Below are 72,089 nucleotides of genomic sequence, written 5' to 3'. Positions count from 1 at the left end.
TGGTGATTGACTTAAGAGCCTAATGTCAAATGTTAGTATTTTGCCAGAAGTTGTAGATGTATTGGAGAACTGCAGTGATTGGTTTTATAAAAGCAAGTGTGAATATGCAAAACAAAGGAAAAACTATAGATGTTGGAGAGGGAAACAGAATTAACGTTGCAGGTGGAAGAGCCTTTGTCAGCAGTGAGTACTTTGAACCGTTATATTCAGTGTCACGGGGGCATTGTTAGAATGCGATCTGTGCAAGATTGCTGCTCATTAGTTGCGCAATGTCACAGTGAGAATGTGCTACCTTGAATTTTCAACATAACGATGGACGCAGCATGCAGAGTGATTTGGAATCAATTCCCCAAGGAGTACAGCATGATAAGGAAGAGGAGGAGGGAAGCATGGTATGTGGCAATCTGAAAAAATTGCTACATGCTGCAGGGAGAAGTCCCCTGCAAGTCCACATAAAGTTGCTGAGAGTGTTTTTCTACAGCAACAAGGTGTAACGCTTCACCAGGATGGTACTGAGTAGGCACAGGGCTAGACATAAGGATGTTGCCAACATGTAGAAGGGTCACGCTTGCTATCAAATTTCATGCTTTTGATCATTCCAAGCCAGTGCCAAAGGTACTTGTAACATTTCCCGTTTTGCACCTGGCTGCTTCAGGAAGGTCACAGATCTCCACTCCAGGAAAATGCCATTCATCATGTTTGTCTTTGGTCGGGAACAAAACATGAGGACTCCAAGATTTTTAGTGGGGTAGGACGTAAGCTCACATTGTGCTGTTGGTATCATATTTATTGAAACATTCCACAACCACAGGGAACATTATGATGGCAATATCCTTTATCTATTTTACAATCTGCCATCAATAGCTACCAATGGGAAGGACAACAGGCACTCAGTCATTACTTGGATCTGGATACTAGTGCAAAATGCAGCAAGAGACAAATTGCCATAAGCAATTTCCATATTCATCCTCCACATGCAGCCCTTTGGTGCATTTGAATCTCTGCTGCATTGATTACACTAAAGGTGTTGGAGCAAGTCTCCAAATCTCTGATTGCCTATTTTATAATTCTCAGTTTGCATATAATATTATGTGGGCTCAGCCTGTTGCCAGCAATTGCAACACAAGGTAGAGGAGTGAACTAGGAGAAGAAGGAGCAAATTGGGAAAGAAGAATAGGAAGAAAGGAATGAAACAAGGCAGCAAGGGCAAGACTACCTGTCTGGGTGGGCACTCAGTATTTGGTTAGTTACAGTCACAAATTGACAGGACTGTCATTTTAAGTGTAATTTAAAAAAAAGAACAAAACATAAGAGATGCTGGAAATCTAGAGCAGCACATACAAAATGCTGGAGGAATTCAGAAGGTCAGATAGCATATAGCAAAATGAATAAGCAGTTGACTTCTGGGGCGAAGGTCTGGAACGGAAGGATGAAGGAGTTAGAATAAGAAGGAGTGCAAGCTAGAAGGTGGTAGGTGAAGCTAGTAGAGAGAGAAGGTGGGTGGGTAGTGGGGGGGATTGAATTGAGGAACTTGGATGTGATAGGTGGAAAAGATAAAGGGTTGAAGCAAAAAGAATCTGACAGGAGAGGAGACTGAACCAATGAAGGAAGGGAAGGGAGGAGGACACTAGGAGAGGTTGATAGGCATGTGAAAGGTAAAAAAAATTGTAAATGCTAGAAATCTAAAATAAAAGCAAATTCTGGAAAAACTTGGTAGGTGATATCGCACCCACAGAAAGGAAACAATATCAAGGTTTCAAGCTTCAGGCCAATTATCAGAGAACTTTTATTGTTAATCTGAAATGTTAATCCTGTTTCTATCCACAGATTTGGAACACCAGTACCCAGTCTCCAGATGTGGCCATCTTCCTTTTGTCTGCCATGTTATTTCCCTCTCTCATTCCCATTCAGACCAATCTGTGTGTGGTCTCTTGCACAGTTACAATAATGAGAGCCTGAGGACCCTCATCTTCTGCCTGGGCAAGATGTAAAATTTATCGGTTTTCCTATTGCAGTAAACAAAATTCTGGAGGAGATCAGTGGGTCAGGCAGCATCTATGAAGGGAAATGGCTTGTTGAAGTTTTGGATTGGGATCCTTCATCAGGACTGGGAAGAAAGAGGAGAGATCGCCAGTGTAAAAAGATGGAGGGAGGGGGAAGTAAGTAGAAGTGATAAAGGGATGAAGAAGATGGAATCTGATAGAACAGGACTGTGGACTATGGAATGGGGAGGGGAACTGAAGGTAGGAATATGTGGGTAATGGGCAGATCAACGGGGGGGGGGTGTCAGAGGCCTGTAAGATAAGAAAATACAAAGGGGAGGACAGGGGAGAAGTGGTTACTGGAAGCAAAATGAATTGATCTTCATCCCATCTGGTCTGAGACTATGAAGGCAGAACATGAGGTGCTGACCCTATAAGTGGTCAACTTATAGCTACAACAAGAGCTACAACTTGGCAGTAGAGACAGCCATGGACAGACATGTTGATGAGGGAATGGGAAGTGGAACCTTAATGATTGGCCACTGGAAATCCTGGGTGTTAAGGCAGATGGAGCAACGGTGCACAACAAAGTGACTTCCCCCAATCTGTTCAACTTTCACTGAGGTAGAGGAGACCATAACGAAATACTGGATGCATCAAATGACACAAGTAGATCCATATTTCAAGGATTGCCTCATCTGGAAGGACCGTTTAGCTCCCTGAACGGTGGTGAGGGCTCTGGTTCCACTACTCACATCCTTTCCTATATTCCATGATCTACAGTCCTCTCTCATCAGATTCCATCTTCTTAAGCCCTTTGTCACATCCTCCTATTATCTCCTTTTCAACCTCCCTTCCCCCATACCTACATATCATACCCCCTCACCTGGATCCACTATCACCTGCCAGCCATGCTCCACCATTCCCCACACCTATTTATGCTGGTTCTCTACTCTGTTTCTTTCTTGCTTGAATGAAAAGTCTCAAGCCAACATTTCAGCTCTCCATTTCCCTCCATAGATGCTGGCCTAACCTGCTGAGTCCCTCCAGCCAAAGATTTCCAACATCTGCTGTCTGTGTCCACTCTGCTTTCCAATTGTTGCGTTACTGCTATCTGAAAGAGGGGAATATAAGGGTAGAATTAAGGATAAATTATGGAGCAAAAATATGAGGTGCATGCTTAAAACTAACTGTGGCCTATAATCAGAAGAGATTGTGGGATTAGCAGGAAGTGTGTGCAGGGCGATTAGTGTGGACAATTAATTGTGAGGACGATTAGTACCAGCTGGTTGCTGGAAAGTGTCTGCAGTACAAATTTAATGCGTGGCCTCTGCTGAACCAAAATGCACGGGTAAATCAAGCATCGTGATCCCAGGGCACATTTTCCAGCACAATCCACTTCAATGCTTTCTTGCTTTAATTTAAATTCTGAATCATTGTTGGCATGTTCATTTACTTATATGCCACATTTGAGATCATTTGGGGCCAAAGACAGAAGGTCAAATTAAATATTAGATCAAAGTCAAAATCAATCTTAACTGTGTGTTCCTCATTTCAAAGTAGTTGGAAGCCGAGTCTGAGATAAGGGTTAAAATATTAAGTGTCTTTTAAGAACAATGGTGTTCTGTTACTGCACGTAATGAACCCTGGGCATCAATCTCCTGCCCAGTCAACCTTCTCTTTCACCTGCTTCTATAACTTACCTAATTGCTCTGGACATTTCCTGCCGCTCCTCTATGTTGCATTTGTCAAGATGCCACACACAGCACCATAGGCATGACTAGATTATCTGTTTTAGGTGTTAAATACTAGCTATAAGGCTAGAACACAGTCCTTCTCTCCTTCAGCGTAGTGCCTGGGCATCCTTTACATCTATTGACCTTAGCAGACTGGATCTTGGTTTAATGTGTAACTTGAAAGATCTGCTGCGTTATCCCAGCAGATTTGGCCATGAGTTGAAAATCACGGATTGAATTAATCTTCTACCTGACATATTATTGCATTGAATTAATGAAAGTAGAATGTGGAGCCTTTCCTTTAGTTCTCCTACCTGCTGCTGCAAATTCACTTTGATTGCTACATTCTGTGGAGCTTAACCACGGAACATTAAGTTAACAGTTTGATTCTACCTCATGTCATGATGAAGAACGTAATCTATTAAATTGCTTCTGATGCTAGTCAATCAAAGATCGTTTCAAGGGCTTATGTTATAGTCCAGCAATTTGACCCACTGCTCTACCCTCCAGGCGAAGCACAAAGAAATTATGTTATGCTATGGAGCAGACGCCAAGGGAAATGCAAACGTATGATGTGAATTCCTTCTTGGCGTGAAGCCGTTTCCTACCACAGTGGAAGTTATATCAGGTATAAATCATTTTTTGGAGCTTTTGGAATGTGACTCGGGGAACAAAGATAATATTTTAGCCAGCAGCTGAAATTGACCTGCCTTTGGTCGGAAAGGAGGGGCAGTATAAATCTTGCAATAAACATTTTGGAAGCCAGTTAGAAAGAGTGAATCTTTGGCTGATTAGAGAGCATTTATGCCTCAGCAACAAGCAGCCAAGTAGCTTATTGGCAAGTGATTATTATTGTAGAAGGAAATATAATCAGACAGTGATGGTGTGAACTTTTGAAGCCAAAGACTTAATGTTATTTGCAACAATTCTGTGCACTTGTTTTACTACATAACACAAATTTCTTATAACAAATAAATCTCATCATCATCATCATCATTATATGCATGTAGTAAGATGTGGGCAATTGTGGTCCCGTGACTATGATTGCCCTCAGCAAATTTTTCTACGGAAGTAGTTCACCACTCCCTTCTTCTGGGCAGTGTCTTTACAACATGGGTGACCCCAGCCGTTACCAATACTCTTCAGAGATTGTCTGCCTGGCACCAATGGTCGCATAACCAGTTCTTGTGATATGCAGCAGCTGCTCATACAACCATCCACACTCTGCACCCATGGCTTCACGTGACCCTGGTCAGGTGCTAATCAGGAGATACACATTGCCCGAGAGTGACCTGCAGACTATTGGGGGGGGGGGGGAAGAGCGTCTTACACTCCCTTTGTTAGAGATATATCTTCACCCTGCCACCCAAAAAAATAAATAATAAACCATTTCCAATAGCCCAAATATGGATGTAAAGCACTGACAGTGTTACAGTTTATATTACCATATGCACTGCAGGTTGGCAGTGTTTACTTTAGTTGCTTGTTTGCTACTCACTTATATCATGGACGATGAAAAATGTATTATTTTCCCAGAAGAACAATTTTCAAATGCAAAGCTTTTAAGAAACTGATTAAGTTATTAGTTCCTTAAAAACAAATGGAAATAAACCTGACAATTCTTTGAAATGAATTTACACACCAGTAAACACATATACCAGTCCTCATCGAGGGATCAGCTGTGGAAAGAGTGAGCAGGATCGGAAAAAACTGCAGGAAGCTTCAAACTGAGCCAGCTCCATCGGGGCGTCAGCCTCTCAAAGTTGAGGACGCCTTCAAAAGGCAATGCTGGAAAAGGTGGCATCCATCATCAATGACCCCCATCACCCAGGACATACCCTCTTTTCATTGCTATTATCAAGGAGGAGGTATGGGAACCTGAAGACACACTCATTGTTTCAGGAACCATTTCTTCCTCTCTGACATCAGATTTCTGAAATGACAATACACCCATCAACCCTACCACAGTCTTTCCCTCTTTTTTTGTACTACTTAATTACCTTTACTTTTTTTACATATTTGTTGTAAATTATAGATTTTATTATGTATTGCAATGCGTTGGTGCCGCAGAACAACAAATTTCATGACTTGTGCCAGTGATATTAAACATGATTCTGATACTACTCTTCTTTAATACATGCATAGACCACTGAAACCATACCACAATAATCCCCACAATTCAATTTCTTTAAAGTACAGATTTATTCATTATTTAAGCAAGCATGACAAAGATTTTCTGCATTCCAAATAAACATTGACGGTGGTATGATGCACGATTTGTTCCTTTATACAAGGCTTTGTCTCCATAATGCTTACTGAAGCAAGTATTAATCCACTTCAAAATGAAATTGTTTGTTCTCGAGATTGACTGACAGAAATTGCAGAAAAAGGATGGTAAATACCATTGAATAACTGAACCTGTGTCCGGAACAAGTGTAAACAAGAGAAAGCCAATGGAATGCAAGTACCAGAAGAGGAGAGCGAGCAAGAAAATCAATATTCCATTTGTAAGACTCTCTCAGGTTGATCTTGCGACTTTGCGAGCACACTGTTGTGGCTTCGAATGAGCCAAACAGAGACCAAAGCTATAGATGTAAAAGGTCATTATTTGGCAATAGTGGACATTTGGTAGGTGACTTGATGGAGCAATTGCCTACTTGAATCTATCAGTGGAATCTTTAAAAAATCTCTCTGAAGAAACTCCCTAAACACAAAGTACTGTACATTGAGTTTTTTATACAAAGCTAAACATGTTCAAACACAAAGCTAATAATGGGAAATTAAATATATTTCCAGTAGTTGCAATTACTTAGATGATTTCAATTTTTTTAAATGTATGAAAATGGTTACATGAAATTGCTCAATTGCGAAGAGAGCATACCTCAACTGAAAAGAACACATTGGAATATTAAGGCTGGCTGTGTAATCGCATCCACTGTGGACTTTGAGGCAAGTGGTCCCGGGTTTGAATTCTGCTGGTTCCTTGCACACTTCTCATCTGTCAATCTAGCAATACAGCCCTGTGAAAAACAGACGGAAGTCTAAAGAAATGGCAAGGTTGCTGCCTGATGTGCTACAATGCATGGAAAGGGACAACAATTTTTCCATGAGTTGCATTATATCAGTCCTCTGTCTGACACATTATTGCATTTAATTAGTAAAGGTGGAATGCATTGGAATATTAAGGCACCTATGTTGGCAACCTTCACACCTGACTAGCCTTCCTCAACAAGAATGGCCCTCCAATTGGACAAACACCTCAAGTATTGACTGAACAAAGATGTCTTATTTTTTTTTATTATGTATCCCTAATAAGATTTGATCAGGGACCTTAAGGCAAAGGAATCCTGAGGAGACAGTGATTATAATATGACAGAATTTGTCATGAAATTTGAGAAGAGAAAGATAAAGTCAGATGTAACAGTTTACAGTGGTGAAAGGGTTACAGTGCAGAGGGATGACAGGGAAACTGGCTGATGTTGATTGGAACGGGACTCTAGCAGAGATGACTGTAGAACAGCAATGGCTGGAGCTTCTGAGGGCAATTTGGAAGGGACAGGAGAGGTACATGCCAAAGCTGAAGAAGTATTCTAAAGGGAGGGTGAGGCAACCATGGCTGCCAAGTGAAGTCAAAGACAGCATAAAGGAAAATGAGAGGGCATATAACATAGCACATTATATGTCAATGAGTTGGACAATGGAATTGATGGCTTTGTGGCCAAGTTTGTGGATGATATGGAAGTAGGAGGAGGGGTGGGTAGCCTTGAGGAAACAGGAAGTCAGTAAATGGACTTAGACAGATTAGAAGAATGGGCAAAGAAGTAGCAGATGGAATATAGTGTAGGGAAGTGCATGGTCATGCACATTATTAGCAGAAATAATGGCATAGACTATTTTATAATAGGGAGAAAATTCAAAAATCAGAAGTGTAAGGAAACTTGGGAGTCCTTGCAGGTAAGGAAGGCAAGTGCAATGGTAGCATTCATTTCAAGAGGGCTAGAGTATACAAACAACGGTGTAATGCTGAGGCTTTATAAGGTATTGGTCAGATCGCACTGTTGCAAGCAGTTTTTTTGCCTCTTATCTAAGAAAGGATTTGTTGGCTTTGGAGAGGGTCCCGAGGAGGTTCACGAGAATGATTCCAGGGGGATCTCATCAAAAGCTAATAAATATTGAAAGGCCCAATACGAATAGAATAAAGGATCAGCGATTGAACAAGTTGGGTCACACAGTGACATAGTGAGTAGAACAGCTGCTTCACTGCCCCTTAGCGCTGTCTTTGCAGAGTTTGCTCGTTCTGTCTGTGAAAACACAGGCTTTCTCCAGGAGCTCTGGTTTCTTATCATATCTAAAAGAGTTCAGGGTCGGAAGGTTAATTGATAATTCTAAGTTTCTCCTGGTGAGTAGGTAAGTAATAGTATCTGGATAGAGGTGATAAGAATATGGTGACTGATTGCATTCATTTAGGATTAATACAAAAGGCTGCTTGATGGTTAGTACAGACATGGTGGGCTGAAAGGCCTGTTTATATTCTGTATGAGTCAGAGATTTCAAATAAACTGAGTTTGCAGAAATTGTATTGATTCCACTTTACAGAATAGAAACAATGCATCATCAGTATTCTCAGTACCGTGTGTTCCCAGATTTATCTTGACTTTTCAACATTAGTCATAGGTTCTCTTAGTGAGAAAAGTTCCTATTAATGTTGTCAAAGAAGGAAAGTTATGTTCTGCAACCTGAGATGCTGTTTTGGCAAGTTAATGGCAGTGGAAGATAATTAATTGACCATGAATATGCATAGTTCAGTTTCTCAAAGAGCACGGTAACAACCATCCTCTCCCAAACTACCTTAACTGTGGTTAAAACACTTCCATGAACTATCTGTGCAGAAGGAACTGGTGCTTGTGTATCTAACATATAAGCTTCATTTTCCTGGGTAATTTTTGTTTGTAGCGAATCTAAGTCTGTCGAAAGCAATGGTTGGGTCATAACTAGAGAATTACATCCAGTTCTGTTCACCATATGTTTGGAAGAATGTGAAAGCTCTGGATAGTGTGCAGAAAATGTTTACAGAAGAGCTCCCAGAGATGACCACTTCAGGCTCTTAGTCTAGACTGGAGAATCTGGGGTTGCTCTGCTTTGAAGAAACAAGTTTCAGAAGAGGCTTAATGGAGAAATTCAAAATCATGTAGAGTTAAGTGATAATATGAAGCTGATCTGATTAATAGATTCATTTATCTATCTATCTATCTATTTTCACATTTAGCAATTATTTTCATATTCAGCAATATAGCATGGAGTAGCCCCTTGGCGCTGCACTGCTGGACAACCCCAATTTAACCTGAACCTAGTCATGGGGCAATTTACAATTACCAATGAACATACCCGGTACACCTTTGGACTGTGGGAGGAAACTGGAGCACCCAGAAAAAACCACGCATTCCACGGGGAGGATGTAGAGAGACTCATAACAGAGGATGCCAGACTGGTCTCCAAATTCCTACGCCCTGAGCTGTGTTAGCATCCGGTTAACCGCTACACTAACATGGCACCCTTGAGATCCAAGGGGGCAAAGATTTCAAACTTCGAACCAAGTATATAAGTGGGCTGTGATAAAAGCTTTATAACTTTGATGGTAATCAGGTTCTGGAATTTATTTACTGCATGGATAGATGAAAGAAGAACCAATCAATGCTTTTGAAATATGGTTGAATAGGACATAGACAGAGTGTAATATGAATACAATGGGCAAATGAGACTGACAGAATTGTTCTCCAGGGAGTTGATGTACACTTGATGGGCAATTTGATTTTTTTTGTGCTTTTGCAGTTTTATGACTCTACTCTGACAAACTTAATACAGCCTATGCAAATATTGATACCATATTTAATAAAATGTCAGTAATAAAAGCAAGAGATTATTTTCCATTTTTTATTTAATTAAAAAAAACTAAATGGCTTGCAATTCTATGGTGCAATTTACAATTTACATACTCTATAATGCCAAAGAAATTAATGGTCAATGAATTACTTTAAAACGTAGGCATTGTCAAAATATAGAAAATATAGTGTCAAATCTGTGCACTGTGAGCTCTCATACTAACTAATGAAATGATGACTGCAAAATCCAGTTTTGGGACTTCCACTGTTAAATAGTGACCACTGTTATGAATGAGGAGCAACTCTGATGTGCAGAAGGGAGCAAAGTTGCCCCCCCTTTTGAGAATCGCAAAATCTGTATTATTTCGGGTCTGATACCAAGGAAATGAGAGAGATAAACAGCTCATGTCAGTTAATGAGAGAGAGACAACGCAGGGATACACAAAGGTGGAATGTCTCCTCCTAACAAAAGCGGAACGGAACCACTGATTACTGCTATTGTTTCTTGAAGAAGGATTGTGTATTGAGTACTGTTCTATTCATTGAAACCCCTCAGGGGGTAACCAGAGTGGTCTGGTTGATGGGTTGCATCATCCCAACCTGATTGACACCTGAGACCCTGTGAGTGGGGATAAAAATAAAGTCTGGGGAACACCCCTCAGACGCACCAGGAGAGATGCTACGAGACTGGTGGGGGCTTGTGCGTGTGTCCATCCTTGCCTGGGTGACGAGTCCACCACAGAAGAATGGTCTAGCTAAAGGACGGAGGGGTCATACGTGAATGGCCACAACAACAATACATCGATGGATCAAGATCGTAAAGGAAAATCGGCAAGTCAATAGCTGTTACTCTCTCTCTCTCTCTCTCTCTCTCTCTCTCTCCAACAATTGCAACACAGCGACCAACAACTACCGCAGCCTATATGAACTGAACTGAACTTTATATTTCCATCGGACAATTCATTATCCCCGAGACAACAATAGAGCTTATTTCTTATTGATTATTATTATACCCGCACTTTTAGGTTTAGTATTGATGACGTATATTTGCATTGATATTATTTTTGTGTATTTTTACTAATAAATACTGTTAAAAATAGTATCATCAGACTCCAACGGATACTCCTATCTTTGCTGGTAAGATACCCAGTTACAGGGTTCGTAACATCACAAAGAAAGGATTTTGCTTTTGGAAATGTTGTACATTAAAAGTAGGTATAAAATAAATTCCTATATCGTTAGCTGAATAAAAATGTTTGGCAACTTGTCTGTGAGATGAAGCTCATTTTTGTTTTATGGAATATAAATTCTTCACTGCTGATGATACTTAAAGTGAGCAGAATATGACTTTGATGAAAATAAATTGTGGAAAAACGTTAAAGTACTGTATGTTGTGCTAGTCAAGTCCACTGTTTTTTTTTACGTATGGCCAGTTTTGCATGAGTATACCTTTTTAGTGATACAATTTCCTGAGACACTGAATGAGTAATCACATTTGTAAGAACTTTGGTCACAAGTTAATGAGTGCCTGTTGGGAAGATGAATATCTTTGGTGAAAGAAAAGGAAATATTTTGGGACTCTGAATTAAACCCAGAGCATGGTGCACATGCAAAGCAAATCAGGGAGCATCTGTAGAAAAATAGATTATTGCATTGAATGAGATTCTTGATCCAAGAAATACTTTTATTTTGTAATCTTAAAAGTGCATTTCAATATAAAGCTCAATGTATCCACTATCTAATTATTTCCAAACACTAATAGCTTGGCATCTGTCTCATCAGATACAGTTTCCTTCCCTCCTTTAAACCGACTGTGTTTTGTTCCCTGTACTCCCTTTGAACTAACTGAGTTCAATGTAAAATTTATTAGGCAACTGTTAAAAAATAATGTGCATTAGAAATGTGTTGCAGTATTAATAGTTGGAATATCCATCTGTCAGAAAATGATCTGCAGTTTAGCACCATCAAAGTTCTGAGGGTGCCAGATTATTTGTGTTTTCTATTGAATTCCATGAAATGTAAATAAATGTGTTCTCAATTTTTTTTGTTTCCTAGAAGAATTCACTCACTTTTGTCCATGCTTTGCTATCAGTGCTACAAATGATGCTGGTTCTTATTTATGCACAAAAAATTGCAGTATTTTCAGGTGAACAAATGTGACTTAAATGTCAAAGTCCAATTTTTTTAAAGAACCATACTTTCTCATGAGTGTGAAAATTGCTGGCATCTGAGCATTTACTGGCCATCCCAGGCTTCATCCTAAATTCATCAGCAAATTATTCCAGAGGATAGGTAATACTCAAGCACATCAGTGTGTTTAGGCTCACTGGTGCGGATGGCAGATTTATCTTACTGGGGGCATTGGTGAATAACTTGGGCTTTCACAATTACCCAGCAATTTCACTGACTCCTCCTTTCATACCCTCATAGAATGCACTCTATTGGTTATTGATACTTGTTTTTATAACCCTAACTTTCTTAATTTCCTTCCATTTAAATTCACGAGCTGCCTTGGTGGGACTTTAAGTCACGATATAAATAGTGCAGACCTTTGGACTCCAGTCTCGTAAATAAATCACTCTGACATAGTATCGACTACGGTACGAGATCCACTGTGCTGCTATTGATCAAATGATATCTCATAGTCTGGCACAGCACTGATATGTACTGAAGGTACCAGATTTGTAAATATGGTCTAAACTGAGCATACCAGGCTCCAGCAGGTCTGAAATTAAACAAGCAACCTGAGTTGGAGCATCTTAAATGCTACGCATATTTAGTTAACCTCAGATTATCTTTCAGAGTATTTTTTAACAAGATGCAATGATCAATACTTCTGGAAGGTTCGGAACTTCTGGGTTTAGGCACATCAAAGGTGAAGAAATGGCAATGTATTTCCAAATCAGTGTAGTATGTGACTTGCAGGGGAATCTGTGGGTGTCCACATGTGAATGCTGCCTTTGTCCCTCAAGGTGGTAGAGGCTGTGATTTTGGGTTGTAGAGTTGAAATGGTCGTTGCTCCTCAAAATCTGCCCTCTTGTATCCTCTGTTGCAAGCACTCCACCCCTAGCAGTAATGTCTTCAGTTGCAAAGGACCTAAACTCTTGAAATCCATCGATAAGTAATTCCATTTTATTTCTTTTTACACCCTCTGGAACATAATCTATTTAACTAAACCTTTAGGTTTTGGTCAAATGTTGCTTGATAACACATCTATAAAATGATTGGTGACATTTTATTTATTCTTATAGTGCTATACAATTGTACTGCATGTAGTTGTTTGCAAAAGGAATATAGTGCACCACAGGCTCAATGCTTTAAAATGTCTGGTCGGGGGCAAAAACTGCCAAAATTGATAAATAGGTTTATTATTGTCATCATACTCTATCCCCTAAAGTTTAATGAAAAACTTTTGTGTGCCATCCATATACATAATTACATCAATACACTGAAGTAGTACAAGGGAAATGCAATAAAATAATAAAGAAGGAAATGTAATGATTACAGAGAACATGCAATGCAGACAGACAATAATATGCAAGGCCATGATAGGTAGATTGTGAGGTCAAAGGTACACCTTATTGTATAAAAGGACCATTTAATAGTCTTAAAAATGTCTGATAGAAACTGTCCTTCAGCCTAGTGGCACGTGCTTTCACTCTTTTGTATTTTCTGTCTAATAGGATGCGAGAGAAGGAAATATGCTGGAATGGGTGTGGGTTTTATTTACGTTGGCTGTCAATTGTGGTAGGGCTGACATGCGACATGGGCTACAAACCAAAGTCAGGAAGTATCACCAACCACAGCACGCCACTTTCTTCATTCCATGCGTGCTTTGAACAGAAGGGAATGGAATGAATTTTACAGAGGTGAAGTCAGTATTCTGTCTGTACTGAGGTGATGGAATTATCTGTATGGTATGCAAAAAAAAGTTTTTCCCTGAACTTTGGGACATATGACAATAATAAACCAATTTACCTGCCTGTTGCTATAAAAGCATAATACCATAAGACATAGAATTAGGCAATCGGACCATGGACTCCGCTCTGCCATTCCATCATGGCTGAGTTATTATCTGCCTCAATCCCATTCTCCTGTCTTCTCCCTGCAACCTTTGACACCCTTGCTAATCAAGAACCTATCAACCTTCACTTTAAATATACCCAATGGCTTGGCCTCCACAGCAGTTTCTGGCAATTAATTCCACAGATTTGCTACCCCCTGGTTAAAGAAATTCCTCCTCATCTCTGTTCTAAAAGCACCTCCTATTCTAAAACTGTACCCTCTGGTCCTAGGCTCCCCCACTACAGGAAACATCCTCCTCATGTCAACTCTATCTAGGCCTTTCATTATCCAGTGTGATTCAATGAGATCCCCCTCCCCACTTCCAGATTCCAGCAAGTACAGGCCCAGAACTATCAAACATTCCTCTTAAGTTAAAGTCCAAAACTTATAAATAATTGGAAATATGATACATCATATTCCCACTGTGCCTTATTGGATAATGTTCCCACTTTCAGCTATTGATCAGATTATACCTCAGTTCTTTAAACTCAATGCAACCCAGCTGTCTGAGCCCCATATTCTTTACTGAACTCAGAAACCAAGCTACAGTCCAATAAAACTTGCCTGCGAGCTCTCTCGAGGCTGACGTGTCCTTTCTGATGTTGGGGCCAAAAATCAAAGACTATTCTTTAAATTGGTTCTGATCAAAACACTGGACAACTGAATTATAGCCTCTCCATTTGGAACACAGCAACTCTGAGACAAAAGTTAAGCCTTGCTGACTCTTTTTTGAGTATCCCTCTATTCATCTATTTGAATTTGTGTGTGGCATGGTAGTGACCTGGTTAGCACAATGTTTTTCAGTGCTAGTGTAAGATCGGGATTTGATTCCCACTACTGTCTGTAATGAGTTTGTCCATTATCCTGTGATAATACTTCGGTGCTCCAGTTTCCTCCCACGTCCCAAAGACATACAGTTAGGGTTAGTGAATTATGGGCATACGTTGGCGCTGAAAGCCTGGTGACACTTCAGGTTGCCCATCACAATCCTTACTGATGTGATTTGACATGTGATGCATTTCACTGTGTGTTTTAATGTGCATGTGACAAATAAATCATATCTTTATCTTTAAAGATCTTTAAAACTTTGAATATTTGCACTTTAAAGTTTATTGTCTGCTTAACAGTATCCGATTTATATGACTTTATATACCTGTATAAAGCCCTGCTTAAGAACATGGTCATTGTCTTTGTACTGGAACATGCAGTGGCATATTTTTAGAACATAGGACATAGAAATCTACAGCATATTACAGGCCCTTCAATCCAAATGTTGAGCCAATCATCTAACCTACTCCAGAAACTGCCTAGAATTACCCTACTGCATAGCCCTCTATTTTTCTAAGCTCCATGTACCTATTTGAGTCTCTTAAAGGATCCTATTGCATCTGCCTCCACCACTGTTGCCGGCAGTGCATTTCGTGCATCCACTACTTACTGTGTGAAAAACTTACCCCTGACATCCCCTCTGAATCTGCTTCCAAGCATCTTAATACTATGCCCCCTCATGTTAGTCATTTCAGCCCTGGGAAAAAGCCTCCGGCTAGGCACACGATCAATGCCTGTCATCATCTTATACACCTCAATCGGGTCAATTCTCATCCCCCATCGTTCCAAGAAGAAAAGGCCAACTTCACTCAACCTACTCTCATAAGGCACACTGTCTAATCCAGGCACCATCCTCGTAAATCTCCTCTGCAGTCTCTCTATAGTATCCACATCCTTCCTGTGGTGAGGTTTTATTTTAGCAATTTTTCTGCTAATGCAGTGTGTTCTGTTAGTTGAGCTTCATACACTAGTGTTCTGGCTTCAGCTGAGATAAGGAGCATTTGCTCAGGCCAGGAATGTTGTGTCAGCCATCTGAGATTGTCTGTCCAGTGGGAACATTCGAGAGAGCTTGGGGGGAGAATCAGGTTTCTGAAGGACAGTAGTCTGGTTTAGGGTCTTTTGTTAGGAGGTGCGGAGGAGAGCACAAGGAAAGAGGCTTGGAGCGTCCCACCCAAGGGGGAGACCCTATTGCAAGCAGTGCTTTGTGCAGACAAAGGGTTTCAAAGGAGGAAGTGCCAATAATCCTAAATTAGCCAGTTCATTTGAAATGGTCTTTTAGGTAAGTTTGAACTGTGGCTGGTCTCCTTTGTGCAGAACATGGGTTCAGCATGCAAGCAATCAAAGGAAAGCATTTCGACTACTCCAGAAATGAGCTCCAGCAGTTATGTGCACATTTAGCCTGGTTTAACTGTACAGGGCCCTTGTCTTTTCTCCCCCTATTAACTGTTTGCTGAAGTTGAAACACCTGTAAAACTACTTCCACTTTAATTTTATGATGGTGCAAGTTCTATTATTTCCAGGCTAATGATAACTTGGCATGGGACAGCATTTACACAGCATTTGCCACAATTTTCAATCCCTCGTTGAAACATTCCATCTTTCCTGTTTGGTTGAATCCTAATCGTACTGACCCTAGATGTGTGTTGCTTGTTGAAGATGACCTTGTCACCATTACACATGCAATACTGAGTCATGTGGCTGTTAGCCAGAGTTAGCTAACAGGCCAAGTTTGTTATGAGGCACGGTGAGAGGTTTACAGCTGCATTGATTGTAGTCTAGCAATTACATTTGCTTCTGTTTGCCTGCATATAAATTTAACAATATAATTGCAAAGAAGATAATAATACAAGATGGTATTTAATACATCAAAAGTAACTCACAAATACCGAGCTTACAGATACTGCGCAGATAGCTGAGAGGTGACATTTGCAGTTGAATAACAAGGGCAGCAAAGCAGTGCTACAATTGTGTGCAGTTTAATGCATTGAGCTGTGTGGTGTGGTGAGCTATCTCACCAAGTAGCTGGTCTGTGCATTGTAACCCAAACAGAAATCAGCAACCTGTGCCTCCCTACTCTGCAACTGCATCACCCGTGGTACGGGTCTAAGGAAGAGTTCAATTCTGCCACCTGTGGACCAGCCTATCCTATATTCCTGGCTGTAAACAGTTTCATGCCGAATGGTAAATGAACTTCAACACTCATTAGTATCCTGCACTGAAGCTCTATTTCTCACTCTTATGTTTAAGCTATGCTTTAATCATAATTACATAGTTAAAGAATCAAAGGATTTTAATTAATTTATTTATTTAGTGATGCAGTGCAGGTAGGCCTTTCTGGCCTTTTGAACCATGCTGCCCCAGCCATCCTGAAAAACTCAATAATTAACCTCATCAAGGGACAATTTACAATGAACAGCTAACCTATCTGGTATTTCCTTGGACTCATGGGAGGAAAGCAGAGGATCCGGAGAAGATCCACCCATTCCTCAGGGAGGATGTGTAGACACTCATTACAAAATGGCACCAAAATTGAACTTCAAGCTCCAGAATGCCCCAAGATAACCATCACGCTACTGTGGAGCCTGGAATTACCTTCATTCACTCTATCAAGCAAATCTAACATTTACTGAAAGGCTCCCTCATACGTCAACACATTGCTAATGTTTCAACTCTAAGTGTTGCGTAATTGAAACATCTGATGTGACGTTATCAGTGCCAAGGTGTCTCGTGGCAGGTATCCACTAGGTCCGATGTGACAACCAAAACATTAAGCTTTATTTTTCACATGAACATCGAAAAATACAGTAAAGCTTTGGTTGCCTCAAATCAAGTCAGCAAAGATGTGTTGAGCAGTCAGCAAGTGTCACTTCCAGCACCAACATAGCATGCCGACAACTTACTAACTCTTACCATACATCTTTGGCATGTGGGAGGAAACTAGAGCACTCAGAGGAAACCCACACAAACACACAGGGAGAACCTGATACAGACATTTTGAGAATCAAAGCCTCATCTTACAGCTTTGTAAAGCATGCACTAACGGCTAAGTCACCCTGCCACACACTGTAGCAACTGAAGACAAAAATACAACTGCAGATGCTGTGGATCAAAGAATACATACACAACGCTGGAAGAACTCAGCAGGTCAGGCAGCATCCGTGAGAAAAGATCCTGTTGAAGGGTCTCGGCCCGAAACATTGGCTACTCTTTTCTCACGGATGCTGTCTGACCTGCTGAGTTCTTCCAGTGTTGTGTACGTATTCTTCGTGGCATCTGAAGTAAATTTCAGTTCCTCAACACATTACTACTGGATCTTGGGCCAGGAAAGACAGCAGCATTCAACTGTGGACATCTCTTTGCACTGGAAGACCAGCAAGGTTCAGGCAGACTTTATCTGAGTTGATGGTCTTCTGACTACAGCTGATATTTGTCTAGATATAGTCGTCTGTGAACTTTCAGTAAAACATGGCAATTTATGAATAACCTCAATGGAAAGTGAAATAGCTCACCATAACACACAGCTCAATGAATTAAACAGCAAACAAGTGTGGCATTACATGGTTGTCCTTACTATTCACCTGTAAATGTCATTCCTCAAAATTACCTAAACTATATTTGTTAGGTCAGTATTTGTGAATTACTTTTGATGTAGGTATTAAATAACAGCTCAGGGTGGAGGAACAACACCTAATATTCCATCTGGGTACCCTCCAACCTGAATGCATGAATATCGATTTCTCCTTCTGTTGAACAAATTACCTCTTCCCCCTCCCCTCCACAATCATTCTTCTATTCCACACTCTGACCTTTCACTTCTTCTCACCTGCCTATTATTCCTCCACGAGTCTTGTCCTCCTTCCTTTTTTCCTGTGGTCCACTCTTCTCTTCTATCGGATTCCTTCTTCTCTAGCCCACGACCTTTCCCACCCAGCTGGCTTTGCCTGCCGTCTTCCAGCTAGCCTCACTCACCTCTCCCCCTCAGATGTTACTTCTGGCATCTTCCCCCACCCCCCAGTCCTGAAGAAGGGTCTTGGCCCGAAATATCAACTGCCTTTTCCATAGATGCTACCTGACCTGCTGATCTTCTCCAGCATTCTGTGTACCTTGCTCTAGATTTCCAGCATCTGCAGTACCTATTACTATCTTGTTTTCTAGTTTCATATGGTGAAGTTTATTTGAAAGCATACAGAAGCAAATATGATTGATAGACTACAATCTATACAGGTCCAGACCTCGTTGGGAAGCATGTAACGGAAAAGAAGGAGGCTAGCAAGCACTGATGTTGAAACTCTAGCTATGCATAGTTATTGGTGCAATAAAGTTAATTATCAGGCAATGTGGCTGTAACTCCATCAGAAGGGGGTGGGGGAAGTATAAATTAATTTACTCCTCCTTTCAGGTTTTTAATGGGAAGCATTTTCCACATTATGGGCAGGACTGCTGATTAAAGATGTCCTGAGAAATGTATTAATCTAGAAGTACTAACAAACTGAAGCATTTCAATCCCATTTGGATCTGCAAGGAGATTGTAAAACATATCATGATCAGAATTTCATTTGGTACTTATGATGTGTAGTGTTAAGTGTTTCATTTTAATATAAATGAATCCATTCATTAAAAAAAAGTACTTGAATCATCACTAAGAAAGCAATTATCATCTCATATTTGTTGAGCTGTATTTCTTCTGAGCTAATAGTCTTATATCTTTTTTATTACTATCACTTGCTTTCTCTTTATACTAAAAATTTAAATAAAATAGCTAAAATGATCAACCATTTATAAAAAAGATCAAAACCACGAAATTAAGCTGAATTATTGTTTTACCCAACACTGTAGATGTTGATTAACTTTCAATTTGCACAGCAAATTGCTAGCATATCTTTTTAGAAGGATTCTCACTAATGAACTATGTAGCTGGCGCAGTACATCCATATATCATAAGTGTTGCTCATGCACTTAGGAAGTAAGCTGAGAGGCAAGTGATGATGTCAGATCTTCTCAAATAGTACCATTCTTTTTAATTTTGGAAATGATGCTGGAGAGGTAGTAATGGGGACCGAGGAAATGGCGGATGAAGTGAATAAGTATTTTGAATACTTCACTGTGGAAAACACTCACAGTATGCCAGAAGTTTAGGAGTCCCTGGGGTGAAAAGGCTCTTGGGAGACTGAAAGGTCTGAAGTCCTTCTAAGTAATTCGGACCAGATGGTCCACACACCAGGTTTCTGAAACAGATGGCTGAAGAGATTGTGGAGGCATTAGTAATGATTTTTCAAGAATCAATTGATTCTGGCATGGTTCAGGAGCACTGGAAATTTGAAAATGTCACTCCACTCTTTAAGAAGGGAGAGAGGCAGTAGAAAGGAAATTATAGGCCTGTCAGAGTGACCTCAGTGGTTGGGAAGGTGTTGGAGTCGATTGCTAAGGATGTGGCTTTGGGGTACTTAGAGGCACAGGATCAAATAGGCCATAGTTAGTATGGCTTCCTTAAAGAAAAATCTTCCCTGCCAAATCTGTTGGAATTCTTTGAAGAATTAACAAGCAGGACAGACAAAAGGAGAATTGGTTAACACAAAGTACACTGCAGATGCTGTGGTCAAATCAAGACGTACAAAAAAGCTGGCTGAACTCAGCAGGTCGGGCAGCATCCGATGAAAGAAGCAGTCAACGTTTCAGGCCGAGACCCTTAGTCAGGACTGTTCGTCAGAATTGATTGATGTTGTGTAGTTGGATTTTCAGAAGGCTTTTGTAAAGGTGTCTTACATGAAGCTGCTTAACAAGTTAAGAGCCCATGGTATTACAGGAAAAATACAAGCATGGATAGTCCATTATTGATTGGCAGGAGGCAAAGAGAGGGTATCAAGGGAGCCTTATCTAGTTGGTTGCCAGCGACTAGTGGTGTTCCACAGGGGTCTGTGTTGGGACTAATTCTTTTTACATTATATAACGATGATTTGCATGATGGAATTGATGGCTTTGTGGCCAAGTTTATGTCGCATTGGAACTGTAACTCCATGAAATTCTGTTCTACTCTGTGGAGGAACTCCTGTCTGTTCAGGCTGGTGCACTTGAAGCATGTTTGCAAAACATGCAAATAGGCACATACGTATTTATCCCACTCAATGCCTTCCTGAGGCTTTTGGCCCATGCCAGCTCCTCTTCGACACAAACTCGCTGCATGGGTTTGTTGCTATTTGACATCAGAGCTTTAAGACGTAATGGAGGACTGACCACCAAACCTCCCTGGAGTGCCCGAAGATCAGCTGGAGAGAACAGAAGCCTTAATATTCACAGATGCTGTCCCTGATATACCCCTAGAACCACTGAAGAGGTGTGAAATATACATTGAGTGGCCACTTTATTAGGTGCATCTGTATACCTGCTTTTTAACATACATATCCAATCAACCAATCATGTGACAGCAACTCAATGCAGACCTGGTGATGGTGTTTAGTTGTTGTTCAGACTAAATATTAGAATGGGGGAAGAAATGTGATCTGAGTGACTTTGTGATGTTTCGAACATCTCAGAAACGGCAGTCGTTTTGGGATTTTCACACACAACAGTCTCTAGCGTTTGCAGAGAACGGCACAAGAAACAGAACAAAATCCATTGAGTGGTAGTTCTGTGGACGAAAATAATTTGTTAATGAGAGAGGTCAGGGAAGAATGACAAGACTGCTTCAAGCTAACAGGAAGGTGACAGTAATTCGGTTAGCCAGGCATTGCAACAGTGACGTGCAGTAGAGCCTTTCCGAACGCACAGCACTTCGGAGTGGACAACCTGCCACAGCAGAAGACCACCAACATACAGTCGGAGGCCACTTTATCAGATACAGGAGGTATGTAATAGAGAGTCTACTGAGCGTATTTTGCACAGGATGTGCTAGGATGAACCTTAAGCAGAGACAAAATGAAATTAGTTCAAGGTATGAGTCACGGACTTGTACCTTGCAAACAAATTGTTTGTTTGTACAGCCAAGACAAGGTTAGTTGCCTGACACACGTCAACATCTACCAGGTAAATGCAAACTAGCAACACACATTACTTCTCTATCTCACAATAATACTAACAGCCAAGTAAACATCAACCCTGATTGGATGGTTGTCCAACCTACAAATCTGCTGGAGTCAGGGGGATTGGTGGGGGGAAGGAAAGAAGGGGGTGCAATATAAGCACAATAGCAACAACAATCAATTCATCAGTTCAGTAAAACAATGTTGAAAATCCTAGCCTAATATCCTGAAGCTTTGACTCAGATACTGGTGCCCCAAGGGCAGGGTAAGCAAGATTGGAAAGGCATGTTGCACATGGAAAAGCATCTAGCAGTAGAAGGGTCTGGTTAGGTCAGAGGAAGTTATTCAGACAGATTCCTAAAGGGTGAGATCACAGATCAGTTCTTCTCACAAGGATTCAGAAGAGGTCTACAAATGAGGAGTGCAGATGGGAAACAAGAGAAAATCTGCAGATGGTGAAAATCCAAGCCGCACACACAAAATACTGGGGAGACCAGCAGGCCAGGCAGCATCTATGGAAAAGAGTGAACAGTCAACGTTTCAGGCTGAGAAAAGTCGACCATTGACTCTTTCCTATAGCTGCTGCCTGGCCTGTGTGTGTGTGGCAGAGAGAGGAAGGCTGCTGTGAATCCAAGTTGAAATGATCAGTGCATCGCTTGGCCTGCCCAAGATCAACAACAAAACCAGGAGACCATCCTTGCCATTTAGGAAATGGCGGACAACTGCAGTGCTGATGGATACCGACACTTCCACCATGTAGTTATTGAAGGACGAGGTTTTCTGTTTGCATTGGGCACAACAGAAAGTCAGCCAAATACTGTGTCCCAGTGAAATTAAATACTTGGTAACTGCTGGTCTTATGCATCTAGCCCTCCATGAGGTTTTGGCTTCAATGTTTGATATACCCTGAAATATACTTTACATTTCATCTCATCAAGGAAACTGGTTTGTATGCTGCACCGGTTCTCTCAATTAATCTTGTCTGCTTAAAAGTTAATTTTAGAGGGAAGTACAGTACCAACTTCTTCAAGTGAAAAAGGAGATCAATTAATCAACAGGAAACAATTAGTTCTGGAAAATAACCACATGAGAATTGAACCAAAAGACTACAAAATGCATGGGTGGTTTCTGCTTGTCAAATACAAACTCAGTCTTATCATAGAAGGGATCTATTTATCCAGATGTAATGCTTTCCAGCTATGATGTTTGGCAACTTTTGATCTGTTAGTACTCATGAAAAAGATTATGGAACTGTGTGAAGTTTTCAAATAGAGCGAGTTTGCATTGAATTAAAAGAAAAGACCACAAACAACAAGCATTCGAAAATACTGTATACGTTAGCCTTAGATGGGCCAAGTTCCTCAAAGTTGTTATAGCCTGGGATAGTAGTAGGGTAAGCTCCCACTACCTATTAAATGGTGTGCATCTCAAATAGCCCCTGACAACCAAGTCCAGCTCTTGGCCTTCATGTGCAACTTAGCTATCAGACTCGGACTCAGAATGAAGTTTAATATCACTGGCATGTGTTGTGAAATTTGTTAACTTTGCAGCAGTATTACAATGCAAAACATGATAAATATGGAGAAAATAAATAAACAAACAAAAATCAAATAAATACATAACAGTATGTATAAAAGTTAGTTGTTAACAGCAGATCTAGGGGAAGGAAAACTCTGATCTCACACGCTCATGAGGAAGGCTTCGGAAGTAAATCCCAACGAGAAATCCCGAGCTGGAGTCCTGAAGGCAACCCTACACTGAGTTCACAACTGACTGGCAACTCCTGTGAGGGTGCTGGTGCCAGACTGAATCAGTCTCTGCCATTCCTCTGGATTCATCAATTGTATGGAAAGGAAGAGCCTGCTCTCCATATTGTACTGCCAAGATGGCAAGTGACATTAAATAATTCATAGCAAATATTTAAAAAATGAGGCTAAATAACATTGTCTGCGTGGAGGATAATTCTCTTTACTTGGATCATTAATGTACAGACCTGTGGAACCAGTTTATTCCTCATCGAATACTTACTCCCAGTACTTATTTACTGCTGTCTGCTAAATTAGGGTAATTTTGGGGGTGATTAAAATGATCTGCTGGAGGAACTCAGCAGTTTCTGTGGGCGAGAGGAGTTTTCGATGTGCCCGATTCTTGGTTTTCAGGAGCCTGTCACCCACTGCCAGCCAACAGTAGCTCTGCAGGCACCCGTGGGCAGCAGTGGTTTTGAACCTAGATGTGATACGGTGAGACTTTACTCTTTTTATTTAGCAGTTCACAAGCCTGTGATTAAGTAAGGGAAAGATGTGCTGTCTTGGCGATGTGAGGAAGCTACTAAGACAGGCAGCCTGGCTGATCTGTAAATGCCCAGGGCTGTGTCTGGAGTGATTCTGCTAGAATTCTGACTACTTGGCACATGTAATTACTAAGGGCTATGTGTGGGCAAGGGAAGTGTTAAGAGACTGCTACCTGTGAGAGTGTTTTGTGGCTTAATGTCTCAGACAAATGGCTTCTGGTCATGCAGGTTTTGATGTACTAATTAATGCTGTCACTACCAGGAATATACAGGGACTTGTATTTCTGCAAGTGATTAGCATCGTGCCTTGCCAGACAAGCAGAGCATCCAGTCAGCATGACCTCAATGAGTGGAAACAGTTGCCCAAGTATTAATTCTATGTTTCGCTTATTAAGAGGGGCTCTTGGTGAGTTCCTGCGTCTGTGGCAGTCCACACAACGTTCACTGACTGGCTCCAATCCCACCAGCAGAAGCTGTTCAGCCAGTATGATGGAATTGTTCTAACATCTTGCCTTATGGAATAAAAAGATCCTTCAGGCTGTATTCCATGTGCATGTTCCCAGGCTGCTGAGTACTAAAATGACTGTGAGCTACAAATAATAGTAAGGGGCAGGCATTTTGAAAAGAATCGGCTAAGTTTTTGACAGGAATTGTCTTCATGACTGCCCCTCTTGTCAGCACAGTAGTATCCTTAAGGGTAACCTGTAACAGGATTAACATGGATTCCTCATAGAACCCTTCTGTTTACAGTTCCCTTTGAACCGTCAGAAGCATTCTTGATTTTCACCAGATTATTAATTTTATATGTAGTGATAGTAAACGTACAGGAATATTTGAAATCAGATCAGAAAGGTCTTCGACATGAAAATATATTTCTATTTTTCTTTCCACAGCTACTGACTAGCCTACTGAACGTCTCCAGATTTACTGTTTCTATTTTTAGTTTTCCAGCATCTGCAATATTTTTAATTTTAATTTACATGGGCTAATATTTGCTTTACTGCTGTTAGCAATAAAAGTAGGAGCAGGTCTGTGCTTTGAAATGCCCATGATTGTTATATCAATTCTCTCTGTTTTATAATAAGTTAATTATACAGTTGGTATGACAGTTAGACATTCTAGTGGATTTTAACAAAACCAGCTTGAAAAAGTGTCTAAATAATTATCACCAACATATCATTAGTGGGATCAGAGGAGGCAACACACTGGACCAGTGTCAGACTAACATTAAGAGCCCTTACCATGCTATCCTGCGCCCACACTTTGGAAAGTCTGGTCATCTGGCTGCAATTCTTCCCCCTGACTATAACCAGAGACTGCAGGCTGCGATAGTATCTGTAAAGAGGACCAGAAACGTATGGACAAGGGAGGTACAGGAGTGCTTACAGGTCTGCTTTGTATCGGTAGACTGGACAGTATACAGGGATTCATGTTTGCGTCTGAATGAATACGACACAGTTGTTACTGCGTTCATTAAAACCTGTGTGGATGAATGTGTGACTAAGAGAACATATCACGCATAGCCAAATCAAAAGCCATGTATGAAACAGGAGATTCACTGTCTGCTGAGGGTTAAATCTGTGGCATTCAAGTCTGCTGATCCAGGACTATACAAGAAGTCCAGGCACAACTTACAGAGGGCTATCTCATGAGCTAATGAATGATTCTGGTTGAGGTTAGAATCAGAATTGGATGCACGTCAACTCTGGCAAGTTTGCAGGGCATTGCTTCCTATAAATTGAAACCCAAGGTTGGAGGTGTTGTGGACAGCGTGGAGGGCTGTCAGGGGTTACAGCGGGAGGTTGATAGGATGCAAAACTGGGCTGTGAAGTGGCAGATGGAGTTCAACCTAGATAAGTGTGAAGTGGTTCATTTTGGTAGATCAAATATGATGGCAGAATATAATATTAATGGTAAGACTCTTGGCAGTGTGGAGGATCAGAGGGATCTTGGGGTCCAAGTCCATAGAACCCTCAAAGCAGCTGTGTAGGTTGACTCTGTGGTTAAGAAAGCATACGGTGTATTGGCCTTCATCAACTGTGGGATGTCAATGTCTCAAAGGATCCATCGAGTGCCCAACATATTGATGTAGTTACAAAGAAGTCATGACAATGACTATATTTCATTAGGAGTTTGTAGAGATTTGTATGTTATCAAAGACACAGATGTATCATGGAGAGCATTCTAACTGGCTGCATTACTATGGGAGGGGGCACTGTAAAGGGTTGAAATGAACTGCAGAAATTTGTAAACTCAGTCAGCTCCATTATGGGCACTGGCCTCCCCAGCATCCAGAACATGTTCAAGGGATGATGCCTCACAAAGCTGGCCTCTTCGTTAAGGATCTCCAGCACCCAGGACATGCTCTCTTCCTCTCGCTATTCTTGCTAATGTCAGGGAAGGAGGTACCGGAGCCTAAAGGCACACAATTAATAATTCAGGAAGAGCTTCTTCTCCTCCTCTGCCATCACATTTCCAAATGAGCATTGAACTCATGAACATTACTTTACTACTTCCTTTCTCTCTTTTTGCAATATTTATTTTATATAACTTTTTAAACACTATATATATAGTGTGTATATATATATATATATATATACACACACACACACACACACTATATATATAGTGTATATATACTATATATATACACACAATATATATACACCATATAATATATAAATATATTATATCTTACTATAATTTATAGTTTCAATTATTATGTAGATCAGGGTATGGTGAAGTATATGAACTAGGATAATAAATTTACTTTGAACTTTGAAATGGTTTGTAATTTGAATGTTCTTTTTTATAATTCTGTGAGTTTTAAATGTGTTTTAGGAATGTTGATTGAATTTAAGCATATATCACTGAAAATAAATGAATAATGGAAGTATCTTCACCTTGGTAGGGATGTGGACCAAGTAATTGGTATGAAATGGGTTGGTATTGGCAGCTAAATTTGTCTTGGAGGATAAACAGGGACGTGAACTAGGTTTTGAAGATTGGGTAGTTACAGTATAATCTCCGTTTAGTGAAGGTACCCGTAGCTATCTATATCAGATAGGGCTTAAGGTCTTTGTTTGACTTTAGAATATAAGAACACTACAGCACAGGGACAGGCCATTCAACCCAAAATGTTGTACTGAACCAATTAAAAAGCAAATCAGAAACACTCAAACGTTAATCCTTCCTACCTACACCATGTCCATAGCCCTCCATCTTCCTTACATCCATGTGCCTGTCTAAACGTCTCTTAAAAAATCTCTGATGTATTTGCTTCTACCACTTTACCAGGCAGCACACTCCAGGCATCCATGACTCTAAAAAAGCTTATTCCTCACATCCCCTTTGGACCTACTCCCTCTCACCTTCAATGCATGCCCTCTGGTATTACACAGAACTTTATGGTCAGCAAACCAAATACCATCAAAAATGAAAGTGAATACACAGAAAAAGAAACTCCTAGGACTTGGCACTCTGACAGAATGCTGCTGCTGGACACAAGTGCTTATATTTAGAGTAAACAGTGTCTCTAAAGACTTCTGGGATTCCCAAGCGTGATTTTCGAAAGTGAAGTACCTCTGCAGCAGAGACACTTTTATACTATAGGAAATGTGACAGACGGTTTACACACAGCAAACTCCTGCAAATCCCAATCAGCTGCAGAATGGCTGAGTAATCTGCCTGTTACAGATTGAGAGTTAAATATTCGCTTGGACACAAAGCAACTTTGCTTTGTTGTTGTAGGAAATAGACATTTTTTAGAGCTGAATGTACCTCAGTTTAATGTTTCATCTATAAGGGATACCATCTAAGCGCTGCAAAAGTTCTTTTAGTAGGTGCACAAATTCTGGCATTTAAAGTATTTAGTTAGAGATACAGCGTTCCAGCCCAACTAGCTTGTACTGCCCAATTACAGCCATATGATCTATTAACCTACTAAACTATATGACTTTTTGGAGAGTTGGAAGAAACCTGAGCACTTGGAGAGTGCCAATGCAGTCACGGGGAGAAAGTACAAACTCCTTACAGATCGTGGCAGAATTTAACTTGAGTTGCTGGAGCTGTAACAGGAGTACGCCAACTGCTAGGCTGCTATGCCACCCAGGGGGTAATTTATTACTCCAATACATCTTGCTCTTCTCTCCTATTTGTCTCTAATTAGCTGAACTACTGAATGTATAAAAATATAAAATAACTTTTAGCTATTTGAGATCTAAAAGACTAGCTTCCTTAAAACTTCCTCCAACTGCTGTTATTATTTGTTACGTGAATGATCATTTGGGGGATTGAAATTCAACCTGAAAAACTGGCCTTAGTATCTCTGACAGGACCACGTCCCATGACTAATCAAGACCCTAATGAAGGGAAGTGGTGAAATTAAATCTGCATCTCGCCTGATGTTATTACACTGGTGCATGTGCCTTGAGCATTATCATGGTGGGAGGTGGTGAGGTCAACAACTCTGAGTCGAGTGGCAAGCATCGATAAATTGAAAGGCCTTTGGCACAATTAGGTGAACACCTAGAAAACAAAGAACAATCAAAACACAGTAAGAGAATTCTAGGGGCAAGGCCCCAGGTTCTGACAACTGAGGCTAATTAGCACTCACTGCTTGCTCCACCTTAGGCTCAGTGGGTCATCTGGCCTAGATGTGTGGGTATATGACAGGGGCAAATTCACAAAACAATCCAGATCCAGTATAATCTAATCCCCTGCTCCACTTCATCATTTAAATTTCTTAAAAAATGAACAACAATTCTTTCAGACTATCTTTGATAAACGAGCCAGATAATTTTGCTGATCTCGGGAAGGTTCAAAAAACCACCGGATAAGTTTTTTAAAATGGAATTTAAGTGTAAGATGTGAAATGACAAACATTTGTCTGAACTTAATAGCTGTGGAATAAATTACTAGAGAAAGTGGTTCAAATTATTTTAAAGGGATTTGGGGCATAACCAGGTTAATATTGAGAAAGAAAAAATGTAAATAGAAAAAAATATATTAACAGAAAAAGTTGGGTGGAAGAAGGAATGTGCTCATTGAACCAAGGCTTTTTAAAATCTACCTCTGTTGTGATTTTCTGGAACCTATTATATATCAATTGAAAGGCTGAATTTTGTATAAACGGAACAGCAATGTTGATTTAATTTCTAGTTGTCCAAAGGTTATAGATAAACTTCCGTCTGTTGCTGTCATTAGTTGTCAACTAAGGTTGAAACTGCTGCTAACCATTTGAAAGGTTCTCTGCTATATCACAGACACTTTTGAGCATAATCCAGAGCAATAAATCATGGCTCTAACACTCAGAAAGCAATCTGCAAGAACACAAGTGAAAGAAAGCTGTCCAAGCGCTGGAGACGAATTACTTATTTATGATTTAACTGATGAACTTCTGTGTCTCAGCAGTTAATATCAATCTTATTATGAATTTTTGTTCTGCTTTTCCCTCATTGATTTTTAGTTCCACAACTTTTCCTCCTGTACCGATGCTTTTGTCTGAATTGAAAAGTATTTGTTTGATTTGAAAAGTATTTCAATGTGGTTACAGATGGCTAGGGAGGCTTCCCTTTTTGGCTGGAGTATACAGGGTGACATATCTTCAAAGCAGATTTATCACGCAAGTCAAATCCTACACAAGGTCGCAATGTGATTAGTTTCAAAAGATGTAAAATAGTATTTTCATTTTTTCACGTGTTATTACAGATGATAATAATGTGTTTTAATAGGACATAATAATATTATCTGTAAATACTTAACAAAGAAACCACACAACAAAATTTATATAGTATGTCATATTTTTCCAGGAATCTTTAATCATGGTTACAATAGGGATGGAAAACATCTATTTGTAATTCTTGCAGAGCACAGATTTCTATCTTGTATTTACTTTTAAATCGCAAAGAGATTTGCACTTCTAAGAGTGCACTTGACACTGAATGAAGGAACACAATAAACAGTAATAAGTATTCCAATTTTATATTTCTCAAATAAAATTAGCCTTTTCACATGAAAGTAACATAAAGCTACAGGCAACCATCTGGGAGTGTGTGGGTTTTAATATTTTTAAAGTATAAACATTCACCGAAAGCTTAACATTAGCTACTAAGATTACTAAATTAAGTCACCTCTTGTTTGTATATCTTATACCAAACTATACTCTACATATTCAGCTTAAAGCAGCAGTAACAAGTAGTTATTTTATTCTTGATGAATGCTAACACTGCTCATGGATTCTTGTAGAAAATTTATGATCAACAAAATATTGCACAACACTACTTTGTTTACACAGATAGCAAACATTTCAAGATGTTTTTTCACATCAATGCAATCTTCAGATAACTTAAGATTCAATTTTGTTAAATTAAAACACATGTTCTTCATTCATTCTCCATAGAGAGGTGAAATTCCTCTTTTACCTATCTGTAACAGTTTTCTCCTTTGTTTGAAATGACCTGTTTCTAGTTATATCTAAAAGTGGAAAGCAACTCACTTTAAAAGGAGACATTTCTCCATTACTAGGCAGAGTTATATGGCTAAGGGGATGAAGCTGTGGCCATTAGTATGCAACTGACCATGTGTCTTCCATTAAGTATTTATATTACATGTGCAGAGTACAGGTAGTAAACTTTATATTCACAGTTTACCATGAGACTAAATAAACTGAGTTGTGAAGATCCATGTTTTTGTACAGATATATTTATATTCATGTTTCTCAGCTTACTGGGAGATGCTCATGACTAAGGCGAAAGAATAAGAAATGGCGGCCTTAAAGGCATTTCAAATTGCTTGACTTCAGTCTGTCATGGAACAAAGTTATACCCAACACCAGGATATCACATCAGGCCATTCCCAAGATTCAGCTATGTTTTACTAGAGGAGCCCGTGTTACTTTAGTTTAAATTCAATTTCACCCTCCAACGTGATGGAACATTGATTAGAATAAACCAGGTGCAAATAAAAACAATTCTGTGCTCTCCGTATCTTTGAAGATTGGTTTAACTCAGTTAGAAAAAGTTCACTTTTCAAAATTTAGCTTTATTTAGCTAAAGCAGTCATTACCTTCAAATGTGTTGTGAATACCTTTAATTTATTTTTTGATATATTTTATTCCAAACAATTATTTTTAAAATGAAGAGATCTTGCTTTATAGAATAACCTTATGCTAAATGAATATATCCTATCTTATTTACCTGATATATACTTTGAATTGATATTGTAGTTTGCTTTATTTATGATACGGATGAGGTTCTTTTTTATCAGAATTTTTTACAGTAATGTTTGAGATTCAATAAGTTTTCTTTACAGCTTACACAATTTATATTTTTAACATAGTCGAGTTAATCTTCCTGTAAATTCATGAGTTTGGCAGTGTGGATGAGGTTTTATAGAATCCTATGCCCGTTTCTTGCCTGTCTGTGGGATCTTTGGAAAACACTAAAGATACTATTGATAGGGTTAAACAAGAGACAGGGACATGGTTGTTTGGAATGGAGAACTTCAGTTCTGTTGGGATTTGGGATAGGCTTGGCTTCTTTTCCATGTAGGCTGAGGAGAGATCTGCCTGAAGTATATAGAATTTTAAGAGACATAGTTAGGGTAGACAGCCCCCTACTTCAGGAAGGCGTATACTACAGTGAGACAAATGGATTTAAAAAGAAATTTGAGGATTTTTTTAAACACAGAGAGTGATTGATAACTGGAATTCAATGCTACAAGAGCTGATGAAATCAGACATAATCATTACTTGAATATGCAGTTCACAGAAGTATCTGAACATAGTGTGTTTCTGTGCTGTACAAATTATGACTTTATGTACCTGAAGAATAAAGAAAAAGACAAGGATTTGGACACAGGGAAATAATTTAAAATCTGCAGTTTTGGAGGGTGTGGGACTGAATATAAGCACTTTGGACAGTTCAAGACAAAGACAGGCTTAACACAGTAACCGTCTGATCTGCAAGTAGTAGAATCATTGACAATGGTTTCAGCAAGATCTGGCAATGTTTCAGAAATGAAAGGGGGTTGTTTTGTTGTTTTTGTAAAGAAGAGTATCTTTGGAATGAAAGCTCACTTCAGAGTCAGAGAGGTTGGACAGTCTGTTTCGGGAGAGTCTGGTCAGGAACAGCATGGAATGAAAACACATTTGGCATTGAAGGCAAATTAATGAAAAGTATAACTCATGAATGCATAAAAAGTAACAAAAATGTATTAAAATGTTAAATCATATTTCCAAATATTCCTTAAATTAAAGATTATGATCTCACCCCTCCTACAATATCCTCTGCTGTTGCAAATTGCATTTACTCTCTTATTCCAGAGTAATCTCCATGTTTTCCTACTGTTGAAATACATCAAATACAAAACATCTGATTTGAAAAATTAATTGCAGCTTTTCTGAAAAAATGTTTTAGCTTCTACCCATTTTTCTTTCCTTTTTACCAATTCCTTAATCTCTATCTAAAATTAACATTGACTTTTAAAATTTCCTCTTCATAATTATTTAAATAAACCCAACAATCTTCTTATCCAGAAGCTTTTTTCCCCTCAGGCTGTTGGTTCCTACTTTAAAAAGCAGACCCATATTAAAGAAATAGCATCACTCTCTGGAAAAACAATGTCGAGTGGATTTTATACACAACGGATCTATTCTGCTGGCCTAGCAGGGAAAGTGAAAAATGATTTCCTGAGAAAGAAGGCCAATTTTGAATTCAATGGAACTTCTGGTACTCTCGATGCCAAAGATGAGCTGCATCTCTTCAAAAAACCTTAAATTAGTTTCTCATCAGGTTCCTCCTTTTTTCTAGACACTGAAGATTAGACTGCTGGCAAGTTCAGTGCTTGCAATGCAAGCATTTCAATATGCAAACTTACAGACTACTCTAAAGAAGAAGAAATTGAGTTTAACTTTGCCCTTGAGCAAACTGCCACAAATACTGTCCTCTTCCTTTGTCTTTGCTGCAAGATACTCGTGGCACATGTCTTGCCTCCATTTTGTTCTCAGTACAAGAGCTACGTGATCTGTTAGTGATGACGGTGAAACTGACAGAAGGCTTGTTTTCATAATCATTGTGTGTGCTTTTTTTCCGCTGTCAGGTAATGCTAAAGTTTTACTTATCTAAAATCCAAGAAGGACATAAGATACTGAAATTATGCAGGGATAGACAAAGCAAAAGATGCAAGCTTACACCAGTTACAGGTTTAAAATCAGAATAGAGTACACGTTGAGACAGTTGTAGGACAGGAGAAGTCTGGCATAAGGTATGAAGACCCCTAATTTTTTTCTCTAACTAGCCACAGCTTCAGCACTGGGTATTCCCATGATTTTGATCACAATTGTTTTTTCATTGTCACCAGGCAAGGTGAGCCAACTGGCCCTTCTACTTGGTCAATCTAGTGTCCAATTGTTCACCCCTTGTGTGATAATGCTATGTCACTGCCACCAAAGAGCTGACAATGCGTTCAAGCCTTGAGAATTGGGTGTGAGATAAGTAACAAGGCTATCTACTTGAGGAGGTGGTGAAGTGCTTGAATGTTTGGTATAATTTTTGATTGACAGAGTTTATCAGTAAGTGAGCGATGGAGATATGCTGCATTGTGTGGTGCCTGGGATTACTAGAACAATTGCTGGAATGTAAATTTTGGAAATGCATTCACTAACCTTGGCTACATGCAGGATTATCCTTATGTCTATCCAGTTCTTGGCATTGACCTCCAAGCCCCTGCACCACTGTTTCCTGGTCACACTTGGATATAGAGCATCTCTCCTCATCTCCTCACCAAGACCTCTGGTGCCGCTTACTGAATCTATGCTATCTCCAATGCTGCACCATTCAATGTCAGCGAAACGTATGCAAGGTACTATACATCCTGAAATTCTTGTTCTTCACAGACATCCATGAAAATGAAACAGCACCCCAAGGAATGAGTGACATTAAACCCCCCACTCCCTCCTTCTTATGCACAAGCAGCAGCAAAGCAGCGACCACCCCCACCCCTACTTACTTTCACAAAATGATATTCCCCAAGTTTATTTCCCAACAGAATACTCATTGGCGCTTCTAACCACATTGAACCTTCTCTCTAAAATTTACAGACCAGCTTTAACTGGTGCTAGACTCTATAATGGACTCGGACGAAACATTCAGTAGCGTTTGCACTAACACTCTGCTACATTCAATGCAAGAAGTAGTTTTCACAGTTAGATATCAAAATTAGCCTTCTGCAAACTAACTGAGAATAACTGAATGCAAGACCACATACAAAATGTATACTATTAGGAAGTTAAAGAAACCCATGCACATAATAAAGAACACATTAAAAAAAAGACATATGCTGGCAGAAATATTACTTGTTGGCAATATGTTTGTCAAACAGAAGGATCATTTATGATCAATGTCATATGTTAAATTTTGCTTGCCTTCTCACAATAAAAATACTTTGTGCAAGGCATTGGCCCCATAATGTTATTTCCCATCAGACAGCATTGGGACACATATAAAGTGCAATAAATACTGTCTGTTTATCAGTTTGAAAATAAGAACAAAATAATTAATCACACCCTTCCTGTGCTTTGTAGATATATCACAGAAATTAGGTTGTTGTAAATTATTGTTATTTTTATTCCTCACACAGAGTTCAGGAAACAATATGTAAACAGTTTCAGTCCATGAGAAGATACCCAAACTTGATTTCTTGGTGAAAACACAATAAATGACCTGTGTATGGCACCGCCAAGTTTGTGGTTGAGATAATTCTGTATATCGCTTATAGTGCAGAAATTATTTAAACCAATTCCTATAGCCTCCAGCAACTTCACATTCTTTCCTTCTGCAAATCTTCTGTTATGTGGTTCTGTTAGACCATTTCCTTTTCACTTTCCCATTGTCACTGGCTTCTGTGTGTCAATCCCATTCTTCATTGGGTGCCTCCTTCCATCCCTATCACCTCTCAGCTTCTTATTTTTCTTTTCCTAGCAGTGTTTCTATATCACTTTGACATGTATAGCTTGATCTAAGCATTCTATTTCTAATCCATGCCCTTCTTAAATCCAGATCGGTTCTCAGCTGTGCACAATGCTCTCACGTCTGCTTCTTTACATCATGTAAATTCATCCCTTGTTGGTTAACCCATAATACTGCATAGAAATTTATTTTTAACCTTCAGTTCTGTTGACTACAATGGAAATGCATTTCAGAGGGGATGCACAACCTGATAATATCAGTATAGAACAGATTCAGCACACCTAATCAAGAATAAATATCCAGGTAGTAATATTTAGTTGTGCATTATACATTCAGTTAGACTATGCAAAGAAAAACTAGTGTCTGCATTTGCTGTGCAATCTCCATTTATTCTTAAAGGAATTTCGTGATGTTGTACAAAATAGGCTAGCTTATTTTGTTTTCATATTACCAAGATGCGTTGGTCTGTCTCATGGCAAAACCTAAGGGCCTTGACAACGGATATTTCTTCTTTCTGCTTCCCTTGCCCTTATCACCTTATCAGGAATTGGAGTCAGTCTCAGTGGGAAGGCCTAGATCAGCAGACTGTTTGGCAGTGTCTTACTGATCCCGTTCAATCTTTACATATAACACTAATATATCATAATGTTTGTCTTCACACAATTTTTTTCCCTGTAGATAGTCTGCTCCAAGACATGCTAAAACAATTTCTAATCTAGCATGCTGTCAGCATAAAATACTTTGTTTCTTAACAGTACTGGAATTTGCCTTTTGCAGTTGCTTTAATCTAATTAATTTCTTTTTGAACACAGAAAGCAGGTATTTTATTACACAACATGCTTATGTAAAGAGGTCTAAATGCTGTTTGTTGTTTAATGATTACAAACAAGCGAGATACCTACAAGCTTCAGATATGGCAATATTACAGACCAGATTTTTCTGTTCAGATTTTAAGATATAAACAATCCGGGTTTCTTGTTCGACAAATTCTTCCACGTATCATCCCTGTGAAAGTGGCTTCCTTCACCACGGCTGACTGGGCCTTCAGCATCAGGAGGGAAAAACAGTGATCAGGTTTCAAGAGGTGATGTACTCTCACAGTCAAAGCAAGATTTCTTCTTACTCGTATTGGCTGGTAGATTATTTTCTCTGAAACACAATAACATTATTCCAATGAATACCATCATGTGCGAAATAAATTGTTCCAATAACTGTTTTCTTTGTGAACTAAAAAGCCTTGTAACTAATTCTAAATAAATCACGCAGGATTAACTTTGAGTGTGGCTAGCATGTGAATGAGATGGATTGCATAGACACATCTGAGAGGAAAGTAGACGAGGGAGGAAGGGATATGCTGATGAAGAAAGGTAAAAGGAGAAACAAGTAGCACTCACTATGTTGTTCAAATGGCAATTGTTTTGCTTGGTATTTGTTACAGAACTTTGTAACAATTGGTAATCCAAACCACCAGTTTGAAAAGATATCTCAGTAAATGATTCAAAGAGAATTGGAACCATCTCCGTTAGGTCTCTATCTCTATTATGTTCAAAGTAAATTCATTGTCATAGTGTCACCATATACAACCCTGAAATTCATTTTCTTGTGGGCTACTCAACGAATCTATAGAATAGTAACTACAGCAGGATCAGTGAAAGCAATAAATATTGAGAACGCGAGATAATGAGATAAAAAGTCCTTAAAGTGAGATCATTGGTTGTGGGAACATTTCAATGATGGGGTAAGTGTGTGTAGTTACCCCTTTTATTCAAGAACTTGGTGGTTGAGGAGTAGTAACTGTTCTTGAACCTAGTAGTGGGAATACTGAGGTTCTTGTACCTTCTACCTGATGGCAGCAGTGAGAAGAGAGCATGGCCTGGGTGGTGGGGATCTCTGACGATGGATACTGCTTTCCAGTGACAGCATTTCATGTAGATGTGCTCATTGGTAGGGAGGGCTTTACCCTTTATGTACCGGGCCGAAACCACTACCTCTTATCGGATTTTCCTTTCAAAGGCATTGGTGTTTCCATACCATGCTGAAAAAGTTATTTCCAGAATAATTATCAACTATCAGAAGATTTATGCATCAATTAATTTTTAAAGCTTTATTTAGCAAGAATTCCTAAATGATCCAAAATGGCCCCTGTAAGTAGAACTAAAATATCAAGGACCAATGGATATCTTCTGGAACTGGTGCTGAAGAAAGGACTCAGCCCAATGCATCAACTGTTTATTCAAACGGCCTGACCTGCTGAGTTCCTTCAGCACTGGCTTGTGCTGTCCTAGAAATTACTTTTGGTTAAACATTTGTCGATAGTGTTTAGATATGATGAAATTAAAATAATCTCTTACAAAGGTATAAATGGAACAACATCTTGGCTTGAAATATTTCCAGAAAACCGAAACAACCGTATTACTTTTTCTTGCATATGTCTATGGTTAGTACAAACCACAGGCTTTCAAATTATTTCTTAATGAAATAAATAATTCAAGAAAATAATTCACAAGTTCTTGCATGGCTATTTTTAAGCAGTTTTGCCTAAACTCACTGTTCGAGCTGGCAATTATATTATTTGTAAATTATTTGAACTCTTGGGCTCAATGATGTTAGCTTACATCCAGCGGAATCCACTGTTCAGCGAAGGTTTTGCAAAGTTGAATAAGGCCAGCATTAAAGTAATCTTCACAGTCAAAGAAAACTTGATTGACACTGTCAAATGCTGTTTTGGAACCCTCGCTACATAATTTAGATTCATAGAATCACAGAGTCATAGAAAAGTGCATCATAAAAAAGGATCTTCAACCCATCTAGTCCATGTTAATTCATGTAAACTGCCTAATCCCATCAACCTGCATCCAGACCATTCCCCTCCATAGCCCAGCCATTCTTGTACCTATCCAAACCTCTTAACTTGGAAATCAATCTCATATGGACCACATTGTGACAGCTCACTCCACACTCTCATGGCCCTCTGAGTGAAGAGGTTTTTCCCTTATCTTCCCCTTAAACATTTCACCTTTCACCCTTAACCCATGACCTCTAGTTGTAGTCCCACCCAATCTCAGTGGGAAAAGCCTATATTTAGCGTGTCGATATCTTTCATAATTTTGTATACCACTATCAAATCTTCCCTCTATCTTCTACATTCCAAGGAATAAAGTCCTAATCTATTCAATCTTTCTTTATATCTCAGGTCCCCCAGTCCAGGCAACAAATTTTCACCGTACTGTTTCAGCCTTATTTACATCTTTGCAGCAGGTCAGTGGCCACAACTGCACCCAATACTGCAAGTTAGGCCTCACCAACATCTTATACAACTTCAACATAACATCCCATATCTTGTACTCAGTACTTTGATTTATGGAGGGCAATGTGCCATAAGCTTTCTGTATGACCCCATCTACCTGAGACACCACTTTCAATGATTTAAGATCATGTATTCCCAGATCCCTTTCTTCTACCACACTCCTCAGTGCCCTACTGTTCGCTGTGTATGACCTACCCAGGTTGTTCATACCAAATTGCAAAACCTCACACTTGTCTGCATTAAATTCCATCTGCTATTTTTTTAGGCCATTTTTCAGCTGGTGCAGATCCTGCTGGATCAAGGAAGACAGTCTTCCTTGCTGTCCACTGCACTCCCTGTTCTGGAGTCATCTACAGATTTGCTGATCCAGTTAACCACATTATCATCGGGATCATTATTATAGATGACAAACAACAACAGACCAGCACTGATCCCTGCAGCATGCAGGCCAGTCAGAAAGGCAGTCATCTACTACCAGTCTCTGGTTTCTCCCACAAAGCAAATGTCTAATCCAATTTACTATCTCATCTTGAATGCCAAGCAACTGAACCTTCTTGTCCAACCTTCCTTGTGGGACCTTGTCAAATGCCTTGCCTTCATTAACTTTCCTGGTAAATTCCTCAAAATACTCTGCAAGATTAGTTAGACACAACCTACCATGCACAAATCCATGCTGACTATCCCTAATCTGTCCATGTCCACCCAAATAGTTTTATATCCAGTCTCTTAGTATACCTTCCAATAACTTTTCCACTATAGATGTCAGGCTTATCAGCTTATAAATTCCTAGTTTATATTTAGAGCCTTTCTTAAGCAGGGAAAGAATATTAGCAATCATCCAATCGTATGGTACCTCATTTGTCACTAAAGATGGTTTAGGTATCTCTGCTAGGGCTCCTGCAATTTCTACACTTGCCTCCCAAGGTCCAAGGGAACACCTTGTTAGTCCCTGGGGATTTATCCACACTAATTTACCTCAAGACAGCAAACAACTCCTCAGCTCCTCCTCTGTAATCTGCATGACCTCGCTGCTGCTTTGCCTCACTTCCATCTCCCAAGTAAATACAAATGCAAAAAATCTATTTAAGATCTCCCCCTAAAGCACACACAAAATGCTGGAGGAACAGCATTACAGAGAGGAGGTGCAGCGGCTAACAGACTGGTGCAGAGCCAACAACCTGTCTCTGAATGTGAACGAAACAAAAGAGATGATTGTTGACTTCAGGAGGGCATGGAGTGACCACTCCCCGCTGACCATCAACAGCTCCTTGGTAGAGATCATTAAGAGCACCAACTTCCTTGGTGTTCACGTGGTGGAGAGTCTCACCTGGTCCCTCAACACCAGCTCCATAGCAAAGAAAGCCCAGCAGCATCTCTACTTTCTGCGAAGGCTGAGGAAAGTCCATCTCCCACCCCCCATCCTCATCACATTCTACAGGGGTTGTATTGAGAGCATCCTGAGCAACTGCATCACTGCCTGGTTCGGAAATTGCACCATCTCGGATCGCAAGACCCTGCAGCGGATAGTGAGGTCAGCTGAGAAGATCATCAGGGTCTCTCTTCCTGCCATCACGGACATTTACACTACACGCTGCATCCACAAAGCAAACAGCATTATGAAGGACCCCACACACCCCTTATACAAACTCTTCTCCCTCCTGCTGTCTGGGAAAAGGCTCCGAAGCATTCGGGCTCTCACGACCAGACTATGTAACAGTTTCTTCCCCCAAGCTATCAGACTCCTCAATACCCAGTGCCTGGCCTGACACCTTGCACTATTGGCCTGTTCATTATTTATTGTAATGCCTGCACCGTTTTGTGCTCTTTATGCAGTCCTGTGTAGGTCTGTAGTCTAATGTAGATGTTGTGTGTTTTTTTATCTCTGTGTTGTTTTTTTACATAGTTTAGCCTAGTTTTTTTAATGTGTCATGTAACACCATGGTCCTGAAAAACATTTTACTATGTACTGTACCAGCAGTTATGGTCGAAATGTCAATAAAAGTGACATGACTTGACTTGAACTCAGCAGGCCAGGCAGCACCCAGGAAAAGAATACAGTCGACGCTTTAGACCAAAAACCTTCAGCAGTTCTGCAAAGTCTCTTCCAGGGATGCCTACCCTGAAGAAGTTTAAATCTTCCCTGCATCTGCAGATTTTCTCTTGTTTGTGATAAGATCTCCCCTATCTCTTTCGTCTCCATGCATAGATTACCGTTCTGATCGTCTAGAGGACCATTTTTTGCTCCTTGTAATCCTTTTGCACTAACATATCTGTAGAATCCCTTTAATTTGTTTGCTAGGGCATCCTCATGCCTTCTTTTAGCCCTCCTGCTTTCTTTCTTAAGGGTTCTCTTAAGTACCTCATTTGTTCCTGCCTGTCTATATCTGCTATACACCACCTTTTTTCTTAACAAGTGCCTCAATATCACTTGAAAACCAAGGTTCTTTACCTTTTATTCTGACAGGCACATACAAGATCTGTACTCTCAAAATTTCACTTTTTGAAGGCCAAGAACTTCTTTGCCAGAAAATAATCTGTCTCAATCCACACTTGCCAAATCCTTCCTGATACCATCTCAACAGGCCTTTTTCCAATTACAATCTCCAAACGCAGACCATAACTATATTTTTCCATATTTACGTTGAAACTAATGGCAATATGATTGCTAGATGAAAAGTGTGCCCCTACACAAACTTCTGTCACCTGCTCTGACTCCTTCCCTATCACAGGTCAGGTACCGCACACTGTCTCAATGCGACTTCTATGTCCTGATGAAGGAAACTTTCCTGAACACATTTCACAAACTCTGTCTGATCTAGTCCTTTCAATATTGGAGTCCCAGTCAATATGTGGATGTTAAAATTATCTACAATAACAACCTTATGTTTCTTGTAACAGTCTGCAATCTCCCTACAAATTTATTCCTCTAATTCCTGTGGACTATTGGGGGGTCGGGGGGTCTACAATTATAACCCTGTTAAAATGGTTATCCTTTTCTTATTCTTCAGTTCTAATCATAAAGCCTCACTATTTAAGTTCTCTAGTCTGCCCTGACTGAATAGTGCCATGACATTTTCCTCGACTAGTAACAACACCCCTTCCCCTTTAATCCCTCCTGCCCTGTTGCACCTAAAATAAAGAAACCCCAGAAAACTGAGCTGCCAGTCCTGCCCCTCCTGCAGCTAAGTCTCATTAGTGGCTACAATACTATAATTCCATGTATTAATCCATGTCCTAAGCTCACCTGCCTTTCCTACAGTACATCTTGCATTAAATATATGTAACACAGAACATTAGTAGCACCATACTCAATCTGTTAATTCTTCACTTTGGCTGAGGTCTTAATAACATTTGCCTCCACAACATCTTCACTATCTGTTCTGGGATCCTGGTTCAACATCCCCCTGCAACTCTAATTTAACCTCTCACCCCCATACAGCACTAGCATACCTTCTTGCTATGACATCTTCCCCTTCCAGTTCAGGTACAAGCCGTATCTTCTGTACAGGCCCCACCTTCCCTGAAAGAGAGCCAAATGATCCAAAAATCTTATGCCCTGCCTCCAACCCTATCCTGAGCTACATGTTGAACTGTATCATCTCCCAGTTTCTGACCTCATTAGAATGTGGCACAGGGAGCAATCCAGAGGTCACAACCCTGGAGGCCCTGTCCTTTAACTTAGTACCTGACTCACTTTGCAGAAACTCCTACCTCCTACCACAGGTATCTTCCTACCTATGACTTTGGAACTGTCAAGGACCACGACTTCTTGGTGTTCACCCTCCCATTTAAAAATGCTGAGAACTTGATCTGAGATGTCCTGGATCCCGGCACCCAGGAGGCAACATTCCATCTGGAAATCTTATTCCTGTCCACAGAACCTCCTTTATGTTCCCCTTATTAATGAATCCACTGTCACCACAGCTCATCTTTTCTGCTTCCTGCCCTTCTGAGTCACATATTCAGTGTCAGAGATCTGACTACTGTGATATTCTTCTGCTAGGTTAATCCCCCCAGCAGTATCTAAAGTGTTATACCTGTTGTTGAGGGAGATGGCCACAGAGGTATTCTGCTTTGGCTATTCAACTCCTTTCTCCTTCCTAACTCTCACACAGTCGCCTTGGGTTATATTACTTCTCTATATGTCTGGTCTATCACACCCGCAGCATCCCGAATCATCCAGAGTTCATCCAGTTCCAGCTTCAACTCCTTAATGATAAGTGTTAGAAGCTGCAGCTTCTTGCAGGTGTAGTCATCAGGGACACTGGCCGTCTCCTTGCCTTCCCACATCTGCAAGAGGAGCATTCAACTATGCTGCCTTGCATCCCTACTGCCCTAACTCTGCAAATATTTAGAATAAATAATATATTAATTTCTCAGATATATATTATACTTTGTAATTTCCCCAGTTCATTTATTATAAATACATATACAATAAATAAACTGTGGAAAGAAATCCGCTTACAGCTTTTTCATCTTCTCTCACACAAGTCTCTCCTCATTGAAGGTTTAAGGAGCTAACGCCTCAACCACTCTATCACTGTCCACTCCAACAATGACTGCTCTGCAACCCCGCATTATTTTAAACTCGTTCTTACAATCGCTGATTGGCTGCTGCTCAGAACACCAAACTGCTGTCAATTGATGCCTTATGTAGTCAGTCGGCAGAACTAACTGTGTGCAAATGTTCTTTCTAAAAAAAAAAGCCCATTTTGCTTTTTAAAGATATCAGTAGCCAGGAGGCATAGATTTATGTTAACTGGTCAAAAGATCAGAAGGGATTGTGAAAACTCATTTCACTTAGCAAGTGGTGGATGCGTGGAACTCAATGCCTGAGAGGGCAGTGAAAGAAAAAAAGTCAAATTAAAAATTGAGACAATTAAAGGGTCACAAGAATGGACCAAAAATGAAAAAAAAACATTTTTGCCTTCTTGCTTGGTTGTATTACAAAAATACTACCTCATGATTTTATTAATGTTGAATACACCCAGAGGAGATGTGAGTTGTTTCATTTTGGGAGATAAGTGTAAAGGGCAAGTACACAATAAATATCAGGACAGCATTAATGCACAAAGGAATTTTGGGGGCCCCAAGGCCATAGTTCCCCAAAAGTGGCTTTCCTTTATTAACTGAGGCACTGAATTCAAGAATCAAGAAGTTGTGTAGTAGCTTCATAAAACTCTGGTTACTGCATTTGGAGTATTGCTTACAGCTATGGTTGTCCCATTATAAGGATGTGAAAACCTTGGACAGGATGCAGAAAAGAATTGCCTAGATTAAAATATATGTTGTATAGGGAGAGGTTGCAAAGAATCCTCTGGACTGTTGGAAATGAATGGGAAATTTACAAAATTATGAGAGGTGTAGATGAGAATCCAGTGTCTTTTTCCAGAGGTAGAAATAGAGAATTCTGTTCCTGAACCTGGTGGTGTAGGTCCGGAGGCTCCTAGACCTTCTTTCAGATGGCAGTGGCGAGAAGGGAGCAAGACCTGGGTGGTGAATGCTGCTTTCCTGCAACAGCACTTGTTACCATCTTTGATTCAGCCAATGACAGTGGTGTTGTCAGCAAACATAAATATGAAATTGGAGCTGTGGGTAACCTCACAGCCATAGTGTACTCAGTGGTTGGGAGAATGTTCATATGATGCATTGGGCCATATCCATTACATTTTCCATTGAAGGGCATTGTGCTCCCACACTAAGCCCTGATGCAAACAATCAATGATCTCCACCACGCATCTGGCAGAATTTTGTCAAGTTTTAGATGTTATGCCGAATTTCTCATACTTCTAAGGAAGTAGAGGTGTGTTTTCTTCATAATTGCACATACGTGCTGGACCCAGGACAGATCCTCTGAAATGATAACACAGAGAAAGATAAGGTTGCTGATCCTCTCCACCGCTGATCCCCTGATGTGGATTGGCTAATGGACCTCCATTTTCCTCCTCCTGTAGTCAATAATCAGCTCCTTGGTCTTGCTGACGTTGTTACAGGGGCTAAGCAAACCTATAATGCTCCTGTGCTGGTAGAGACTGTGGAAGCACTGTTGTTGCCAATCCGAACTGACTGGAAAGATCCAATTGCACAAGGAGGTATTGAGGCCAAGGTCTTGAAGCTTACTGATTAGTTCTGAGGGGGTGATAGTGTTGAATGCCAGGCTGTAGTCAACGAAGAGCGTCTTTGCTGTCCCGATATCCAGGGATGAATGAAGAGCCAATGAACTGCCATCTGCTCTGGATCTGTTGCTCCAGCAGGGAAATTGAAGCAGATCCAAGTCGCTTCTCATGGAGGAATTGATATGTTTCATCGCCATCCTCTCAAAGCACTTCCTCACAGTGAATGTACTGTAAGTGCTACTGGGCAATAGTCATTGAGGCAGGTTACCGTGTATGATTGAAGCCTACTTGAAGCAGGCGAGTACCTCAGACTGCCAAAGCGAGAAGTCAAAGATATCACTGAACACTCCACCTAGTTGATCAGCACAGTTCTTAGTACTTGGCAAGATACCCCATCTAGGCTGGATTCTTTCCATGTGTTCACCCTCCCGAAGGATGCTCTCACATCAGCCTCAAAAACTGAAATCACAGGGTCATCAGGGGCTGTGGGATTTCCTGAAGGTTTCTTCATGTTGTGATTGTCAAAGCAAGCACAGAAGGCATTGAGATCATCTGGGAATGAAATGTTTTGTCAGTTATGTCATTTGGTTTCACAACGGCCCTGTTGAGAATCCCCCGGTTTGGTCCAGAATTGCCACTTCACACGTGAGACGGCTTTCTGGAAATCATAACTAGGCCTCTTTTACCTTAACTGGTCGCCAGACCTGAATGCCATTGAGCTGGACCTCAGAAGATTGTGGATCGCATGGTTAATCTGGAGCTTCTGGTCATGGAAGGCAGATTGATTTTGTGGAGATACACTTGACAATGACAGCTTTAGTAAAGTCTGTAACAGCTGTGGTGTATTCATTCAGATCCTCAGATGAGTCCATGAACATGGCCCAGTCCAACGACTCGAAGCAATCCTGCGGCTGCTCCTCTGACTCCTGCAACCATCTCTTTGCTGCTCTTATCCCTGGAGCCGTGCTCTTTAGCCTCTGCCTGTATCCAGGAAGGATAAGGACAGCCAAGTGACCAGATTTTCTGAAATGCAGTCTAGACATGGAACAGTAAGCGTCCCTATTCATAGTATAGCAGTGATGTAGTGTGTTTGGACATCTGGTGCTGCAGATTATATGCTGATGGTAATTGGGCAGAAATTTAATCTTTGGGATAAGCCTCCCGTGAAGGACCTTATCAAACACCTTGTAAAATCCATGTAAACAACATCCAAGGCTACATCTTCATCAATCGCTCTCACCACCACATCAAAAACTCAATGAACTTAATAAGACATGACACAAAGCTTTGCAGGCTCTCCCAATGCTCATAAATCTGTCACAGCCACAGAATCTCCTGTATGTTCCCCTAACCGTCAAGTCTCCTATCACTATCAGTCTGCCTGACTTTATTACCCTTCCCTGCCGAGCCCCAGAGCAGGATGCAGTGTTACAGGCCTGGTCGCTGCTGCTGTGCCCTGGCATGTCATCAGCCCCTCCAGCAGAACCCTGCGCTGACAGCTTGCCCGCCTTACTTCTCCCGGTGCTCTCCCATCTAGTACCTGAAAGCCTGCTGGCTGGGTGTGACCGCCTCTGTTAAAGTCCCATCTGCGAGATTGTCAGCCTCCTGGATGGTGGTCAGTCCATCCAGCTCCAGCTCCAGTTTCCTGATCTCGTCAGTTAGGAGCTGAAGTCGGGTGCACTATCCGCAATGTGATCATCAGGGCAACTGTTAGGCACCCTGAAATCCCACATCTTACAAGAAGAGCATTCCACTGCTCCAATTACCGATTAAAATGAAACCCATTAATTAAGAACTATCATGAATCAAGAATTAGGGACTTACAGACAACAAAAAGAAGTTGACCTGCCTTCTCACTGAAACCTTTGAGTTTCACTCTCACTTCTTATTTACTTACCCAGCTCCTTCTTGCCTCACTCATTATACATTTGGCTCTAACTTCTCAAACCTAGGTTCTACAATCAAAAACGCGCGATAACAAATGAGCCAAAAGCATCCTTAGCCCCTGCCTGTCCTTGCTGAATCCTGTTAAGTCAAAGCCTCCTACTCTAACACTGGCAGACTCCAACAATGTCAAGCAATAGTTTGACGCATCCTTATAAACCTAAGATGTGTCATTTTATTAGAAGGATATATGTAACATTCTGTACTTCCACGTCTGGCACAGCTTTGTGGGCTGAAGGGCCTATATTATGCTGTAGGTTTTCTACGTTTCTACGTTTCCAATCTACGTAGGTCACTCGGTCCCATTTTGTTCATTGTTTGTTGAATGAATTGCCACCACTTCCTGTTGTCAAACAATTCTATCAAGTTTCAACATCTTCACTGCCAATTTCCATCCTGTTTTCATTCACCTAGTCAGTCTATGATTCGTTCTCTCCATGTTAGGAGAAAGGTTAGAACATCCAAAAATAGATGCAGAATAAGGGCATTTGACCCTTCCCAACTGCTCCATAATTCAATAAGATTACCTCTGATCTTTTACCTCAGTGTTGCCTTCCTGCACTAACTTTTTAGCCCTTTGATCTCTGTCTTAAATATGTCTTGTCTGTCTCTCAATTGAAGACTGTCTGAATGGTCAAATAAACCACATTTACTCATTCTTCTTATCTACTCTCTTAGTTACAATCTCAAAAAACTGACAAATATGTCATACATATTTCTCTTACACAAATCTATACTGGCATTGTTCATTCCTTTTATTAATTTAAGTGCACTGGTACAGATTTGTTAATTATAAATTCTAGCATTTTCCCTACTACCAAGCTAACTGCTCTGGAACATCCCATTTTCTCTCTTCCACTATTCTTAATTAGCAGGTAGTGATTTTTACACCTTCCAATTTATGCAAAACATTCCCAAATCTGTGGAATGTCAACAAATACATCTGCCATCTCTTCTTGGTGTGCAGGTCATCAGATCTGACTATTTTTAGGCTTTCAATCTATTAAATTTTCTAATACTACTTCTTGTACCATTAGTATATTCTTTAGCTCTTCATTATATCTATTGTTCTCCACATTTTCTGGATGAATGTTTGTTTAATTTCTCAGTCATTATTTCCTTTCCCAATATATTATGTTTCTGCATTCTCAGTTTGCAAGGGATTCTCTTTTTGCTGATACTATTTTTTACATATATAAGTATGCTTTATAGACCTCTTAATGTTTCTTGCAAGATAGCTTATTGTTAAATTTGATTTTCTCTCAACTTTTTGTTGGTGCTTTGTTGCATTCTGAAATTTTCTTAATCCTTGGGCTTACAACTTTTTTGTGTGTTTCATTTTAGAGTTTTTATTTGCTTGATATTCTTTTTATTTTCTCTTGCTTCTGGACCACTTCTTTTATTCTACAAAGGAATATATATTTAGTATGAAATATTGTATTAATAATTTGAATATTAGTCTAGCCTTTTAATGTAGCTTCCCAATCTACCACAATCAATTTACACAACATGGTGGCCATTACACAATAGTGGCCATTGATTAGATTTTAGATTCTGTTTTGGAATTAACTAAATCACTTTCAATCTTTATACACACATTCTTCCACATGCCTTTTAAGATACACAATACTAATTAATCCTTTATCATTATACAGTTTAAAAAATAGCCTGATCACTTGTTTCTTCCTCAAAGTACTGACCCTGAAGCCATTCCATAAATTTGTTTTCTGCGTGATTATTGCTAATTTACCCACTCTATACATAGGTTAATAGAACTCACTACATTAGTTTCACCTTTGTTACATATATGTTTAACTTATTTGTTTTTTTTGTACCTAGCACAGCAACCCAATTTCAATCTTGACTTCTCATTCTGTCCAAGTTTACAACTGCATGGGTTTCCTCCATCTGTTCTAATTTACCTTCCACAATGCAAAAATATGCAGTAGGTAAGATAAGTGGCCACTATTGATTGTCCCTTAATAGTAGCATCTGGAGAGTGTAGAAGGGGAGAACAGGTCACAGTGGACAATTAGTTGAGGAATTGGCCAGCTTAAACCTTACGGGCAGAAATTGATTTGGAGGGCTGAAATAGCTCACTTCAAAGTTGTAAGGAAGATAATGTGAACTACTGTATGCCACTCATTACCACTACTGTCTAAGTGCTTACGTACAACTCTCTCCATTATTTTATACCCCCGGTATTTTTTTAGCTGCAATCAAACTGATCATGCTCCATTTTTTCCATTGTATTGTCTTTTATATATGCTTGAATATGGGGGATGTATAAACAACAACACAAAAGCTACTTCTGTTTCCATTTTCCACATCTCTTCTAATATATTTAATTCCTAAAATTGGTTATTTTGCAACCATGTTTCTGTAACAGTTGCTGGATTGTACAAGTTATTTCTATGTGTGCTATTAATTCATTTATTTTGTCTTTTTATCTGCTTTGTCTTGATATCTTATTTTGTTTACTCCATTCTTGTATATCCATTCTGCTTTTGTTCACGCAGTCTGAAAGACATCTGCTGGACAAGTACAATGAATCTTCCAGCCAACTCCTGGTTTTCCATGATGGGTTGATATGTAGTTATTCCTTACTGTCCCTCTGGACTGACTAGTTCTGCAGTACTTAATCTAAAAGGTGTTACAGCCACCTGGAATAAAGTGTGCAAATAATCACCATCTCCATGATACTATGCAATGTTGACATTTTGAATTCAATCTCCAATGTGAGCTGAAGTTCCCCATGCTGCAGAGATTTACTACAAATGTCATTGCCATAGATGAGAATGGTTTTCTTCAGCTCCAACTAAATGCAGCAGTCACACAGCATCTGCTCTGCCATGTCTGTTCATCTGCAATTAATGCAAAATGGCTTGGCACGTCAAGAAACTTGTGTGTTGTGGATAGAGCTCAGCACATCAGGGGAACCATCCTCCCCTCCCTAAATCCAGCATAATCAGAGACCCTTGCCACCCTGAATATATTTTCTTCTCCTCTCTCCCAAGAGAAGGAGAAGCATAAGCCTAAGAGCATATACCACCAGGCTCAAGGATAGTTTCTATACCACTGTTATCAGACAATTGAATGAACCTCTTGTATGATAAGGTGGACTCCCGATCTCACAATCTACCTCATTATAAGTGCATAAGGCCGTAAGGCATAGAAGCAGAATTAAACCATCTGGCCCATCAAGTCTGCTCTGCCAATAAATCATGGCTGACCCCTTTTTCCCCTCTTCAGCTCCACTCCCTGTCCATCTCCTCATGACCCTTGATGTCATGTTCAAGCAAGAGCCAATCAATCTCTGCCTTAAGTACACCCAATGTCCTGGCCTCCAGAGCTGCATGTGGTAACAAATTCACCACCCTCTGGCTAAAGAGGTTTCTCCACATCTCTGTTGTAAATGGATGTCCTTCTATCCTGAGGCTGTGCCCTCTTGTCCTAGACTCCCCCACCATGGGGAACATCCTTTCAACATTCAAATGATTTTAATGAGATCCCCCTCATCCTTCTAAATTCCAGCAAGTACAGGCCCAGAGTCATCAAATATTCTGTGTATGATAACCCTTTCATTCCCAGAATCATCTTGTGAACCTCCTTGGAATCCTCTTGAAGGCTAGCATGTCTTTTCTTAGATGAGGAGCCCCGAGATGTTCACAGTACTCAATGTGAGGCTTACAGTTTTATGGTAGATTTTGCACTTTATTCTGCATTGTTAACATTTTACCTTATTCTAGCTCAATGCTCTGTGTCCTGTTTTGCTCTGCATGAACAATATGCAGGCAAACTTTTCACTATATTTTTGTACATTTGGCAATAATGAACCAATATTAATAATGCCAAAACAAGTGGGGCGGTGCCTTTTCTTGACCTATTGTCTTTTATTATCCAATTTGACCGACTTCAACCAGCTCCACATGGTCGGCTACATGTTTACCACTTTATACAACTTGTTCACTTTTGCAAATAAAAACTAAAAAATTAATAAAATCTAGTAGATAAATAAAACAAATAAATATCGTAAATGAAATCACCCTCTTGCTCTATGATGCTTACCTTCAGTAGACACTGCACTCACTGGCACACTGATTCATAGACTGAGATCCCAAATGTACTAATATTGCAAATAATTCCATTTAGTCTGAAGGTGTGACCATGACCACTTTAGTTTACCATCCTATTTCTACTTTAACCCATCTTAGTCTTCTTACTTTGAAGAAGTAAGGTTAAGAAACCTTTTATCTCCTGATTAGGCACATTACAGCCTTCTTGACTCAGCAAAGAATCAAATTTTTATTTCAAATTACTGGTGTTTAATCTTTTTCTCGCCTCTTCCAGTAATTTGAGATTTTATTCGTCTCTTTGAATTTAATCTTCCTGCAGGCATACATTATATGATTTACCAGCTTCTTTCAGCGGAATCCACTTCCATGATTGTTATTCCATTCTCCTACTGCCTCTCCGTCCATTTTGCTTATTCTATATCCATCCTGCGAACACTCACCATCACCTCTGCCCTAACTTCCCCCATTCTTTTCTGTAACTCAAAACATTTTTTGTCTCTTAAGTTTTCTTTGATTTAAGGTCATTAATTGGAAGCATTTCCCCTCCACAAATGCTGAATATTTCCGGTAGTTTTGCTTCACTTCACCACTTGAATTAAAGTTAAATCTCATAATCACAAATCCTGATTTGCAACGATAAATAATTGGTCCCTAAAAGAGCAATTAATTTAAAATACTGTTATTCACTCCCTGCATATTTTCATAATGCATGAAAACACATTGATAACAAACTATTACAAATCATAATAAAATTACCCTTATTCACTCTATCAGCTCTCATTTTCCAAGACAATACTCATATGGGTTGGCCTTCTTCCCCCCATTTTCATGCAAATAAATATTTTGAAAAGACAGACATCTTTTTGCCATGACCTTTCAACTACTTTACAGATGGATGGAGTTCTATAAAAGAGGTGACTTTACTAAAATACAGACCATTAGATTCTAATGCAAATTCACTTTTATTATCCCCATCACTTTGAAACTATCATGTCAGATCTTCTCAATTGAACAAGTGTTCATCTCTTCAAATTTCATTTATCATTTATTTGTGGCATTTGCCTCTCAATTATGTACATATCTGACTTGAAATATGAGCTAAAGTTACGGATAAATAGAATCTCTCAAAATTCATCATAAAAACAAATATTGCCTTTGATTCTTAATCTTATTCTGACATTCACACATTCCCAGCAGTCCGCATTTCTGTCCTGCTGTTAATTTAATTATTTGATTCTATTACAATACACCAGATAGACTACAGTCAGCATGCACCAGTGACTAATAGTATATTGAGATCAAATTTTGAAAACAATTAAAAATGCACATTAAAATACAAATTAAGACCATGTGTGCCATTTACTTACACAACTTCAATCTTTTACTCAGTGAGTTGAACCCGTAATAGAAGTAGTCTGGAACAACTGTTAACCTTACTGACAGGACTAATTATAAGATGCAGCCATTGTTGTCAATACTAGCCATTTATTGCCCCTCCCTCAATGTTCTTGAATTGAAGACACAGGTAAGAGTTAATCACATTGCTACAGGTTTGGAGCCACGTATGGAGCAGTACAACAATCCAATACTTTCTTGGAAACGATTGAAAAGAACATTCTTGTTTGTGATTCACAAACTCTCAGATTTAATTAATTGATTTGAACAGTTTGGTTTGAACCCATGACCCTCAGTCAATCATTCAGATGTCTGGCTGTTAGTCCCATGATTTAAACACTGTAGCACCTTACCCCTAGATTGTGTGATAAAATGCCATAAGCAATTAGAAGATTGAGACCGAGCCAAAGTTGGAGAATGGCCATTTCATGTATACTATGTCTTTATAACCTATGTAGTCAGAAGAAATAGCTGCTTAAAGATTGTTAAGTCATTTGAAGGAACAAAATCCAATTACACTATCAATGCATCAATAGATTTATGAACTGGATGAGTGCAGAAACAGAGCTGGAGTATCAGACCCTCAAACATAATGCACCACCTTAGTTAGATCATGACTGACCAGTATATCAGTTTTAATGACATAATTAGATAATCCTTAATAACTTTGCTGAATTAAAGTCTTTCAATCTAGAATTTAGAATTCACTAATGTTCTGGCTGCACAAACTTTTGCTAGTGAGATTTCCAGATTTCCTTCAAACTTTTTGCCTGGGACCAGAGATCCTGCTTTAATCCTGCTGTCTGTGTGAAATTTGCAAGATCTCCGGTCACTGTTAGATTTCCTCAGCAGGTCATTTGAAACTGCTTTTCACGTCTATGTGATTTTGGGCAAGTGTGTAAGTATGATTTTGCATGAATAGTTTCTGACATCAAACACTAAATTGATGAGTATGCTAATGCTGATCTAGAATTTCACAGTTGCAGAACTATGGTCTCCCCAGTTTTCTTACGTCTGTTCCTCTTACAAAAATGGAATATTTGCAAAGCAGCAAATTAACACCCAACCACATTACCCTTAATCATCAGAAGTGATGTAAGATTACTTGCCTGACTAACACATAGTTTGGGTTTCATTGTGGTAAGTAGAGATGAAATAGCAACACAGCCTTGGTCCAGACATGGAGCAGAGATTTGAATTCTCTGATGAGACATAAACTTTACAATTTGACATAAATGAATGTAAGCAAGCTTAGATGATACAGCTTCCTACTGCTTCATCTTAGTGATTAATTATACACGTGAAAAACTGAGGCCCTTGAAGAAATCCTGAGGAGATATTACCAAACACCTTCTGCCAACTTTGCAAATTACCTGTTATTGTTAAACTCGGTCTCCTCTTAACAATTTTCATAACTAATCTAATAAGTTGTCTCATGTCCTTTTTTGACTCCTAGTATTTTATATTGAAACTTAAGGACATTTGATAGTCCACATAAATAGCACCCATTAAATCTCCCTTATCTTTTGTGTTATTTAACTCCTCAAAAATGGCCAACTAGATTCTTTAGATATGTTATCTTCTACAAATTCATGGCAGCCATCTCTGATCAACTAATTTTCCCCAAAATACTTATTGTTTAAGAAATTAATTACAAATCTCCTAAACAGCCTGGCATAAAAAATTTACTTCATTTTGCCTCTAATTCTAATGCAGCAGAAACAATGTAATTGAAGGAAATGATGTTTATTGTCCATTATTAATTAAATAACCATAAAATTTCACTAAAGAGTAAAACTGACCATACATCTTCTTTACCTACACCTCATATGGAAAATCAAAAATTGATATTAACATACAGTACAAGAAAACCCTTGCCTGATTAGGTTCCATAAATTTTTGTTCCGATTTAGTTTCAAATTTTCTTATTTATTCAAGCATTATTAGAGGAAAAAAATCAGTCTTTTGGATATTTCAATGCAGATTAATTGAAATGATTTTGATGTCTTTGTAGTAGAATTTATGAATCTATACAGCAAACTCTCTAGGTATTAGGAATAAAAAAATATGTTTCCAACAGGTTGGCAAATAATTTGCTGTACTTCCATCCTTACAACGGTAGACTTACTCAATGATATAATGAACTAAAATTATTTTCAATATTTCATTTATAATCTATCACAGATAGATTTACCACTTCAAATGTCTACTAAGTATCACTGTACTCCATAATAGGTAAATCTTAAATATTTTCCCCTGTACTATTCCAAATTATTTTGCCAGAGTTTTGTTGATTGTGTTCTACTGTACCATTAGCTTTTTTTTTCTCAATAAGACCTTAGATTACCTTGGTTAAACAAGAATAAAACCACATTTCTTCCATGAGATTTTCAAATTTCCGTCTGTGCTGCTCATTAAATTTACTCTTCAACTATGTTTTTTTTAAAAGTCCAAAGACTGGTGCTTTATATTTAGGCTAAAGTCTGTTAAGAGTTTCTTATAGGTGGTGAGAAAAACACCACAGTTTTGCTCATGAATTAAGAGAAACTTTATAGACTAAGAATGAGAGAAAAATAAACAAAGGAATTAATCTTATTAAAGAATAGTTGAAACCCTTTCCTTTTAAATTACATGTTCAGCGTAATCTTAATTTTGATGCATGAATAACTGACTGCTGGAGTTTATAAGAAATAGATTAATTCATGAAGTAATAGTGTCGGGAGTCAATGATAACTGTAAACACAAATTAGATTGCTGTTAATTAACCCAAGTCACTATTCTATACTTACTAATAGCTTTGCTGTATTTGGTGAGTTACTTGATTTGGGAAAGGTAGTCCTGAGGTGAGATTTCTAGAACTGATTATTTTTCTAGTAGCTTTTGGCCATTTGTCAGTTAATCTGTTGATTTTAGTCTATATTTAGATATATGCTGGATTCATGAAATAGGTGACAATACATCTTCTTGGCACACCAACTTTAGATATGGATCAATTTGTTCTGCAGTTAAACTATTCTCTGGAATATGCAAAAATAGCATGTAATTTATCTTGTTTTATAAACCAAAAACAAAAATCATTATATTGTTTTACTGCTGAATGGAAAACTATTACTAATAACACAGCATTTCTGAATATTTATCAACATTCTGTTTGGACTCTCATGTAATTTTGGATACTCCACATAATTACAATTCAGTTTCATAAACTTATCTTGCTGTTTATTCAGTTCAGTCAGTTGTCAGTGAATTAACAAATCTTACTAGATAGCTCCAGGTTAGTTACTTCCTACTACTGCTCATTAAATATGTTTTAAAAGATGCTAAAGGTAAGTTGTTATTTTAAGTTTTCTCAGTTTGTTTACCTCTTTAATTGTTGTTGCAATCATTCAAAGTGTCTACACTTGGTGTTGCAATGGCTCATAAGAAGCTAGATAAACCAATTTACTAATGCATATTGTTCTAAAAAAAACTCCAATTGCTAAAAATTTTGGATTTATACTGTATATGGGAATACTGCAGGCATAAGAGATCATGCTAAATCTGGTGGAGAGACTGAATAGCTATGTGCCGTCCATAAAGTTTTTAGTTTTATTAACTGATAGGTCCTAATTACACTAGTCCCCTAATTACCCATAAAATCATCCCAAATTCCAATGCTGAAATTGGTAATGATTTGATTTCCTACTATTTAAGTGTCTCCCAAAACTGGCATTATTCCCTTTTGGTCAGAGCTTATTGTTTTCTTAACTCTTTATGTTGGTATATATTAATTATAAGTGGCAAAACTGGATGATCACAGCATCATGCTAAGTTATTTATTTCTAAAACAAACTGAGTATTTTAATTATGTTTGAATTATCCACTCTCATTTAGTGCAATTAAATTCTTGTAACTTAAAAGTATTTTAGCCAAAGTTTTATTGACATAAACATATTTATCCCGGAAATGAGAATTATACATCGTGTACTGGATGGAGATGGTCATATTCCCATATCGTGATTCCAAAACTATAATTTTACATTAAAGCTAGTTCGGCTCTATACCTGTCCCAGCAATGGAATAGGGATTGCAAATTATGAACATTTATGGACATACTTTTTCTTTCGCGTTAAAATAGCCTCGCGGGGAAATTGAATCCTACAGATTCAAATTGATTAAGTGGTCCTTCAGGAACAGTTATCCAAATGCATTGGACTGCAAAGTGTGCAATGTATACTCGAATGCCTGCAGGATATGATAGACATTGGTTGGGGGGAGAAGGGGTGCAGTGGGTGTCCGATCTCCGAGATGTAAGCCGCTCTTGCGCCCTTACCTAGTTGCAGTTACTGTTTGATCCGGAAATCTGGCTGAGAGTCATGGACTCGGTGTTCTGCTGGCTGCTGGTGGAAAGAGAGCGGCGGCAAGAGCGCTGGAAGCGGTGGCTTCTCCCGTGAAAGGAGCCAGTGCTGCTGAAACTCCGGTGCTGGTTCCCCAGGTACTCCTTATAGTTCTTGGTCAGCAGCGTGTAGAGGAACGGGTTGATGCAGCTGTTGCTGTAGGTCAAGCAGGTCATGAGGTAGTTGATGTGGATCTTTGTCTTCTGGATCAGGGAGAGAGGGGGCTGATAGTGGCCGATCATTTGCCACACCCAGAAGGGCAGGAAGCAAGCCCAGAAGACCAGGACGATGGCAAAGATCATGTAGAGGACCTTCTGGTTGGGCGAGCGCCTTGTTTGTTTATCATTGAAAGTGGTCACCTGGGACACCCAGTAAGTCCTGGCTAACCGAATATACAAATACGCAATGATGATCCCGGGAGCCAGGATGCTAGTGGTGAACAAGACGCTAAGGTAGATCCCATAGACATGCCTGCTCCAGGTGGAGGAGCAGATGTTTTTGCCTCGGGTCCGCATCAGCCTGATGGTAATGATCATCGGCAGTGCCAGCAGCAAGGACGCGAGCCAGATCACAACGGCAATGGCCTTCCTGTAACTTTTTGATCTCTTCACCGTGTCCAAGGGTTTCACCACGGCCAGGTAACGCTCCGTGCTCATCACGGTCAGCGTGAAGATGCTGGCATGCATGGTTAGAAAGTCCACGCTGAAGAGGATCCGGCAGCCGATGTCCCCGAAGTACCAACCTTTCAAGAAGTAAGTGGAGACGATGAAGGGGATGGTGGAGAGGTAGAGCAGGTCAGCCAGCGCCAGGTTGACGATGTAGATGTACATAGAGGCGGCCGACCTTATCGAGTGGAACATCACCACCAGAGTGTAGATGTTCCCCGTCACGCCGACGATGAACATGAGGGATAGGACGGTCCCAATGGAACAGATCACCACCAGCTCTTCCATTGAATCCGTTGCTGGCATCCGGTCAGTCGTTGACACGTTGGTGGAGTCGGTGCTATTGCTCCACTCGGGAGTCCCGGAGTCACTGGCCATCTCTGTAAAATTCCCCTCCACTCTAATCTCAGAAAATCACCTTAAACTCTTTCAAAGTTTCCTCTTTTGCGCAAAAAAAGTTATTTTTTCTCTCGATAAAGCAACATCGGATGAACCTTCAGTCAGATGCGAAGCTTCCTGCAGACTGGTCGTGAGCAGGGGTCATGGGTCCACGGAGACTTGGAGATGCTTCTCTGGGCTGTGTGGTTCTTTGGCCGAGGACCAATGAGTCAGCTACCCAGTGGAACAGGCACGGCTACCCGGTTGCTGGCTCCCACGGGCTGCCTGATGAGATTTCCCCCTTGCCCCGATGATCGCTTATTTATGTCGCCGATGACGCAGATTTTCGTTTCCCCTCTTTTCAAACGCCAACTATCAGAGCGGTGCTTTTCATTTGTTACTTGCGTTCGCTGTTTCCAGTCAATAGTAATCGAGAAGAAGCGGCAACGTGTGTGTATGGGCGTACCGCACGCACATTGCAGCTCCGTCTATTCCGACAGGAGATTTATACTGTAATGTGAAAAGCAGAAAGGAAATTCCAAGAAGGAAACTTGGAAATTCTTGCATATTACTCAAACCCGTTCAAGCATTTCCTATGCCTGATATATAATGCTATACCGCTGTTTTACCGTTATTTGGAGATATATTCTTTGGATCATAAATAAAATTCTGTGAAAGGAAATCGATATTCTGCCATCCTACGCAATACTACTTAATGTTCTTAACATAGTAGGTCTTTCTTGGAGATTACGCTGATGCTAACAATGATCTAATACTCTGATGTTGTTCGGGATTATGATTCTGTTGCATAGATTAATTGTTTCTCCAATACGGGCATCACTGGTCACAGACAGTTATAATACCAGTTTGTACATTCTCGTCCTCACTCCAACACGCAGCGCAATGTTTTAAAACAATTCCTGCAATTGATTTATTAATCATTCGACACAAAACGAAGTCCTATTGACATTTTGTGTATGCGCCGATTTTTCCAATTAATCTCTCTAAATCGCCCTTCATATCCAGGATTATTTTATAGTTATATTTGCTGATTATCAATGTGTGCGATTATAAATTTAACAAATTAACTGATCTGATTCCCAACCCCGTCCACGAAACTTGCAGATAAATAGTCATCGTAATAAGGAGACTCATGTAATATTTCAATAATATAGTGGCCCTGTGTAAGCAATTACGCATGGACGCTGTCTCTTTCCCGTTGCCTTTTGTGCAGTCTTCAAAACATATATTAAAAGCAGATTTATACGAATTTGCTCTCTGAGAATACAACTTTATAGTTAACAATGTGGAGGAGCAACACAATAGTTAAACTCTTTTCTCAATCCACAATGTAGAGATGACTACATTTTATGTTAATCTGAACCTATAATAATAATTGCTTAGATCTTAATTCAATAATGAAAACATAATGATTGGCATTTACTCAACAAAGTTCCCCACAACCATTTTTTTTACAGGTTGTAACAAACTAGTTGAACTTGTTCCCATATAATCTGGACACATGATAATAGTCTCAGCGACAGCCCCCCCCCCCCCCCCCATTAACCAATTATATTTAGAAATTTCAATAGGTTGCAAACCACAGAAGGAGCAAAAAGAAGAGTTAATACAAATCATACTTTATCAAATGAAAAGTGTAATAAAGATTATGTATGTGGAATTAATTGAGAGTATGCAATCTTACAGTGAAACAAACTGAAACAATATCACCTCTTGCTAATTTTCTGAGATTCCATACTTGTACAATAAACTTTTCAGGGAGCAATGTTGTTTAGCACTAATTAGGGCTTAGCACATGATTCGATTTCATCTCGTTTGATTGAACTAGATTTTTTAAACAACAGATTTCATGGTAATAGTAATATTGAACTTGTTGAATTTGACACCAGAACAGAGGTCGGTGCTGATTCCATGTGAGAAAACTGCAACAGCGCACATTGTGGCGAAAAATGGTATCACTGATAGTAGTTTCTGAATTTCTGATTTTAACTGCACTGTATCAGACACCAGAGCTTGCTCTTAGTTTTAAATGGTTATAGCTTCATGTATTGGCAGCCTCCCCATTTCAGCAAATTCTAAGCTTCTGTTTATCTTTATTTTGCCCCAAAGTATACATCTCTGCACTTTCTTTTTAGTTCTCACTTAATTATAAAATAGATTTCAATTATAATTAATTTTGTCCTGATCTTAATATAAAGTCCAACTCAATTTCACTAATGCTTATTTGTAAAATACATGGTAACTTCTGTCCATCTAAAAGCGCCTATAGTCATTAACATTTTTAGACAAACCCCAATTTCAAAACAGTGAGCAGTTTTGATCAATTATTTCTCAACCTACAGAAACATCAGTTTCTGTGAATTCCAATTATAAAGCATTTCCATTAATTCCATGCAAATACAGTCTATTGCTTTGTTATGTGTGGTGCTAATTGCTACTGCACAAAGATATATGTGGGATGAATGTTGAAGATGAACTATTGATTGCTCTGTGGAAAAGGGATATCACAATTTCTCAGATACATGCTCTCTTGCTTTGTGTTTGAACAAAATCCATAACTAGAGGAGCAGACAGCAGATTCTGTTCATGTGGAAGAGACCCCCAGATGGTATGTTGTCTCCTAGGTGCCAGGACCAGGGATGTCTTGGATCTGGTACATAGCATTTTAAAGAGGGAGTCAGAAGCTATGGTACAAATTGGTACCAATGACATAGGCAGGAAAAGGGACGAGGTCCTGAAGAGACGATATAGGGATTCAGTTAGAAAGCTGGAAAGCAGGACCTCCAGAGTAGCAATCTCTGGAAAGCCACACACCTGTGAGGGCAAGAATAGGATGATTTGGCAGATGAATGTATGGATGAAGAATTGTTGCAGGGGTAGAGTTTCAGATTTCTATATCATTAGGATCTCTTCGGGGGAAGGTATGACCTGTACAAAAAGGACAGATTACACCCGAATCCTAGGGGGACCAATACCCTTGAGGGCAAGTTTGCTGGAGCTGTAGGGGAAGGTTTAAAGTAAGTTGGCAGGGGAATGGGAACAGGACTGATAGGGCTGAAGATGGGGCAGTTGGTATACAACGATGAACAATGCGTTGTGAGACTGTGAGGAAGGACAGGGAGATGATAGTGCAAAATTGTAGTCAGTGGAATGAGTTAAAGTAGAACGGGGGGCCAAAATCAGCAAGTAGTGGAACAGCCCAGTCCATCCTGCATAAAGCCCTCCTCCCCCACCATTGAGTATGACTACATGGAGCGCTGTTGTAGCAAAGCAACATCCATCATCAAGGACCCCACCACCCAGGCCAGTCTCTCTTCTCACTGATGCCATCAGGAAAGCCTTAGGACACACACACTTTTCAACCTTAAATTTCAAAGTTCAACGTAAATTTATTATCAAAGTACATATATGTCATCATTTCCAACCTGACGTTCATTTTCTGTGGCCATACACAGTCATACCAAGAAGCACAAGAGAATCAATGGAATACTGCACCCAACAGGACAGACTAACAGCCATCATGCTCAGGAACAGTTATTATCCCACAACATCAGGCTCTTGAACAGGAGGGGATAACTTCACTGAATGTCACTTGCCCCATCACAAACTATTCCCATAATTTATAGACTCACTTTTGTCGTGGTTTCTCGTGCCCCACAAACGACCAGGAGATGCAGGAGATTCTTCAAGAAGTATTAAACTTTAATTTGCAAATCAAAGCTGAGACAGTCATTGAGCTAGTCGCTGATTGCCCACTGATCCTTGTACATAGCATTTTTTATAGCAATCTCCTGGTTTAGTTGCATTAGCATATCCAATCAGTCTACAGCATATCACAAGTACATCCGCCACTATTGTTTCTACCTATTGACTTAATCATGTTCTAATCTACATCTCTTAGCTACCTCTCATTACCACACCATTGTCTTCTACATTCTTAAGATTTCATTCTCCTACTAAATTGGGTACATGCATAGCAAATAGCAAGTTCAAACTACATAATCTACATCAAGGCTGACTACATAGTTTTGGTTACACAGCAAACAAGTTCAAAGCAAAACATCTCTTAGCTACCTCTCATTACCACACCATTGTCTTCTACATTCAATTGGATACGTGCATAGCAAATAGCAAACTCAGACTACATAATCTCCATCTCTTAGCTTCCTCTTATTAACACACCATTGTCTTCTACATTCCTAAGATTTCGTTCTCTAGCAAATAGCAAGTCGCAACTTTTATATTCCAATACTTTCAAGGACTCTTCATCTCATGCTCTTAATATTTATTGCTTATTTACTTTTTTTCTCTTTCATATTTGCATATAGTTGTTCTCTGTATTTTGGTTGTTTGTCCAAGTTGTTACATTTCTTGGATTTACTGTGTATCCCCACAAAAAAACAAATCTCAAATTGCCAGTGGTGACATATACATGTATTGATAATAAATTTACTTTGAACTTTGAAAGCAAATAGGATGATGAATACAGGATGAAGGGTGTTTTATTTAAATGCATGAAGTATATGGAATAGAGCAAAAGATCATGTAGTGCAGTTAAACACTGGCAGGTATGATACTGTGGACGTTGCTGAGTTGTGCCTGAAAGAGGATCACAGTTGAGAACTTAACATACAAAGATACACGTTGTATGGAAAGGGTAGGCAGAATGTGTGGGATAGCACTTTGGTAAATTTGAAATCAAATTTGAGATAAGATCAGAAGATATAGAATCCTTGCATGCAGAGTTAAGAGAGCACAAGGGTAAAAAGATCCTGATGTGAGTTATATACAGGCCTCCAAACAGTAGCCAGGATGTGGGCTACAAATTACAACAGGAGATATAAAAAGGCATGTAAAGAGGGTAATGTTACGATAGTCATGGGGGATTGCAATATGCTGCTAAATTGTGAAAATCAGTTTAGTACTGGATCCCAAGAGAGGGAATTTGTGGAATGTCAACAAGTTGGCTTTTAGAGCAGCTTATGGTTAAGCCTACTAGGTGAATGGCAATTCCTGAGTGGGCATGGTGTAATGATCCAGATTTGATTTGGGAGCTCAAGGTAAAGAAACCCTTAGGGGAACAATGATCATCATATGATAGAATTCACCCTGCATTTTGAGAAGGAGAAGTTAAAACTGGATCTATCAGTTTTACAGTGGAGTAAAGGGAATTACAGAGGCATGAGAGAGAAGCTAGCCAGTGTTCATTGGAAGGGAACACTAGCAGGGATGATTGCAGAGAGCAATGGCTGTGGATTCTGGCAGCAATTTGGAAGGCACAGAAAAGATGCATTCCAAAGATGAAGAAGAACACTAAATGGAGGATGAGGCAAATTTGGCTGACAAGGGAAAACAAAGACAGCATATAATATAACAAAACCAAGTGGGAAAATAGAGGATTAGGAAACTTTTAAAAGTCAACAAAAAGCATCTAAATGGTTATATGAGAATACAAGAAGTCTTTTTTCAAATAGAGTAAAATAGAGATGAGAGTGGGTATAGAACCACTGAAAAGTGATGCTGGAGAGGTATTTATGGATTACAAAGAAATGGCAGACAAACTTAATAAGTATTTTGCTTCCCTCTTCACTGTGGAAGACACTAGCGAAATGTCAGAAATGCAAGCGTGTCAAGCGGCAGAATAGAGTGTCATTACTGTTACTATGGAGAATGTCCTTGGGGAGCTGGAAATCTTGAAGGTAAGTATATTACTTGAACCAGATGGAGTGCACCACAGGATTCTGAAAGAGGTAGCTGAAGAGATTGTTGAGGAATTAGTAATGATCTTTTAAGAATCATTAGATTCTGGAATGGTTCCAGAGGACCGGGAAATTGCAAATGTTATTCCACTCTTTAAAAAGGGAGGGAGGCCAAAATAGGCCAAAGCCAGCGTGGTTTTCTTAAAGGGAGATCTTGCCTGGCAAATCTGTTGGAATTATTTGAGGAAATAACAGGCAGGATAGACAAAGGAGAGTCAGTTGATGTTGTTTATTTGAATTTTTAGAAGGTCTTTGACAATAATGCCACACATGAGACTACTTAACAAAATAGAGCCAATACTATTACAAGAATGATACTAGCATGGATAGAAGATTTGCTGGCTGGCAGGAGGTAAACAGTCAGATTAAAGGGAGGCTTTTCTGGTTAGCTGCCAGTGACTAGTGCCAGTGTACAGCAGGGGTTGGCATTGGTACCACCTCTTTATACATTATGCATCACTGATATGAACGAAAGAATTGATTGCTTTGTGGCCAAGTTTGCAGATGGTATGAAGATAGATGGAGGGTCCGGTAGTGTTGAGGAAGCAGGAAGACTGTAGAAAGATTTAGACAGTTTGGAATAATGGGCAAAGAAGTGAGAGATGGAATATGATGTAGGGAAGTGCATGATCATGCACTTTGAGAGAAGGAATAAATGTGTGGACTACTTACTAAATGGGGAGAAAATTCAAACATCAGAGACACCAAAGTGACTTGGGAGTCATTATGCAGGATTCCCTAAAGGTTAATTTGTAGGTTGAGTTGATGGTAAGGAAAGCAAATGCATTTTAGCATTCATTTTAAAAGAACTAGAATACAAAAGCAAGGACATGATGCTGAGGCTTACTAAGGCCTTGGTCTAACTGCACTTGGAATATTGTGATCTGTTTTGGTTTCCTTATCTGAGAAAAGATGTGCTGATATTGGACAGGGTGCAGTGGAAGTTCACAAAAATGATCCCAGGAATGAAAGATTTGACATATGGGGATTGCTTGATGGCTCTGGGCTTATACTTAGATAAATTGGTGGAGATCTCATTGAAACCTGTCAAACATTGAAAGGGTGGATGTGGAGAGATATTTCCCGTAGTGGGGAGTCTAGGACCAGAAGACACAACTTTAGGATGGAAGGACAATCAGTCAGAACAAAGATGAGAAAATGTTTCTTCAGCCAGAGGGCAGTGAACCCATGGAAATCCTTGACACATATGGCTGTGCAGGCTAAATCACTGGGCTTTTTAAGGTGGAGGCTTTTTTAATCAGGGCGTCAAAAGTTACCGGGAGTTCCTTGAGAATGAGGTTGAGAAGGATAATAAATCAACCATGATGGAGTACTGGAGCAGACTCGATGGGCTGAGAGGGCTAATTCTGTCCCTATGCCATGGTCTTATGTTCTAAAATTAGTTTCTGATAATAGAATGGAGGTTGAATATTTGTGCATATGCTCATATTCATGCTTTTTAAAGTTTTGCTATAAATAAGCTGTAAATATATCACAACATATGCAAATTTATTCTTCTTAGTTATTCAAATTTGAAGTGATTTTTAGTTTACGTTGTTGTTTAGCAAAATCTGCATTTTCAGTTATTAAAAGCTTCAAGCAACTTTCTTTTTATGTAATAAGTTGGCTGCAATTCTGAATAATACCTGCACATTCAAAGCTGCCCATCGCTGCCTATTTTCTTCTTTTTCTGAGTTCCCCTGTAACATCACTACACGCATATTCTGCTACATGTTAACAAACAAACATGATTGTTCAGTGCTCGAGGCATAATATGCAATTGTTTTTAAAAATTTATTCTGAGACAATATAAAATATATTATTGGTATAGAGCTTAACGGGTCTATGAAAAGATTCATTTTTATCATGTCTTTAGAGATGCCTTTTAGTTGTTCTTGGCAGATAAGAAATTATAGCTCCCTGTTTAGTTTGCTACCATCTAAAATAAGCAGAACTTCAATACATTCTCACTCTTGAGTTAAGATATTTGCTAGAGTTTATGCCTAATACAGAATTGCTTTTAGAAGAATGAGAAGAAATTTCATTGAAATGCACAAATTCTTTTGCAGTTTGATGTGGTCGATGCAGGGAAAACATTTTACCAAGGATCACAGTGAAATGAAGAAAGTTTTTTTTCCTGTAGGTAGTAAATCTTTGATATACTGTCCTCTAGAGGGCTGTGGTGACTCAGTCAGCATAGTTAAAGAAAAGATATCCACAGATTTTTAGATTTTGAAGACACGAAGGAATGGGTGTTTTGCAGAAAAGATTGACCAGGATATTAAATAGTGGAGGGGAAATGTTGGGGGCTGAAACGCCACTTCTGCTTCTCTTTGGTCCTTACTTTTTTAACCTGTCTCCTTAAATGGAGATGGAGAAATTGAGAAAATGGAGCAGTAAACATGAGGAAATCTGCAGATGCTGGAAATTCAAACAACACACACAAAATGCTGGTGGAACACAGCAGGCCAGGCAGCATCTATAAGGAGAAGCACTGCTGACGTTTCAGGCTGAGACCCTTCGTCAGGACTAACTGAAAGGAAAGATAGTAAGAGATTTGAAAGTAGTGGGGGGAAGGGGAAATGTGAAATGATAGGAGTAGACCGGATGGGGTGGGATGAAGCTAAGAGCTGGAAAGGTGATTGGCGAAAGTGATACAGAGCTGGAGAAGGGAAAGGATCATGGGACGGGAGGCCTCCGGAGAAAGAAAGGGGGAGGGGGGAAGCACCAGAGGGAGATGGAGAGCAGGCAGAGTGATGGGCAGAGAGAGAGAAAAAAAAACAAACAACTAAATATGTCAGGGATGGGGTAAGAAGGGGAGGAGGGGTATTAACGGAAGTTAGAGAAGTCAATGTTCATGCCATCAGGTTGGAGGCTATGTGGTGTTCATGGAGCAGTAAGTCCAGCAGAGACCATTTGAAAGTGAGAGCAAAGTGCAGATGCGCAGCAAAGGAGATGGACTTTTCAAGGCGAGGTAGTAAATTGGATTAGACATTGCTCTGTGGGAGAAGCCAGAGAGGGTAGTGGTAGAGGGTTGCTTCTCTAACTATGACTAGTGGTGTGCCGCAGGGATCAGTGCTGGGTCCTTTGTTGTTTGGTTAACTAAATCAGCAGATTTGAAAACGACACTAAGTCTGCTTGGACAGTGAGGAAGGCTATCATGGCTTGCCAAGGGATCTGCATCAGTTGAAAAAATTGGCTGAAAAATGGTAGTTGGAACTTAATACAGGTAAGTGTGAGGTTTTGCACTTCAGTATGTAGGACTAACTTGGGTAGGTCTTACTCAGGGCAATGAGGTGTGTGGTAGAACAAAGGGATCTGGGAATACAGGTGTCACAGGTAGATAGGGCCATAACGAGAGCTTTTTGCGCATTGGTCTTCATATATCAATGTTTTGAGTACAGGAGATGGGATGTTACCTTGAAGTTGTATAAGGCGTTGGTGAGGCCTCATTTGGAGTATTGTGTGCAGTTGTGATCACCTACCGACTGGAAAGTTGTAAACAAGTTTGAAAAAGTATAGATACAATTTAAAAGGATGTTGCTGTCTCTGGAAGACCTGAGTTATATGGAAAGATTGAATAGGTTAGGTCCATATTCCTTAGAATGTAGAAGATTGAGAGGAGATTTTTTGATAGAGGTATACAAAATTATCAGGGGTTACAGACGGGGTAAATTCAGACAGGCCTTTTCCACTGAGGCTGGGTAGGATTACGACTCAAGGTCATGGGCTAAGAGTGAAAGGAACTTCTTCACTCAGAGGGTAGTGAGAATGTGGAATGGGCTGCCAGTGCATGGGAGCACAATTTTAATGTTTAAGAGAAGTTTGGATAGGTACATGGATAGCAGGGGAATGAGGACTATAGTCCCAGTACAGGTCGATAGGATTAGGCAGTTTAAATAGTTTTGGCATGTAGTAGATGGGCCAAAGAGTCTGTTTCTGTGCTATACTACACAATGACTCTATGACTCCATGACTTTCTGAGAGCTGTGTGAGAATAGAAAGTGACACTAATGCCGTCATCAATGCGTTGTATGGAGTTATGCCTTCTTCCTACGAAGGAGGGGCTTCCTCCATGTGTTCTCATTTCCTCCCTTAACACAAGGCAATGCTAGCTGTAGGTAAACTGGCCAGTGTTAATAGCCCCTGATGTGGAGGTGAGTGGCAGAATCTGGAAAGGGGTTGATAAGGATTTACTTACTCTCTGCCCATTACACCACTGGGATTTAGGGCAACAATGAAGATCCTCCATCTCTGGTGGTGTTCACGACATCCTTCATCATGTCAATAGCTTGCTCGCATTTTTCACTAATATTAGTCACGGAAGTCCCAGGTGGAGACTCCAGAGTACCGTAGCACTCAGATGTAGAACAATTCTTCATTGCTGTTCCCTTAACAATTTTGTTTTACCAGTCAGGTTGTTAGCTCTGAGCTGAACCCCTGAACCTGGAGGGCTGGTGGATCACTCTTAGTCTGGCCTCTACCCTTTGACCTGCTTGGCATGGGTGACCCGGCCAAGAGCCAAAGCGTAAAGCTCTGACTCCAGCCAACATTGCTCTCCAGGTCATTGAGGCATGAAAGCCTCCAAGCACGACAAACAAGTGGTTCTATTGGAGGTGGGAGGGATGTGGGGAGAATACATGTTATTTGCTTAGCACTAGTGTAAAATGGTTGGCTTAGATTCAATGTACTGACTGGCATGGTCTCTTGCTCTATGTTTTTATGAAATTATGACTATCATTTCAATGGTTTTGAAACACTAGTTTCTATTTCATGCATAGAAAAAAATAACTTCATCAAATTTTCCTTTGCTTCTCTTTTAAAGTACAGACAAATTAACATCAGAGATGATTGGCCACTGTTGAGATAACTTGGCATAAGCAAACTGAGGGTGATATTATAAGACATAGTACTAGTGGATAGTGATTATCAATTTGCACAACTAGTGAAGTACCGGTTAGTAATACTGTGGACTAAATCAGCAAGCTGTCCCTGGCAATTTCTGACCTGTTGTTGAATACGGAAAGCCAGAAATATTTGTCTACTTTTTTTTAACTTGGGCAGATTGGTAATAGACTTATCATTAAAGTACCTGTAGTTGGTAAAGTAATTCACCAGTGACCCACTACACATGCCAGAGTTTTAGAGTTTGTGCAACCAGAAAAAAAAGATTTTTAATGATCTGATCAGAAGTGGGAGATATCGAACATACTCTAGCAGCAAACATTTACTTTTGCAGTTGTAAAATTTCAGTCCTTAAGAAATTCATTATTGCAGGAAAATAACAAAATTATGAAATTAACAATTCCCATATTTAAGCAGCACACACAAAATGCTGGAGGAAGACAGCAGGCCAGGCAGCCTCTATGGAAAAAAGTACAGTTGACGTTTCGGGCAGAAACCCTTCCCATATTTTTCTGTTTCATATTTAATTTTCCATATAATGTTTAATATTGAATTAATTTATCTGATTTATGCCTTATGGCTTAGACTTTATTAGAAATTATTCTCCAATCTAATTGGTTGAAGAGACACACCACAGTTATGCATCTCTTTATTGGAAGTCTGTCAGGAAACATCTGTGATCTGTGAGCAATTTTAGCCTCAATGAATATTAACTACAAATCCTGCAGCAATAAGTAAAAACGTAGTAAGCTGTATTGCAGTGTTCTGATCTTCTTAATAGAATACTCTTTAACTAATATTTTAAAACGTTTAGGAGATTTGGAACATTATTACTTTATGGAATTTATATTTTCAGGAATTTTAATTGGTGAGCAGTCTAAATTGTGATCAGTCAAGTTGATTCACTGTAACTAATCGCCATTTTATATTACTCCAGTCCACTATTCAGATAGGAGTACATATAATTGCTTGGAGCAGATATCATTGACTGCATGGAACAAAAGCCAGGGTGGATTTGAACACTGCCTTATGGATGACAAACCTTTTCGTTGTTAATTTTGTTAAACCCTTTTCATATTTTGTAGGACAACATGATTAAATTATGGAAGACTTGCTCCATTTTTACAGGGCTTAGTGACACCAGGTGACCCTGAAGCTAAAGAATAATATACTCAACTTTGAGTTGCTGGGGATTTAGACTTAAAGGACTGATACTTATAATAAAGAGTTTGTTCTATGACAGATTAAATACAGTTGGTTAACCTTGCTGATGTTTGGAAGAATAAGAGTTAATCTCATGAAGATTAACTCGTGAAGATGGTTTTGAGAGAGTTTAACAGATTAGTTGCTGAGAAGCTGCATGGAAAACTAAGAGCGTCATTCCTGGCTAAATGGCTAGAACTGAATCGAGGATTAATTAATAAAAAATTGTAAACCTGTAGAATTTTCTTTCCCAGAGGATTTTGGGTTGATGCTTTTAGATGTTTGAACAAATGGATTTGTGGAGCAAAATAAAGAGTCATTTATAACCTTATTGAACAAAGGAGTATGCTTAATGGATTACGTACCCGACTCTGACTTTTATTTATGCTCTTCAGTTCTCATATACTACACGCTATGATTGATCAGTGGTTACCTTCTATCATCTATACCCCATGATAACTAAATGCTCATTTCTTGAGGGGTGGATGAGCAACACAACAATGCCAGGAATGTCTGGGGCAATGATTTATGTATGTGGCCAGTGCTTGCTAAATTATTCACTGGCTGTTTACAACAGCAGAGTTCTAATACTTTTGCTATGTTGTATTGTCATCCTTTATTTTATATTTAAGTTCAACTTCCTTTCACTGCATGTTTAACATTTCCATAAGTTCTGTTCCCAATTTCTCCCTTTTTCAACACCTTAAAATTACTCTCCTTTATGATGACTTGAAGCATTAACTCCATTTCTGTACACAAGCTAACTCTCCTGGCTTCCATGATGCTTTATGTCTGTTATGTGTGCACATTCACCTATGAAACAAATGGATTTCCAGTCAAAATGGTGCCTGTATACAATGCTCCCATGTCGACATCTTCTAGTGTTATGAGTGATGAACAGACCTGATGGTCAATGGGGTGCAGGGTTATCCATTCCCAACCCCCCTCCTGAGAACTACAAACTATTGCTGTTGTTATGCTACTATTGAGAGAGAGAGAGAGATAAAGCCCAGACAAGAACATTTGCTACAGATAAGAGGGGGAGAGAGACTGTTGATTTACTGTATAATGACTCTTCCTGGATTACTTACTTTTGACTACAAGGACTTCACTTTGCTCGTTAACATTCCTCAGGAGATAGCAGGAGTGGCCTGATTTGATGGACATGGTCATTCAGAGTTGATGGATAGCTGAGACCCCATGAGTGGGGATAAAAAGACAGGTCTGGAGAGATAGCCTTCAGCCACACCAGTAGACACTGATTGAGTGTTGGGAACCCACAGAAAGGTGGGGGCTTTGAAGATTGAACCAGGAGATCAGTCAATAAAGCTCACAGTGTTACAGCAGGGCCGGTGGGGACTTGTGTGTGTGTCCATTCAGGCCAGAGTGACGAGTCCACCACAGAAGAATGGTCTAGCTGAATACCAGAGGGGTCATAGCTGAATGACCACAACGATACGACGGATTAAGAAAGCCACAAAAAGGTTTGCCTGCCGCAACTGTTGCTGTTACCTCTTGCTCGCTCTCTCTCTCTCTCTCTCCAACGATTTCAATACAACAACCATAACTACTTCAGCATTTATGAACTGAACTCTATACTTTCCTATGACAATTTATTTACCCCTAGACATCAATAGAGCTTGTTTATTAATGATTATTATTATTCCTACATTTTTAGGTTTATTACTGCTAACTTGCTTTATATGTATATTTGCATTTTTGATATTGTATTGTGTAGTTTATCAATAAACACCTTTAGTTCGGTACCCCCAGACTCCAATGGATTCTTCTTACTCTGCTGGTCAGACACCCAGTTACGGGGTACGTAACACTAGATAGATCATGACACCATATATTTCACTTCTTTTTTGTTTTTTACATTTGCTTTTCTTCTTGAATGTGATTCTGGAATTGTTGGAGCCTGTGGTTTGCAGTTTGGAGATTGCTTGGTTGTTTCAGCGCTCAGTCGGCATAGGCAGTGTGCGCAAACTTTGTGGTGAGCAGGCTGCAGGACAGGACATGAGCTGATGTTCGACTCCATTTTGCCGATGGAAGTTTCTATTATTAGCCAATTAAAGCGATGAGGGAGATCGAAACATTGAGGTGAACGCGGAAGGTGAGTGCGAGTGCTGCCTGCCTTTTGATTGCTAGTGGGATCGCTGTGCTGCTGGAGAAGGGAGACTGCCTTTAGATTGCTAGTAGAATTGCTCTGCTACCTGATAGGGAAGCTGCAGTCTGACTGGAGAATCTTGCCCAGGTTTTCTGCATTTTAGATATGGACTTAGACTGTAGATATTTTTTCAGTCTTGTTGTTTTTATATTCTATGTTTTTTGCCTAATCGTTCTTGATTTTTGTTTGTGAGGGAGGGGAATTTGGGGGTCATTGTGCCTATTCCATTTTTGTTTGTTTTATTTTGTGCTGGGAGAACAGATTTGGGGGTTGATGATCATGCTGTCGTAATTTTCTTTCTTGGTTTTGTGGCTATCTGGAGAAGACAAATTTCAGAGTTATATACTTCGATAATAAATGAATTGGACCTTTTTTATCAATTAAAAGTGTTATTGTTACTGAATGTAATTTTGCCTCCTGCTATTCTGTTTTTCCTACTCTAAAAGCTTATTTTTTTAAAAAAAATTAAATTAAATTTTCAATAGGTTACAGAAGAAAAAAAATTGTAAAAACAAATATCAACCCTTCCCCCCTCCTCTTAACCCCTCCCCCCTAACATATCCCTATAGAAAGAGAAAAAAAAGAGAGAAGAAAAAAAAAGAAAGAAAGATTGCCTGGATATCGGAAGATCCCCACATGCTCCATGAAGTTCATAATAGCTTTAGTATATATATTTATTTCTTGCCCCAGATAACCAATAATTTTATCTTTGGAGCACCTATATATTTAATACTAACTTTTGTAAATAAGGGTGCCAATTTTTCAGAAATATTTCATACTTATCTCTTAAATTATAAGTAATTTTTCAAGTGGAATGCAGCTAAAAATTTCATTCTTCTAGCGATCTATACTTAAGTATGAATCCGATTTCCAAGTAACTGCAATAGCCTTTTTGGCTACTGCCAATGCAATTTTTATGAATTCTTTCTGATATTTATTCAGTTTGGATTTTGGTTTTATCCCCTCAATATCACCTAGTAAAAATAATGTTAGATTATGTGGAAGTTGTGT

At 39.5% G+C, this 72,089-nt stretch overlaps 1 protein-coding gene across 1 annotated transcript; it reads right to left on the bottom strand.

The window, feature by feature from the left end:
• Positions 1-33,858: 33,858 nt before the first annotated feature.
• Positions 33,859-57,439, bottom strand: LOC132380320 (urotensin-2 receptor-like). The gene is made up of 2 exons (XM_059949072.1): positions 55,914-57,439; positions 33,859-35,912 (listed from the first exon to the last, which is right to left on the bottom strand). Exon 1 carries the CDS (start codon positions 57,018-57,020, stop codon positions 55,914-55,916), a length of 1,107 nt encoding a protein of 368 aa, XP_059805055.1. The 5' UTR covers positions 57,021-57,439; the 3' UTR covers positions 33,859-35,912.
• Between the last annotated feature and the right edge of the window lie 14,650 nt (positions 57,440-72,089).

This window comes from Hypanus sabinus, chromosome 23 (assembly GCF_030144855.1).
Source record: "Hypanus sabinus isolate sHypSab1 chromosome 23, sHypSab1.hap1, whole genome shotgun sequence".
In the NCBI taxonomy this organism is placed as follows: domain Eukaryota; kingdom Metazoa; phylum Chordata; class Chondrichthyes; order Myliobatiformes; family Dasyatidae; genus Hypanus; species Hypanus sabinus.
The sequence above is the reverse complement of the archived record's forward strand: the minus strand, read 5'-3'. Positions and strand labels throughout refer to the sequence as shown.

Excerpts from the sequence above, each read along its gene's own strand:
- LOC132380320 (XM_059949072.1), bottom strand. The coding sequence starts at position 57,020 with ATGGCCAGTGACTCCGGGACTCCCGAGTGGAGCAATAGCACCGACTCC.